The sequence below is a fragment of the Argentina silus genome (assembly GCF_951799395.1).
Source record: "Argentina silus genome assembly, chromosome: 17".
Lineage (NCBI taxonomy): Eukaryota > Metazoa > Chordata > Actinopteri > Argentiniformes > Argentinidae > Argentina > Argentina silus.
Genome location: NC_139671.1, coordinates 3,273,903 through 3,334,850, shown reverse-complemented (window position 1 = coordinate 3,334,850; position 60,948 = coordinate 3,273,903). Strand labels below are relative to the sequence as shown.

At 41.7% G+C, this 60,948-nt stretch overlaps 3 protein-coding genes across 3 annotated transcripts in view; 1 reads left to right on the top strand and 2 right to left on the bottom strand.

Annotated features, from left to right (window-relative positions):
* Nucleotides 1-11,245: 11,245 nt before the first annotated feature.
* LOC310818008 (ankyrin repeat and SOCS box protein 2-like) lies at nucleotides 11,246-20,726 on the bottom strand (the record flags this gene model as incomplete). Its single annotated transcript, XM_083688766.1, has 10 exons — nucleotides 20,694-20,726; nucleotides 18,361-18,618; nucleotides 17,256-17,366; nucleotides 16,678-16,847; nucleotides 15,007-15,162; nucleotides 14,415-14,660; nucleotides 14,005-14,176; nucleotides 12,168-12,756; nucleotides 11,731-11,884; nucleotides 11,246-11,421 (listed from the first exon to the last, which is right to left on the bottom strand). The coding sequence occupies exons 2-10, from the start codon at nucleotides 18,609-18,611 to the stop codon at nucleotides 11,246-11,248; spliced, it is 2,025 nt and encodes a 674-aa protein (XP_083544892.1). The 5' UTR covers nucleotides 18,612-18,618; nucleotides 20,694-20,726.
* Nucleotides 20,727-23,596: 2,870 nt separating this feature from the next.
* Nucleotides 23,597-29,851, bottom strand: LOC310818007 (uncharacterized protein; the record flags this gene model as incomplete). The annotated part of the gene is made up of 7 exons (XM_083688765.1): nucleotides 23,597-23,745; nucleotides 24,608-24,761; nucleotides 25,111-25,672; nucleotides 25,805-25,976; nucleotides 27,833-28,078; nucleotides 28,351-28,506; nucleotides 29,590-29,851. 7 exons carry the CDS (start codon nucleotides 29,849-29,851, stop codon nucleotides 23,597-23,599), a joined length of 1,701 nt encoding a protein of 566 aa, XP_083544891.1.
* A 6,633-nt stretch (nucleotides 29,852-36,484) lies between these two features.
* Nucleotides 36,485-60,948, top strand: part of ppp4r4 (protein phosphatase 4, regulatory subunit 4) — a gene marked incomplete at both ends in the record, with an annotated part of 34,093 nt that continues 9,629 nt past the window's right edge. Inside the window, 12 exons of the mRNA XM_083688553.1 lie at nucleotides 36,485-36,589; nucleotides 38,071-38,144; nucleotides 50,156-50,258; nucleotides 50,730-50,877; nucleotides 51,395-51,468; nucleotides 52,482-52,588; nucleotides 52,935-53,042; nucleotides 53,853-53,974; nucleotides 56,238-56,360; nucleotides 57,412-57,575; nucleotides 60,174-60,293; nucleotides 60,555-60,632. Of these exons, the coding sequence (XP_083544679.1) occupies nucleotides 36,485-36,589; nucleotides 38,071-38,144; nucleotides 50,156-50,258; nucleotides 50,730-50,877; nucleotides 51,395-51,468; nucleotides 52,482-52,588; nucleotides 52,935-53,042; nucleotides 53,853-53,974; nucleotides 56,238-56,360; nucleotides 57,412-57,575; nucleotides 60,174-60,293; nucleotides 60,555-60,632 (1,326 nt within the window). The remainder of the gene's footprint in view (nucleotides 36,590-38,070; nucleotides 38,145-50,155; nucleotides 50,259-50,729; nucleotides 50,878-51,394; nucleotides 51,469-52,481; nucleotides 52,589-52,934; nucleotides 53,043-53,852; nucleotides 53,975-56,237; nucleotides 56,361-57,411; nucleotides 57,576-60,173; nucleotides 60,294-60,554; nucleotides 60,633-60,948) is intronic.

Genomic DNA, 60,948 nt, shown 5'->3' with positions numbered 1-60,948 from the left:
GCCGATTGTGACGCTCATCACAGACATTTGAAAAGAGAGTTCAGTCTTTTCTGTATAAATTACTGAACCCTCATCATCCTGATTGCCTCACTTATCAGAGCAGAGATTTTCATAGTGGTTCTGTGGTCTCTCTAATGTCACGCATGCTGCCATGTTATGCTACAGTTGTCATAGAGGGTTAGGGTTTATATAAGCATAATATATAAATAACATACATAATATAAATACAAATGTATTCACAAGTCCCTCTATCTCAGCTCACACCTTAATATACCAATAGAAACTTGTGCTCTGGGAGATATCACACTGGTTAGGCTCCTCCTGAAGCCCACACTTCCAAGCTGCGTGGCCTAAAAATAATTTGAAATGCATAAATGAACAATTTTATTATTTTTGTGATGTAAAATGGAATTGATTACAGTTCTCTAAAATATGTATATATCTATATATGTATAGATATATACAGTTCTATAGAATATATTAATTGAATGAAGAACTTTACTGTTCTAGGGCAGGAGTGCGCCTGGATTGTACTCAGCAGTCAAATGTTATCTCTTGCCGCAGGGCAAGACTGGTTGAGAGGCCAGACAGATCGTCACGCTTTTGTTTGTTAATGGGAAATTATTTGAGCTTGTTGTAAGTGTGGAGCTGTAAGTGGAGCTCAATCAGGCACACACTGAGGTTGCAGCAAAATAGGTAGCTTACAAGAACTGTCCAAGGTTACGGCAATGATACATGATATGATACATGATATGATACATGATATGATACATGATATGATTCATGATATGATACATGATGATACATGATATGATGCATGATATGATGCATGATATGATACATGATGATACATGATGATACATGATATGATACATGATGATACATGATGATACATGATATGATACATGATGATACATGATGATACATGATGATACATGATATGATACATGATATGATGCATGATATGACAGACAGGGGCGAAAAGGAATGACTCGTTACAGACAGTTAGGCAACTACAAGTGACTCGTTGGATACGGGCAGCAAAAAGTACAATTTGTTTATAGATTAACAGTTGTGAGTTTTTAGGCTATAGCCTACAGAATAATATGAATAATAGCGGTTAACATGACAGATTACTTTCACTGATCACAGTGTATGAGAAGGGCTGATCTGCTGTACTTCCCCTCGCTGTCCCTCATTCTAGCCCACCTGCTTGCTCCCATTATCCCTTGATGCCCTTCTCAGATGTAATCTTGTCGTTGCACATGGCAACCTTTTTTTTTATTCATACATAAAGTCAGAGTCAGTGCTAATTGTCTTAAATGCTGGTGAGCAGTAAGTAGTTGCAGGTGGGCAGCTAGGGTGTGTGTGTGTGTGTGTGTGTGTGTGTGTGTGTGTGTGTGTGTGTGTGTGTGTATACTGTGTGTTTGTGTTCAAGCTTAAAAAAGCGGATGGCCTTGTTTATCCCTCCTTTTGATTGACAGTGGAAATGCACTGGACCGTCAGGCCGGGTCAGTGAATAAGTCATCTGGGTAGCGCCCAGTCTTCAGGGCCTGACAGTCGGCACCATCACAGTCCAGTCAGAACTGACAGGAGGTCCCTGTACGTCCCCCATCCGCCACACACCCTGACCAGCAGAGGTCAGCATCCATATTTAAACCGGAGACCATAAAACAACAACGTCCAGAACGAAGGGGATTTTCCTGAGCGAACGATTTTGTCAATTCACAACACTTCCCCCGGCCTCTTTCAAGGGCCAAGTGTTAGAAAGTGACAGGGGAACGGAACGTTCCTGAGCGAGGGTGTTCCCTCCATAAGGTGCTTCCGACGGGTGAATTGTGTCACGGATATAGTGAACAGTGGCAACACAGTGGTTTTGGGTTAGCCATGGTGGGTTCAACAGAGCCCACTACAGGGAAGAGGCTCCGCTCGGCTTCCTCCTCTCCTCAGGAGACCATTCCCGTCTCCACGGTGTGACATGGGGCAGATGGGAGAGATTGAGCGATCCGGTTACTCCGCATGACATTCACGTGGGTCCAATCCATTAATAGATTAATCAGTCACAGCAGAGCATAGACAGTACATTAATTGCACCACTCTACACACTACTTGTTTACTGTGCAGGCTGTTTTTCTTTCTACCTGGTGCTATTGGATTATAGCGTATCGTGTCACTGCTGCTATCTATTGTGTCTCTATCTAATGTCTATTGCGGTATTATTGTGTTACGACTGCATTCGGCGCTAACGTTGTGATTCTGTGCTACTGCTGTGTTTTACTGTCTTTTTGAAGAGGAGAGCTTGCTAGTACTAACTTAATGATGTCTTGAACTTAATGATGAAATGTTTGTATGCAAAACACATCCTCTGTCAAAAACACAGAAGACATCTCCCTGGATACTCATGCATGTAACACTTTACATTAAGGTCACATTTGTAAAGGGTTTACAAATGGTTTATAATTAGTTCACTTAAAATCACTTATAACCAGTTTATTATTCAATTATAAACCATTTACAGACAGTTATAACTCATTAGTTTAGATTGTTCGATATTCACTTGCCAAATAGGGAGCTTGCAATCAGGAACCAGTTATTAATGCTTTATAAATGCACTTATAAATGCTTTGAAAACTAACCCTGATGTGAAATCATGCAAAAGTATTTGCAATGGTTGCACAGTGGTTGCACAGTTGGTAAAGTTATTTCCTGAACTGTGGGGATGGTTTGGCTGGCACCAAACCGATTCAACACATCTTTACATACAGGACAATGTGAAGACCTCCCAAAGTACAGTACAGCTGTCACCATGTTTTTTAAACCATGGCCCATACTTGAAATCCTGATGTCCTTGTCAACACGTTCCCCATTTAAACATGTCCACCATGTAGGTTCCCAGATTTTGTTGATATATCCTCTACTTACCCCTTCTCTGTGTACACCGATGTGTGGTTCGTGCTCTGAGCTGGTTTGGGTATATCAATGAGTAGACCACATTAATAATTAAGTCACATGAGTACTCTTCTATCCTGTGTACTAATGGAGAAAATCTCTGACCATATAAGAGGTACCAATATGTATAACTGATCAAATGTCACACCGTTAACCAACAACATTTATTAATGAGTTAACAACATTTATTAATGAGTTATCAACATCTGTAACTGATCAAATGTGACCTTAATGTAAAGTGTAACACAGTTAAGCATTTATTAATGAGTTCCTATTAATGAGGCACTCCAAGTGAAGTAGCCTCACCTTTCATAAGCAATTATGACAGTAATTAATGTTTATAGGGGACATCAAGTAAAGTGATCCAACATTGCATGATTCAGAATAATTAACATCAATTGTTTATTCATGCTTGTCTATACTATAGTAATTACAGAGATGGCATTCACATTTAACAACACATGACCCAATAACAAACTGCAGCAAGGCTACTGGCCTGCTGTGGAATGAAAATAGATAAGTTAATAAATAGTTTGAAAGGTGCGTTTCACATTGGCATCAATTTAGTTTTTTTTGGAGGCAGCAGCTGACCATAGCCTACCGATTGTTTGTAAATGTTATACATCATTTGATAGTTTTGACCAAATACTGAGTAAAGATAGCAACACGAGAAAGCTTGCACATATAGTTTGGATGTCAGACCCACTTCCTGTTTCATGATGTTTTTCGAAAGTCCTTCAAAATAGCAGTTATTTTTCCCTTCAAAATAAGAGTACCGCCCTATAAGTGGTTTAAATACAAGTCATGCTGAATTGTGACCAGATAACCTGCTGTAACAGACAGAGTGACCTGTACATTGTGGCCCAGTAGCAGCCATTAAATCCAAACCTACTCTTGCCATACCAGAAATTAATCAATAAGTGGAGGGTCTCAGTTTCGACCATATCTGATGAGGGTAGTCATGGTGGTAATTGTAGGATAGAGGCATAGATAGATAGAGAACATGGCGGTTTATGCCTCCTAACTGTTGCACTGCAGCGGCTGAGGAGGCTGATGAGGCCGTCTTCTTGTTTTGTTTACTCAGGGTCTATCCTACTAATTGGGTTACTGGGCACCAGGGCAAGGTGAAGGGAGACAGGCAGCCAAGTATGTCCATCTTTAATGTCCCTTTTGAAAAACTGCAGTGAAGAGTATAAGTGTGAATAATGTGTTAATAAATCAAAGGACAAGCATCATCCACTGTTTCCACTTGGACTTTTCAAGGGTAATCCATTGAATATATGTATCCAATAAATTACTAATATGTACTCATATATGACATTATATACAAACTATAATGACATACACACTAATAACCTATTCCTTGTCATATCGTTAGATTAACAGTATAGTTTGATCATGACACAATGTAAGCCCTTAAAGGCAGAAAGAGTAAACCGACAGCTGTGACTCCCATATTTTATGAGAAATCTAGAAAATTCTGTCAGTAAGGAAGTGTTTTGTTGCTGCCACGGCAACTAGGCAAAACTTGCTTTAAAATGGAAAGCTGCTGCCAAGTGCTCATCGAAGTCAATGGATGAGACCGTGTTGCCTCTCCCTGTCTATGACGGGCTTTACAGTACAGTAATACTTTAGAGTTCTGTGCTGACGCCCAGTTGGGAGAGTGTGATTGAGTGCCCTGTCGAGGGCTGCCTCTGGCCAGCACTTTTTATTTGTTCACTCCAGACTTTTTCCCAAAACAAACTGCAATAATCTTGGGCTCTCCCCTGACCACTGGCTCAGATATTATGGATGTTCCTCTTTTGACCTCTCCCAAGCCTTCCAATTTAACAAATGGCAGACTGGAGCATGCAGCCTGCAGAGTGTGCAGTGATACCCAGTGTGCCAAGAGGAATTCCCTCGTTGACAGAAAGTGAATGTGATTTGAGACAAAACCCTTTGAACATTTTGAATGTCAAAGCTGTTTCTTAATCTCCCTATAGCTCTTCAAACAAACATTGTGTCTGTAAACCTTTATCGTGAATCTGTCATTTTGGAAAGTAATGCCAGATAATATAAATGGTAATGAGGTTTTAACGAAGGCTCATACAAGAACACAACACATTCAAAATGGTCTCTTCGTGTAAGTTACATATTCTGAAGGTGTTTACATACTGTAGAAGAAAATAGTAGCAGGTAAAAAAGGAATAGCTTCAACTCCTAACCGTTGATTCTGTTAGTCATTCTGTTGTTGTTAGTCGTCTGTAAAATAATGCTCTTGTTGGCCCCTCTCTGCAATGCAGTGGAGCTATATTACCACCTAGTGGTGTGGTGTGGTGTGTGGCCAGCTAGTTATGTCTACTCTGGGTTCTGTTATCCTTTAGATACGTCTTTGTTTTATTAGGTGCTCTGATATGAGTACTCATCAGAGCCATATATACTGTACCACGACAATAGTATTTTACTTTGCATTCCAATTAGACGCTTTGGTGTCAACAAGATGGCTATCAAAATTCCAAATCCCTAACAAATTTTAGGACGTGTGTATTTCCATTCACCTGGGGCTCAGTGCTGCCACCTAGTGCTCCCCAGTGGAATACACAATAGCCTCCAGGCCTGCAGCAGGTGGTACTTAGTGACTGTGTATTTTTAGTCATCCTCATGGGGGAACTCAATAACTTGCAAAGCCAGGATTTCCGCAGGTTCCAACCACTGTGTGACCTTCTGGGTGACCTGGCTCGGGTTAGGCAGGTGCACGGACTTAATAGTGCTAGGAGGTCAAAGGGCACAGGAAGTGTTGCCTTCAAAGTACAGGGTTCTGTTGTGGAGATGGAAATGGAGAGGAGGCTGCTGAGATTTAGAGGGATGTATGTGCCTGTTAGTTTGACTTTGTGTGGATGTGCATGAGGTTGGTAACACCAATATCTAATCTTAGACATCATTCAACTAATTATCTACACAAACACAAAATCACAATTTTATTGTGTGAAGATGTACAGTAGTCAATAGTCATACATACAGTAGTTAGTTATTACAGTATATTAATCCACACACAAGTATTATTTTCTTTTATTCTTGCATATTGACCTTAATTCACTCCACTCATTTGATTATTGAGGGATGCTGAGCATCTCATAAATAATACAAACATTTTTTTTCCACAGAATCAGAATAAATTACACTGTGTTACAGACATTGATCCTAATAGGGCATACATGTTTAAACGTCAGAACAAAATAAATACGATAAATAATCACGATGTAGGCTACTCATTAAGGTTTCTGCAGTTTATCTATATGTGCTTTAGCCTTGGTTAAAGAAAAGCGACTTCTATAGCAGTTTTTTTAATTTATTTTTAATTTTATCATCTGAACGATGTACTCTGTCTGTATTTCCCTGTCGCTTGCTCGCTGAGGCTGAGGCGTGTTCCCGTGCGCTTCTCGTATTGGTCACCCAGTGCACATGCGCGGTCGGCAGAGGCCTGCACGTGGCTGCGCAAGGGTCGCCTCGCTTAGCAACCAAAGCATCATTAGACAACTATGCAGAAAACACTGAAACTGTTGAAATATATATGTAGAAATCAATTAAATCAATGGTTAGAGTGTAGATTCATTGAAACACTAGATAACAGTGCTCAGGCCGATTTATAAAATGCCCATGGGGTAGTACCCATTGTTATCGTTTTTAGAAAGATACCATAACTTCACCAAAGCTCGATAGTGGTAGTAACAAATCAGGGCAGCTCCATAAACACTGAAATGTTAACTTTGGCATCCCCATAATTGAGTTAACATTGAAGCCCACTATTTTATGGCCTAAACTCACAATTGATAAGCAATACAAACCCTGGACAAGAGCACAGGTCTTGTATGATAACAAACTTATAAGATAAACATGACCTATCCGACATGGTTAGCAGATTCATACCTTGAATTACACCTTTGTAATTTCCCTTTGTTTTTGATTGATGATAATCATTGATCATTTTAACACATTTTATTCATAGTGTAATGCTGTGTACCTGAGGTGCTCCACCTCCATATCCTTAACAACATGCAGTTGTTTGGCCAGGAAGTAACATCATTTATCCATTAAGTTCCTTACTGTATACAAACGATTGTGTGCAATCAGCTGAGAAAGGGAAATGCACAATCGTACTTGACCTTTTTTCAACACAGACACTCCAAGTGCTCCTTCCTCCTCCCTGGACCAGCGCTCACAATGGAAAAACTCTCACTTGATGGTATTTTTTGTTCAACTAAAAGTTACAACAACCTATTGTGAAATGGAAATCCTTTGTCAATAGTCTCCTATACTGTCTTAAAAACTCATGTGAGGGACCCCAGATGCTTACATACTCTATAGTGACAGATTACCGTGCCATCCAGGGGTCATTACCTCAGTCCATGCAGCAGGGGTCCATCAGAGAGACAACAAGGATCATTGCTGAATGTGAGTCAGGGAGCCAACTCACAATCTATTAATGTCAAGACAGACGCTAACTCCTTTTGCTGACCATATACTGTAGCAGCCTCGAGTCTTCAGGGTTGTCACTCTGTGTCAGAGGAGTCGGTGACACCTTGATAGGGGGAATATTCTTGAAGAAGCTATGGGTTCGTGATTCATATTCTATCGTCACTACCTCACTACTGTCTGATGCCTGCAGTATACAAGCAGATATAAAGAGCTTTGAGAGTGATTTGAATAGACTAGACACACGGTCAGACAAACACGCAGAAACACACAGAAACTTGACTTCATGTCTGTATGATTCTGACAAGTAATTTCACTTTCAGTTGAATCACACATTGATTCCCACTCTGTTAGTGGGAAACAGTACTCGGAAATTGAAAGCCTTCCAGGTACAGCTGTCATACAATCAGAAGGCTGTCATTCTTTGTCCTCCAGAGGGGGTGAGCGACAGAGTCATCAGAAGGAGGGTGAGGAGGCAGCAGCCATTTCTCTGTGATCTCCTCTTCAGTGTCTCAATGAGAAAAAGGTCATGTTTGTATACATCCTAAGGTGAACATCTCTGTGTGGAGGGAGGAGGTAGACTGCACTGTTGATTGTTATTGTAGGTTTCAAAGGATGCATTATCACATAATTTCTCAATAGAGTACAGAAAGGCAGTGGTAGAAGTTGTTTTGATGCATGGTTGTAGTAGTTATTGTACTGGTCAAGACATAGGCTACCTGTGGATGAATAATCCTTTCTTCCTAATAAATTTGGTTGCGTATCGAACTCCAACATTCAGTGAATGAAGACATGTACAAATCCAATAAAAATGATTAGTAATATTTTTAATATAAGGTTGCAGGAGTACAGTAGTGTCTCTCTCTAAGAGATAAGTGGGGTAAGTCAAAGAACAAAGAAGGGCGCAGTACTTATAGGAGAGAAAGCTTCCTATACATTCCATACCATAGTGTGGCCAAGCCATATAAGTATTTTTCTTGGACTATCTTCCAGTTTCTCAACATTCCGATCCCATGACTTAACTGGGGGTACCCAGGGGTCCCCATCATCTCTCCCCCTAGCACTCAACCACACAAGAATGTCTTCCAGACTACCCAGGGTTGTACATACATATTGCTCTGCATTGTGTTCTTTAATATATGCAATTATAGTCATACAAAATGATGAATAACTGCAATTATAGTCATACAAAATGATGAATAACTGCAATTACAGTTGTACAAAATGATTTGCCTTCCACGTACCCATTATGGCAGCTCTGGATGAGCTCATCCAGCTCCTCTTTCACTGTGGCTCTCTGCTATGCTTCGCTTTCTGAGCAGGCATGCTGCCAGCCTGCAGTCCCCTCTGACTGAGTTTGGGGAGACATTAGTCACAGTCAACCACTGTTAATTTCATCAACAAAATGAATGATGAGAATATTCATCAAAGACCTGTTTTTCTGTGGTAAAAGATGAGACAATAACTGACTAAATAGACCCAGGAAAAAAACGACTTAAAATATATCTTGGGGACACAATGGCCCCCATTGAAACCAATGCTCATTTAGGGCAACTTCAAATGGTAATAGTTTAAGAAGTCAAAATACTTTTAAAAATCTGTATAGAATTTAATTAAGTGGAGTAGACACACATTATAAAGAACATTCAGTGAAGATGCTGTTTTGGTTCCCAAAAACCTTTATTTCTTTTTTTGTTCATTTAACAACTTTAAAACCAAGCACTGAATACTACATTCCCTGAATTTAAAATATCTAAAATCTGGTGTTGAGGTTGAGCACTGTCCTTATGAAGCCCTATTTTTTGTTTTGTTTTGTTTTTTTACATGTTGTGTATACACATATGAATAAAATATAGCATATTCATGCTTTGACAGAAGGCAGCAAAGCACAGCCTGGACCTTTAAATAGATCCATAGATCCTTACAGGTGGATCTGTGCATTGCAGAAGTCATGTTTTTTTTTTTTTACCACAGTGCAGGTCTTTATCAAACTGTTTCCATAAAGACTATGAAATACAAGTATGCAGTATGGAAGTAACTTTAAAGTGAAATACACCCAAAGAAGGTTGACCATTGCCACAATGGTAATACAGAATACACCAATTTGGAACCCTTTTTTCATTTAAATGAACAACTCAGAACATTTAAAATTTCATAAATTTTTCACTATCATATGCAAATCACAACATATAATGATGCTGCATAAACTGTCATAAAACATTTTAAAACCCCTAGCCAAAACTCAAATGTCAATTATACATACTTAAAGCTCTGTCTATTATTTGTATTTGTAAACATTGTAATAAGAATGTTACTACAACTAGACAGTAAAAACCATATATGTATATGTATATACAGGGGACGCAATAGCACCACAAAATGATTGTACACTTGACCCATTCACTATACATTTGTCTCATTGCTTTCTTCCAAGATCCAACTAATTTCTATCAATCTGTTTAGTTTTTTTTACGTTTTACTGTACTTTCTATTATTGTTCCTATATCTGTCAAACAGCTTCAGTTAATTCAATGAAAAAAAAAAATATATATAGTATATAGTATAGATATACAGTGCCTTCGGAAAGTATTCAGACCCCTTCACTTTTTCTGTTATAGACTCAATTTAAAATTGATTAAATTAAAAGAATTTGCCATCAATCTACACACAATACCGGCCAAACTGAGCAATAGGGGCAGAAGGGCCATCATCAGGGAGGTGACCAAGAACCTAATGGTCACTCTGACAGAGCTCCAGAGTTCCTCTGTGGAGATGGGAGAACCTTCCAGAAGGACAACCATCTCTGCAACACTCCACCAATCAGGCCTTTATGGTACAGTGGCCAGACGGAAGCCACTCCTCAGTAAAAAGCACATGACAGCCCGCTTGGAGTTTGCCAAAAGGCACCTAAAGGACTCTCAGACCATGAGAAACAAGATTCTCTGGTCTGATGAAACCAGATTGAACTCTTTGGCCTGAATGCCAAGCATTACGTCTGGAGGAAACCAGGCACTGCTCATCACCTGGCCTATACCATCCCTACGGTGAAGCGTGGTGGTGGCAGCATCATGCTGTGGGGATGTTTTTCAGCAGCAGGGACTGGGAGACTAGTCAGGATCGAGGGAAAGATGAACGGAGCAAAGTAAATGGAATAATGAAGAAGGAGGATTACCTCCAAATTCTTCAGGAAAACCTAAGATTATCAGCCAGAAGGTTGGGTCTTGGACGTAGTTGGGTATTCCAACAGGACAATGACCCCAAACACACATCAAACGTGGTAAAGGAATGGCTAAATCAGGCTAGAATTAAGGTCTTAGAATGGCCTTCACAAAGTCCTGACTTAAACCCCATCGAGAACATGTGGAGTGTGCTGAAGAAACAAGTCAGTGTCAGAAAGCCAACAAATTTAGTTGAACTGCACCGATTCTGTCAAGAGGAGTGGTCAAAGATTCAACCAGAAGCTTGCCAGAAGCTTGTGGATGGCTACCAAAAGCGTCTTAATTGAGGTGAAAATGGCCAAGGGACATTTAACCAGATATATATACAACATTACTGTATGTATATTTTTGACCCAGCAGATTTTGTCACATTTTCAGAAGACCCATAATAAATTCATAAAAGAACCAAACTTCATGAATGTTTTTTGTGACAAAGAAGTATGTGCTCCAATCAATCCATCACAGAAAAATAAGAGTTGTAGAAATGATTGGAAACTCAAGACTGCCATGACATACATGTTCTTTACAATTGTATGTAAACTTCTGACCACAACCTGTATATAATCACAATCAGTAGTGCATTTTGGATAGAAGCAGCCTCATACGACCAGTCAGCTACTAATAATTCACTCAAATATCAACAAATTCCCAAATTCCTCTATCTCCTCTGAGTTCTCTTCATGCTTCAGGAACTTGATTAGTCTTCCAGGAAACGGCAGGGTGTCAATGCTCCTCAGTCTTGGGACTCCAAGCTGCTGTCTGATCTTCAGCCTGCACAGCTGCATCAATGTACGTGGTGGTGCTGAGACATAATGACAACAAATGTATTATGGTAGATTGTACGTACATAGTCGGACATCAGAATTTGAACTACATTTGGTTTGGAGTCGAAGACATAATGGTTTTCAAGTAAGTTATACATTTAATTTCCAAAAGAGTCTTTCCCTTCACAACACAATAATGCAAAAAGGTGCTGTTTTATGTTGCCTGACAACTTTGCAAAAATAATCATAAATCAGTGGTTGATAAGTATATATCTTAGCAATGAATTGGTTCAGACTGCCAAGAACTACCAACACGGTGGATGGTATGGAGTTTTCGGTGAACTCACTTGCTTTCTCCTTGATGACCTGCCAGTCTGGGTAGCTATCTAAATGTTCAAGAAGTCGGGAGCAAAGCTTGATGTCACCAACGTAATCCAGGAGCACGTCTATGATTGGTCCGGCCCAACGGCATATTGACGGGGTGGAGATCATCTCACAGAACTGATGGTACAAAAGGCAGATGGGTAGGAGTGCCAAGATGCACACCCACAATCTTTAAACAAGGTGCAGAGTAACGTTATGGATAGAAAAGATAGTCGCACACTCTGTTACGTACTCCCATCGATTCATGAAAAAAATGCAATGGTAGTAACAGTGTGCGACTCCATTCTTCTATAAAACACAACAAATAACACAATTCTGCAAAAGGACCCTGACTTTGTCTTTACCAGGTGAAGTTTTAGTTTTACTATTGTATATACCAATTCTCTCTATTTAGACTGACCTGAACAGTCGTATTATGAGGTTCTGAGGTGTCTGTTCCAACGCTGAGCCCGTGGCGCAACTCATCCCTCTCCGAGCGCCTGATCTTAATGGGCGGGTGTGGATTGTTACCGTAAGTGCAGCTAAAACAGGACAGGGCATCGCCGCCATTGTCCATCAGATACTTCAGCATGGACAGATACTTCATACAGAACATGACTGTGGCTGGGAACGAGGTTGGGTGGGTTGGGACGTAGGCATTGACGTTGGCACCGTGCTCCACCAGCAGGGTGACTGCCTCGATGCAACCCTGCCTCACGGCTACCAGGAGAGGATTGAAGGTGTCCAGGTTGGGGTCCGCGCCAGCCTCCAGAAGCATGGCGGTGGCGTCTAGGTTGCTGTTAATGACGGCAAAGTAGAGGGCTGTGCTGCGGCGGTCCTCGTACATCTTGCTGCGTTCCTCTGACAACATGGCGTTGACGTCAAAGCCGTCTTTGATCAGGACCTCCAGGACTTCATTCCTGTTGTACTCAACAGCCAGATGAAGGGGACTGATGCCGGAACGCCGCACTCTGGCTTTACTGGTGGCTTGGGTCAGCATGGACACTATACTAAAACGGAAGAACACACAGGGGAAATAAGATGGCGTGTAGAGTTGGTGACTATGTGGTTATACAACAGTAGCAGAGCACAGGGAAGATGCACAAGGACAGGAAAGCTAAGTTAAGATCTGTAGTCTGCTTTGCATCTTACTGGACAGCAGCAGTTATCTACTGTATAAGCAATTTACTTTCCTTGCAGCATATGTTTATTTGAATCACATTTGATATCCTAAATGGATAGCTTTCTATTGTTATAATGGCTGACCGTAACCCTTTGCATGGGGAGCAATACATGGATCATGGATATCATGCCACTCAACGGGTCGAGTGTGAATGATTAAATTCACTCACATTAATACAAAACAATATTAACAGGCTTACACCACTCAACCTGCATGGAAAGTAATGATTACAGGAAACATTTTATGGTATTACAATGGTATTATAGGCATCAGGCGACCAAAATCATGCAATTCAGAGATAATGCTTTTAATAACTAAACATGTTTTAATAACATGTTTTTCCACAGAGCAAAGCCTGGGTTTAACATCATATGTTAATGGGGCACTTTTCTAGCACAATATCAATGGCAACTCCAGTCTGCCACACTGACTTACTGAATCGACTTGTCATAATTGTAGCATTCAGAGGTCATCAGGCTTCTTCTGGAAACAACGCAAGATAATCATCACACTGACCATAAATCGTCAGCGCACACATGTTTCTATTTTGGTCCCCTTTGTTTTGTTTCATTTTGCAACATATGTATATATGTTTACATTTTTTCTAAATGTTTATATATTTCAACATTTGGGCAATTTATGCATGGTAAAACCCTATCCTCAACTCCTGTCCTGTCTTTAACATTGCAGCCTACAGATTATGAATGTCACACATCAACAACTGTCCAAGGCTACAGCCATTGCACGACACCTATATGAAAGTACTTAATTTGTAGCGAACTATGATACATGATACATATTGTATATATGTCTATTGTAGGTGTTGTGTGGTGATGTCTTTGTCTGCACAAATTATTGGGGAAAACTGAAAACTAAAGGAGACTAGCTAAACATGCAGATTCCAGATTCCAGATTAATGGTTATCATCATGATTTGTAACATTTCAATGGTACAGCCTTCAAATTTCAAGATTCAAGTTGTGAAAAATGTAAAATGAGTGAACTACAATACACGATCACTACCCCTTGTCTGTAAATCACGCAGTTAATAGGTACTATTAACTAAAAATACATACGCGTCAGTTCCTCGCTGAGCAGAAATATGAAGAGGCAGGAATCCATTCTTTCCAGGTCTGTTGGCATCAGCATTCTGAGAGAGAAGAAGCTCCACAATCTCATCATGGCCATTCTTAGCAGCTTCATACAATGCTGTAGCTCCATCGCTTGCCTGGCTGTTGATATCTGCACCTACAATATATTCAGGTCAAATTAAATCTAGTTCTAGAATGTACACCAAAAATCTGAATATGGAGTCTCAGAACAGCTCTGCTGGCCTGTGGTTTGCATCTGAATCGCAACATTCTAATCGCCACTTTCTTTAAAGGTCCTGTGCAGACAGATCTGACCACAAAGTCATATATAAAGTCAAAAAATACCAAACATTTCATTGGATTTATTAGGGCAAACCACAGAAATCCCAACGTACCATGCTTAAGGAGAAATCGAAGAGCTTCTGTGCGTCCGCTCTGGGCTGCCACAAAGAGCGGTGTGATACCATAGATGTTGGCAGAGCTTAGCTTGGCCCCGGCCTTCACCAGCATCTCACAGATCTCCAATTGATTGCGACACACAGCCTCATGGAGGGCCGTCCAGCCTTGGATGCAGCGTTTGTTCACCGCGGCCCCATGATTCAGAAGCATGGCTACAATCTCAGCATTCTCTCTCTCGCAAGCTATGAATATAGACAGTTTTCATCATTTACAGATTGGCAGTGGAGAATCAAACAAAAAACATTTGGGGCTCAAATTTAATCGCAGCAATAAAGCGCAGTGAACAAAATCAACATGTGTTTACAGACTGAAATGGTGTCCAAGAGGTGTCAACAACTATGTCATTTTCACACTGCTTTGCATCCCTGTGCCCTTAAATGTTGCAACAAATGTCATTGACTAATGACATAAAGCCAATCGTCTGTGTAATATTTCTTAATAATATTTGGATTAGGGTAAGGTACACAATGCATTATAATAAGAGTTCTAGTCATCCTGTGTATGTGAAATTATAATGTAGTGTGTTACCTTTGTAAAGGGCAGTCTCTCTATCGGTGTTGGCGATGTCTGGGTCAGCCCCTTGCTCCAGGAGGGTTGCAGCACAGGCCACCTGATTCTTGCCCACAGCCAGGAGGAGAGCGGTCTGGTCTTTTTGGGTGCGCTTGTTAATCATGCCAGGTTGAGCTTGAAGAGTCAATACATATAGCTGTAAACAGCAATGATCAAGGTCAAAGCAATATGCTATTATTGAGCTACTATCAGGCCAAACCTAGCATAAAACAATAGACCTCTTCTACCGAATTACCGTAAGTAATGGGACAGTGCCCTGCGTAAGTAATGGGACAGTGAAGTATTTTTTTATTCTTTTGGCTCTATACTCGAAAGGTTTGGATTTGAAATCAACCAATTACTATGAGGTTAAAGTATAGATTCTCAGCTTTTATTTGATGGTGTAATTAATGGTGATTAATAAAAAAATGGTAGAGTTGAACAGTGCTTATGGCTGCCTAATGTTTAATTGGATAAATACTGTAGTGACTCTCTACATTACATAAAGCTCGCTCGATACAAACACATATTAGCTAAATTACACCTAATTTACAATCCATAAATACAAACACATATTAGCTGAATTGCACCCGAAATAATGCATTAATACATACACACTCATAATTCTGATTACTGCATTATATCAAAACCCAGAAATGACCCGGAAATAGACACTACCTGAGCATCTGAGCACACGGGTCGGATTTCGGACTAACCAGAAACACCTGTCAAGCCAATTGTCCCATTACTTTTGGTGCCCTGAAATAGAGGGACTAAATGGTGAAACCAATATGCACACAAATACCCTCAAATAAAAGCAGAGAATTTCTACTTTAACCGCATAGTAATTGTTTTATTTCAAATCCAAACTTTTGGAGTATAGAGCCAAAAGGAGAAAATAATCTTCACTGTCCCATTACTTACGCAGGGCACTGTAGGCTCTCACTCAACTAAACTGGTGCTGATTTGGTTATGCATGCTGCAGTGCCATCAAGTGGCATAACTGAACCACAATACTTTATTTAACAACTGTAATCCTTAGTTAGTGTTGGGCCACATGGCTGGTCCAACACTTGTTTTGGTATAAAGTTGAGCGATGGGGCTGGGGAAATGTGACCACTCTCAAATGTATAGACAGAGCACTGGATGCAAGGACTAACAGTCTATGATATTAAAGTACTACTACTTATAGTTTTAAACAAATTTCAAAGCTATACATACTTTGTTTGCGAATACATTTTTACCCTAAATTTCGGGTTATAATTAAATAACACTAAGCTCAGTTGCACTAAGCATATTAGGCATTCATTCGTCATAGTCTTCCAGAATCAATGGGTATACTGTATATTATGAATTGAAATTACCATCAAACAGATAAACAAATACCAGATCGTTCCTTTACGGTGATATTTACTTGGTATTACTGTAACTAGGATATAATGTGGTGACAACTGATACTTTATTGATACCAATGCACCAATGGATGCTTGACACCAAACGGTCGAGGTGGTTGATTCAATTAATCCCAAAGACATTAAATAGTGTTTGTAATTAATGTTATAATGTAAGTAATTAAGACCAGTAAATACCATTAAAAAAAAATGACGTTTAATATGAAATGTACACATATGGAATTGGAATTGCACATACCCCCAAGAAGAACCCTGACACACTGGTCTTGGCCAGAAAACGCAGCCTCATGAAGTGGGATCCAGCCGAGTTTGTTGGGCAGCAGTAAGTTCTTTCCTTGAAGTTTAGCGATTTCTCGAACAGTCGTCACATCGCCGTTCAAGATGGCTTTCACAATGGGATCCAATTCCCTAACAGGCAAACATACACAACAATGGCTCCTTCAAACCTGGTAGAGGCAAGCTAGAGTTTCTGAAAAGGATAATACAATTGGACATTCATTTGTATTACCTTTTCAGAAACTCACAGCCACAGCAAACAAATATAAACCTGTCCAGCATACCCGAGCCCGGCCCGAATCAATTATCAGAAAATCAGGCCTGACCGAACCCAGCACCCCCCCCCCCCCCCCCCCCCACCCCCTTGATTAAATGAAATACATTTGTATTGGTTAGGGTTTATAGTTCTTTCACAGCAAATGTGTAAGGATGACAACAACACACTGTACACATTTCATATACCGTTCTACAGCACATGTTGGTGTGTCAGTTATGACTGTGTGAGCACCTAAGACACCGGTTGTAATGGTCGGCACTCACTCCTCTGGCTCCATCGAGTACTGAAGGGTGCCATCGACTCTGCGATATGCCACCATGCGTTTTCCGTTGCCCGTGATAAAGTGACTCACATCAGTGCCGTCACACTTCCTCCTGCTGAAGCAAAAGTGAGATATACTCAGTCGACAGTCATCCATACAAGATGGTAGTACCTAAATTCATAGGATATGATGAGTAGAAGTTCAACATCGAAGACACAAATACTGCTTTAATCTACTCTCATTGCTTCCCACATGAACGATACACCAATCTGTAATACTTCTGTAATCCACATCCTTATCCAGCAATGGGTGGTAATAATTCCACTATTGTTCCTTCAAAAGCGTATCTAAAGGGCTCGATGTAACAGGAAACATGGACTGTATATCTTAAGGTCCATTATAACCCGTTAGGTTATGTGTACAGCGTGGGTGACGGTGAATGTTTTCATGAGTGTTGTTGTTCTTCTCATCGGGTGGCATGTGAACCTCTAAGGCAGTGCTGTTTGGATCCGCTCCCAAAATGCCAGTTGGTTTATAGTCAGTGTCACTGAGAGCACTTGGGACAGGTGTTAGGCACATGGCTCACTGTGTACATTCAAGCCAAACAGTTCATGAGGCAAGTGTTGTATGTCAGCAACTTAGACTTGGGGATTCCCGATTTCCTCACCAGCAGTTGGCCCGTAAATACGCATTGGCTAAGCAGATGAAAACACTGCACAGGTCAACCATTTTTGTTTGCGCATGAGAAAGTCACTCTCTTGCATGATTCTGCAAGTCTGCTATCTGCATAATAAAATAGTATGAGAAAAATTGCGCGAAGAGCAAGGGTTACATTTAAGACTGGTAATGTAGACATTTTGCCAGCCTAGGCCAATGCTTTGATGGAGATGTAATCTGTACTGCTTCACTGTTACACTCTATAAAAGCATCCAATACAGTTTTGCCAAGCAACTGCCCTCAAACAATTAGTTAAAGCAGCACAATTAATTAAAGCAGCACAATGATGATCTGCACTGCTTGTTGTTTACAAACACACCACCTCTTATTGGACTGTGGACCAGAAAAGAAGATTCATACTGTATAAACTTTTCAGCCATGACACATACGATTCAGGTGGGTTGGCTGGAGGGTTATGTGAGTTATGGCTGGGCTGCCTCACAGGTGTATTTGGCCTGTCCTGGACATTGGAGGTATTTCTGGTTTCAAACGGAGACATAGAATTGTGGACATCACTCAGGCTGCGCTTGATAGCCAGCTGTATCAGCTCATCATCTGATAGGTTGCTGTAGAGACTGTAGTCATCAAACCCCAGGGTGGGGCCAGTTGCAGGAGGCGGGGACACACTGGCTACCGCCATCTTGAATCTGGAGAGAGAAGGAAAGCTTGGATGTCAGTTTTTTCCTTCTTCCTGATTCATAACCTATTACAAAGCACCTAATAATTATAGACTAATACTAATAAGTATACTGACCCCTTGGTTACTAATGCGTCACAGATTCGGGTAACCACCTTGTAGAGGTGACTCCCAAAAGTATCTCTGTAGTTTCAACACTTTCAACAACAATTTCTTGCCATTCCACCCTGCGACTCTGTCTTCCCCTATTCCCTCATTAAAACCTGATCATTTTATATACATGTCCTGACTCTGTGTCCTATACTTGGGCTCTTTAGCTCTGACCGTAACAAAGAGGGCCGTGGTGGATGGATAAATACATTTTATCGTGCCTCGATCTCCGCTGGTTGCATCTGGGGAATTGCAAGTTCTGTGTCTGCGCTGTATTACAATAAATCGGTTTTGATAAGTAATTATTGTCTGCCTGCCTGATTTGCAATAGGCCTACTGCAGACATATATGCCTTTTGCCTACAAATGTATACATGTTATCCTTGTTTAGCAGCCTGTTGTATGTGCTTTGGTGCAAATCCCTATTGTAAGACTATAACCATCATACTGTATGTGGGGAATTTCTGCACAGTCAATTAATCATGAATATATTGGTGTGCCTTGGGATTTTGGGTGTCATTTAAGTGGGCCACGAGACCAGACAGGTTTTCTGCCTTAGGGGACAATGAGGATTAGTGAACTGAAATAGCCTGCACAATGTTTAAGTGCCTGCTATAAAGTGGCCTTAAATTCTTCCAGGGGCCACATTGAAGGGCAGCATATCATTTGTGCCACATAAAAACAGCTTTGAAAGCAATGAGCAGGTACTGGCCCATTAACCCATTGGAAAGTGTGCCACAGTCAAGTTTACCTACACATATCGCGCTGCCTGCAATGCACAGTATATAAATAGAATTCTGTAAACCAAAAGGGATCACATGGCAGAACGCGCTCTCTACTGTGTCTGATGTATATATGTGCATGTGTATTTAAAGGGATAGTGACCCAAGTTATAAAATTACTAATATGTTTCCATACCCTGAAAACAGTCTATGGACAAGGAGAAAGTGCAATCAATGCTGTGGGTTTGTTTACCTAGCCACTTTCACCAACCACTAACATCAAAAACCAATGGAATGCCCCATAATTAACATGTTTGAATATCACACTTGAATCAACTCATAATTATATAAATCAAGTCATTGAGTCATTTTCTTTGGTTAGAAAATGCTCATATTGGCGGAATAGCGTAGCAGCTACGTAAACAAACCCACGTTGTGGATTGAACTCTGACCTTGACCCATAGACTACGGAAACACATATGCAATTTTGTAATTTGGGAGAACTGTCCCTTTAATGTAGTCACTGATCTAAATGTTCTCCGAAGTGGCAGGCAGAAACTACAAGAGCAAAATATTTCCCACACTATGCATGTCATGCAAATGAGCTGAAATATTTTGAAGGCTATATTAAGGCTGGTTAATGCTGGGATTATGATGGGATTCTGTGTATTGTTGGATATACAGTATAATGAAACAAAGTCTCACAAAAGTGCCATGAAGTGATTTCTGAAATTACTCAAAGTAGTTTCTGAAATGCTACACCATCAGTAATGTCATTTCCAGTGTTGCGGAAACTACTCTGAAAATGTATTTAACTAGGTTACCAATTACTTTACAAAGAAAGAAGTTTAACTACACTAAAGCTACCCTTGAGAGAAATATAGTTTGTCAAACTAAAGCTACTTTGAAAAAGTAACTACATGGCAAAAAAGAAAAACTACTAGGATTTGAATTTAATTTAACTACCACCAAGCTACTACAAAATGCAGTTAAACTGATAGTTGAACTACATGTAGTGGAACTACTCCTCAACACTGGCCTACTCCCCACTGAATAATCAATTATTATTGTGAAATACCTTTACAGTTTCCATGCAATGTTATCTAAAATACTAACCGAAAGCTGCAAATACTGAATGCATATTGAACAAATGTGAGTGAGTAAACGTGTATTCAATGTTGCCAGAAGATATCATGCATAAAAACACGTCTTACCTTCCTTTTAAGCTCTTACTGCTTTCCAATGGCAGAAGTTCCCCTCTGGTTGCCCTCCCCCTCTGAGTCTTCTCCACTATCAGTTCTCCGTCAGCAGAGGTTCTAGTTTCTGGGCTCCCTATCCACTGGTTATGATATATTTCTGGAGGCTTCACATGATATGCACTGGGTGGTCCAACTCTTGACTCATCCCCCCCTACTCCTGAGCTCAGATTGCACTTGAGGGGAGCTGACCTAGAAGTGGAACCGACAGTGTGACAACAAACCACATTAACCCCTTGGGACTTATGGCAAGGAATACCAAAACATGGGGTGAGCATTTTATGGTAGAGAAAATATACGTATAAATTGTATATATAATGTATAGATATTAGAATTAAGCAGTTAAAGATGCTCCCCTGTGGCCACGCATAGAAATTGCAATTACAATGAGCTGTTGTTTACACTGGCCATTAATACTAACTAGCTTCCATCACAAAATCAGCAAGATAAGATACTGACATGTCAAGTGAACAGGTAATAATAAATTTTTGCTCCGGATTGTTTGGGTTTGCCTACTTTTTGTAACAAGCCACAATTTGACAACAGACTACCAGTCAGGAGAAATCAATACGCTACTACCAATCAAGCATTGGGGAGAAGCTATTACTTTTAAACACTATCACTCCACAATCCCTGCAGATTTGTCAAGGCCATTATATCCTGTAGTACAGTGAAAATTGTATGTGTTGCTCCTTTAAGGCTAGGTTTAAAAATAGGAGCTGAACTGGACAGCTTTGTTATTGTTGTTACTTTGGGTGTTGTACACTGTACAACTAATTGTTGTACATTGTGTCCCATGGTGTCTGTCCACTTGTATTGTGTAGAGTTGTGATTTACTTCTTGTCTAGGTCAAGATGTGTGTCAGTCACAATTCAGTCACAGTGACTAGGCCAAAAATAAGTGTGAATGCCTGCTCCTTATTTTTAGACAAACAAATGCTTGGAAAAAGGGTCACATATATTCACAAGGTTAACTTCTTCTTTTGTGTTGGCAGTCCATATGCATGTGTTAATTTCCTTCTGAGCCTGTTGTACTTACTATACTTGTCTTGTATAAGGGCAAGGTCACTGATATGGGCTGGATTCCAGAAAACCAACAGTTACAATCGTCAGTGAGTCTTTTAATATCCTGTTGAGAGTAGAGCTTAAGGTTAGTCCAAACTTTCCCCACCAAATCTTTTGTTGTGAACCTGTGCAAGCAACGAAAGGCCATTGCGACCACATAAAGCCCAGTGTTGACAGAAATGATAGTTTATTGTTTTGTCTGCCATTTCAGAGGGCAAATATACTGTAATAAAATGTTCACCTAGTTTGAACCTTTCTCTGTAGCGTAGCATGCCATTATTATCGGACGCAAATATGCATTTTAGGACACATTCATGGAATACACATTTTAAATATTCTCGAACAAACAGAACTGTGAGTTCAGAAGAATGCTAGCTAACATATTAACAACACACCAGTTTGATACAAATGGTAATTTCCTTGTTTGGTGAATATCGGTCGCAGTACAGGAAAAAAAAAAAACGACCCCTATTATCTGCCACCCAGTCTCCTATTATCGGCCATGTTACCCAAAATTGACTGATTCTTCCTCACAGTGCTAGCTGGCGACATACTTAGCTATTTCAACTTAAAATATTGCTAATTTCTGAACGTCAGTTGCTCAAACGGCGCCGTCGTGGCACTGCAACGACAAGACACATCTCTCGATAGAACTGTTTGATTACATTTTGTGGTTTTGTGACCTGTGTTAGTTACAACTATCTATTTTCCTACTAGTTGCTAGACTAGGCTGTCCTATAAGCATTTAGCAACATTGTTAACTGAATTAGCACTTCTATTAGTGATATTTCACCCCAACTTGCAATCTCAACGTCGCTGGTTCTAATCGTGGTGGGAAAAACATTTAGCAGGCTATAACGAAAAACTGCCAAAGGCTAGGAATGTAAAGCCATAATGTCAGTTGAATTGGTGTAACTTTCTACGTAATTTCCCTAAATCAAGCTGCACACACTTAACTCTGAATTATTTAATCCTTACTTCAGGTGCTTAATTCATTTTGGATGTGCGGTTGAGGTGGAGTTGCATAAAAACAGAGTCGTGTCACATTTATTAATCAGATCAGCATAATTTGTAACCTGAAAACGAGGTTCCTAGAATAATCTGGAGGAAAGTACAGTGTATGCCTTTCCATTTCCCATAAATGATCGCGACCATTCAGGCTAAACTGTGTTTATTTGATCATAATTGTTACAGTAGTAGGCCTTCTGCATACGTCTTTTGCAATGAGGAGGAGGAGGAGGAGACATGCTCAATTGTGATTAGCAAGAGAATTCATAAATATAGATCAGGCTACTTTTTTTGTCGCCCAAAATATAGAGATGAGTGTGGAAAGCCAGAATCCAAAAGTTAAGGGAAAGCCAGGAAACATTGTATCACTGTACCCTTTATTACAACACTGTATTGATGAGGCTCATGCAGGTCTTCAGAATTGCCCTGTTGGTCTGCATCATCAGCACCAATCTCACAGACACAGTGGCTTTACAATCAATAATGTATTGGAATGTGTTCAGAAAATAAACCTAATGTGATACTTCCATATGTATGTTATGTCTTGTTTATGAAAAAGTGTCTTGTATATAAACTGACAAAAGCTCTTGATTTGAAAATGTGCTTGACAAAAACTAGATGTTTGTTGGCCTCTCAAACCACACAAGCAATGTGCATACTTTGCCAGTACCTCCCATATACGCAGTTGCCTAGTCAGAGTTAGGATGCAAACAACTCAAATTTGAATAATCTGTGCATAGTGAGTTTGATTTAAATTAGGATTTCACCCATACTGCTTTACTTTTGATTCTAGTAATCCAGTGAATCAAGACTATCATAGTTCAGGAACTTTATTAGTCTTTCTGGAAGTGGCAGGGTGTCAATGAGCCTCAGTCTGGGGATTCCAACCTGCTGCCGAATCTTCAGCCTGCACAGCTGCATCAATGGATGAGGCGGCACTGGAAGTAAGATCGGAAACAGATGTTTGACCGTGTTTAGCCAGTTAAAGGTACCGTCAACAGTTACAAATAAGTTGGCCCACCATTGTGGGTAAATAATGTGGAAAACATGGCATTGTGCTTAGTAAAAGTAACTGGGAAGACAGTATAACGGCAACTCTGAAAAGTTGAGGAATTGTTGGGAGATAGCAGCGTATAAATCAATCCGCAACTGTGATTGGTAACTTTGACACACATAACCTAAAATATCATAAGTGCAAAACCCTCCTGTCTCCAATAATAGCCGGGCCACTAATTATATTTTAGCTAATAAGCGCCGGTCCATAATAAATTCTGGGTCAAATTACATTGTTTACCGCTATGTATTCTCTGTAGATATTACCCGATTATTAAAGCGAAGCATTTGGTTCTAAGCAACTGTTGCGATATTACCGGCATGTATTCTACAGTCTGACAGCTCTTTTATGGCAGCTTTGTACGGAAACAATAATACATTATCAACTCGTCAAAGATGAATCTTGTTTTGACTGATTTATTACAGGCTAATAATGTTGATATAATGTTGGTTCAGTTCAGTCTTCATAAGCCGTTGGGCAACAGTGGTGGGGATTAAATAGAATAACTGCTATTTAACCCGACGATAGCCTGTCACCAATAAAGTGTGCGATCCATGAGCAAATAAACGCCTGTTCTACTAAAAAAAATGTTTGGGTGAAGACAGCAAATTTAAAAAAGGACCGAATCTTGAACTTCACATCCAATGCAAACTTTTGCTTAAATCTTATGTTAACATGAGAGCATGATTCATCAGAGCATGATTCAGACCATATTTTGTAATATTTTCTGACATTAGTTCACTCACTTGCTTTCTCCTTGATGCCTGCCCAATCATGGTAGCCATCTAGGTATTCAACAAGTCGGGAGCAGAGTTTCACTTGACCAACATAATCCAGAAGCACATCTATGATGGGTCCCACCCGGCGGCACATTGATGGATTAGAGATCACCTCACAGAACTGAAAATGAAAGTGTGAAAAACATTTGGTAAAGGTTACATATTTCAGCCATTGCTTATAGCTTCTTGCCATCTGTGGTTTCAGATGTGAGACTGGTTTGAACAGCGGCATGTCCAGGATGGATGATGTTAACTCTTCATTGGCAGTTGAGTCAACAGAACTGCCAGTTTCTACAGTTTCAACTGTCAACTGCCTCCATCTGGGACATGCTGCAGTGCAAATCAAATGACCCAGAAGAACTGCAGTGCAGCAATCTGATCAGCGCCATCTGTATTGGATTTAATTCCTGCCTTGGTCTGTTGACCATTGAAGACCTAAAAAAAAAACATCTGTATTGACTCTAGCCTACCTGTACACAGGGTTTTGGAGATGCATCAGCTATGTCTTCTCCGTATCTGTCTGAAGTAGTAAGGGGTGGGTGGGTCTTGCTTCCGTATGTGCAGTTGAAACAAGAAAGGGCATCGCAGCCATTGTCCATCAGATACTTAAGCATGGACACGTCGTTCATACAAAGCATGATTGCTGCCGGGAAGGAAGTAGGGCGAGTGGAGATGTACGCATTGACATTAGCACCATGCTCCATCAATAAGGTTACTGATTTGAGACAACCCTGCATCACAGCAATGAGGAGTGGATTGAACATGTCCACGTTGGGGTTAGCTCTGGCCTCCAGAAGCATAGCGGTGGCCTCTACATTGCTGTTGCTGACAGCAAAATAGAGTGCCGTGCTACGATGGTCCTTGTACAAAATGGATCGTTCCTTGGACAACTCAGCATTGACATCATAGCCTGCGTCAATCAGCATCTCCAAGATCTCGTTCCTGTTGCGTTCAGCGGCGTAGTGAAGGGGACTTATACCACTCTGTTGAATTCTATTCTTGCTGGTGGCAGGAATCAGCATGTGCACAATGCTAAAAAGAGCACAGGGACCATATTGAAAGGTTGGGCTTCAAGTCTCTTCTATACCTTAAAGAGGCCCATAACGGAAATCAATCTATACATCTATTCAAGTTACCACAACTATGTAACTGTTGAGTGCCTACCGTATGTGTCCTTTCTTGACAGCAACATGAAGAGGCCAGAGGTTAGCCTTGGTTGCTAGGTTTGCGTTTGCTCTCTGAGACAGAAGCAGTCGCACAGCTTCCTCATGACCATTCTTACTTGCCTCATACAAAGGGGTTGCCCCATCCCTTGCCTGGCAGTTTATATCAGCACCTAAAATACACAGGAACATTGACATAATACAGTATGAATTTGTAAACAACGGTTACCATGACAGCAGTAGTGAGTCTATTTGCCTTTTTCTTGGCAGTATTATACCGCGGCAAAACAACCACCAGGGGTCATATTTGAGCAATTTTAATTAATAGGCTTTAGTGTACCTCAATGACATGCATTGAAGTCATTAACACTGTGTTAGAGGGAAGATCACAGCATACTGTGTGAGATAACTATATTATTGTATAACAAAATCATTGCAAGAACCTACTACGGAACTGATTAACCCATTTCTAATTAAGATTACATTATTGCAGAGGGGAGCAAGAGTGTCTAAATATAATCTTTGTTTTTTGGGATTGGAACCTAGCTGTTTTCGGGGTTGGTACTTTGCCATACCCAAGCACCTGCCCATCTCGGCCAGACAGCTGCACCATCGTTTCCTATTAATTCTCAGAAATTCAAGCAAGGCCTAACTCCCGGAGTTGACAGTGGTTTCAGTTTTGAATCACCCAATAGGGCCTATACTAATTATTTAGGATTATTTATGTTGACAAACTGCACATGAGCAGTTACCCACAACAGGGTGGTTGTGTGGTAGGCTATAAATCCACATCCAGAATTTCCCCCGCTTTACACCAGCCAAATGGGCTAGGTGATGAAAACCTGAAGCGGGTTGTTTGCACCCCATTGTTAACAAATGGGTCGGGGAAGGTGAAGGGGAATTTAACATAGCAAAACACGTTTTCTGCAATATGCAAAATGTACTACATAGGCAACTCTGTCATGGCCATGAAGTAGAGGCCTGGGAAAATCCTTGAACCTATCTCACATGAAAATTCCATACTTTATTCTGTAATCCATAGGTTGCATTATCAACAAGTCGTGCTTATTCATGTCGAATTTTCCCCCAGCTTCTCCACGCTGACATATGCTGTGCATGAAAGAATGTGTGATGACTACAAAAAATAGTATGAGAGTAGATAAGGATATTTGAAAAACACAAGTTGGCCCCTGTTAAGATAACAAAACAATATTTGATGATATAATTTCCACTCTTCATCTCCCTGTAATTCATGACCTGATCTGCTCTGTTTGGTCATATATAGGCGATATTCCGCCATTCGTGCAAAGAGTTAATCTATTTAGCAAGCTAATTAAGCCAGGCTCTGCAATCACAAACCATTCTATCTCTCATGTTTATTTTTGTGATTATTTTGTTACAAGGAACACAAATGTCAGCACTGTCAGTAAATCCCTACTTTCGCTGGTCTAAAATAGGTGATTGAAAGGTTTCAGCAGGCTAACTTCATGCAGCTGTACCGCCGGCATATGAGAACTGTGGATTTAACAGTACGAGACACACAATTGGCAAGGCTATCTACGTATCAGTTTTGTAATGAGGTGTCTCAAGTCTAAAGGTTACTTTCTGCAGTTTGACAGCAAGCTAAGCAATAGTAGCAGTAGTTTGCTAGCCAACGTTAACATTCTACCATCCTCTGTGGAGTTAGTAACCAGAATGCTTAACTCTGGTCAAGTCATTTTTGACATAACCAGTATGTGACATGATTGAAAAAGGTTTTGTTGACATAAGTTGTCTGAAAGAACCATACACAATTACAACGTACATATGCTAGGCAAGCATATGCATTCTTTTAAACACATACAATGTAAACACAGTACTCTACCTCAAAACGCTATTTTAGAAAGCTTTTGTTTGGACCAAAACAGCGCTCTTCACAGAAAGTTCTTTATCATGTGATCTCATTCGTTATAGCTTTATCATTGCCATTTATCACTATTTTTAACGCTCAAATCGAGATACTTTACCTTTAAATCTGAATTGGACTCACCTTGTTTTATTAGGTAGGTCAACAGCTCTACTCTTCCTGTCTGGGCTGCTGTAAAGAAAGGACTGATCCCATAGATATTGACTGCATTCAGCTTTGCCCCAGCCTCCAATAGCATCTGGCAAATCTTCACCGTGCCATGGCTGGATGCCACATGAAGAGGTGTCACACCCTGAACGCATCTCTTGTTCACCGAGGCTCCGTACTCCAGGAGAAGCTCCACGATTGCCTCATTTGGTTTCTCACAAGCTGAAAACAAAACGGTCAAAGATCAATGGTCAATTTTATTTTGTTGTTAGCAACTTAAAGAACAGCTGATTGTGTAGCAGAGGTGAACTATGTCTGTGTAAAGAGTAGCGCTTGTTATAGTCTCTCATAGCCTTGCGCTGCTCCGCTCCACCATTGAGTCTGGCAAAGATTATTTAAGTGAGAAGCAAATTGTGAGGGATGTAACCTGGGTTTAATACCCATTTTGACACAGTTGAACTCATGAGAGAACAGCTTTGAATTGTGTTAGTTACCGATGAAGAGAGGAGTTTCTCCATTCTTATTGGGGATTTCAGGATCAGCGCGACTGTCTAGAAGGCAGTCCACACAGGACACATTATCGTAGTCAGCAGCCAAAAGAAGTGGAGTCTCACTTTTCAAATTGCGTTTGTTCACCGTACCAGGATGGGCTGTAGGAACATAATAAAGGATTTTAAGGCCCTCAAAATTACTGATGAAAGTTGACATGGCTGAGGTTTAAGACAAAAAGACAGCAACACAGGTGGCAAGATTCCCCGGGAAATTCAGATCTTCTTATCCTATGTGGGACATTATTCCTTTTGGATTCGTTTTGTGTTATGAGTTACTATTCGTCACCCCGTGAACAACCATCGACCGCTTGGGCTGGCCGACTGTGGGGTCTCAGTGGATCTCGTCTAGGCCTTTAAGTGCCCATTTTTCTCTCCCAGGTAACAGCGCATCCAACACAGACCACAGACTCTTAATCTTCATGGTAATACATATAATCAGCATAGTTTACTAAACTGCCAGGCAGCTTTAGCCCACTAGATGAGGCGAGAGTAGCAGGAATAGGTGCCTGGTTTCGTAACACAAATTATTCATACCAGTTATAGGGCTCTTTAGAAGACATTTTGATGAAAATTGACTGAACCATCCCATGACCCTTGTTGTAACACTCTCACCTCTTAACAATATCTTGAGGCATTCCTCTTGACCAAAATAAGCAGCACTGTGTATAGGTATCCATCCTTCCTCATTCGGTTCAATGACACTATTGGGATTGCACTTCATGATGTCACTCAAAGTCTTTACATCACCATGCTTTATTGAAGATACCAGGGGGTCTAATTCTCTGAAGGACAGACAAAGATGAAGGGAAAGATGGCAATTCAGTTGGTTCAAGTGTGAATCAGCACTGTCATTCAAAAGCATATACATGAAAAGAGGACATAGCTCATTTGGTGGTAGTCCATGTTTTACAGCCTAACACCTAATACTAAATATTTTCATGGGATGTACTGTATGTTGAAATGTAAATAGTAAATGGGTTTGCCTTTGTTGTACCCATGTTATGGTGAAACTGTTTCCAAAACTTCACTATCTGACTTTATGTTATGGCATGATTGGAATAATGATCAATAATCCCTAATGTACGCACATTAATTTATCCCACCCAGCATGCAATCCCATCTAGCATGCAAGGCAGATGCCCTTACTAGAGGGTTGACAGGCTCACCGAATTTGCTTTGCACCTTGGGGATGTGTGGGTCGGTGAGCTGGAGGTGGGTGCGATGTGGGAGTGGGGAGGTGGCACCTGGGAGGTGGGTTTGGTTCCCTCTGGACGACTGGTAGTGTGGTTTGAGTGGAGTTAGCGGAGTTAAATTCATTAGTGAGGCTACGGTCAATGGCCAACTGCATCAGCTCGTCGTCTGTCAGGTTGCCGTAGAGACTGTAGTCATCAAACTCCATAGAGGGGCCTTCTGATCCAGGTATGGACATACTGGCCACGGCCATGGTTCATCTAGCTCTAAGCGTTAGAAAAGTAAATAATATTTAAATAATATTTTCATAATTATGTGTTATTATGTTACTTTGACAACAGTGGTTGTTTTGAGAACTATGTTTCTAAGTGCAAGGCAGAAACCACCACAATCTGTGATGCAATAAATACTTAAGCCATTGTTTTCATCACACAATTCTCTGTTTTTTCGTAAGCGTTGTATAAAAGCAATAGAAGTAACAAGATGTGAGAGACTGCAAGAGCTTCCTAGCTTCATATCCTAAGCACTTAAACTGTTAAGGTTGTAATCCATACAGTATCCCTGTCACCCCACTGATTGTCCATAAATAAGTGTGAGCTTAAGCCAGGTAGGTCAAGACATTGAGCTAAAGATTCAGGTTGACATTTTCTGTTCAAGATCACAATAATCACGAAAATGATAATCATGAAAATGATCACAACAATTTGGGGGCACTAAATCAAAAGTTAAATTGAGGTTTTGTGCTACTTCTCCTGCAAGAATTGTAAGTTGTTGTTTTTTCTTGTGCTGTAGTTTTTTGTTTAGTAGACAAATTCTGACCATCAGTCTTTATCTCATTTAATTTGTGCAAAATATATATTTCCCTCATGCAGAGCCAGAAATTCCAGATTTGTACTTCCTTATGCGTAGTACTTTATATAAGGTTGCACAGTTACCATGTTATTACATGAAAGTACATGTCCAATTACTTATAACTGCATACAGTAGCAACTGCACAGGGGACTAGTTTGGAACATAATTTAGCCAGTTTCCAACACTTTCAATTCAAATACATCCTATCCACAGTTACCTTTATCATATGATGGATTGTGGCTGTGGCTGCCAGTGTCACTGAGAAACAACATAGCATAAGGTTGATGTAAAGAACAAGAAATTAAATCATACATCCCTACCTTTTGTTCAGTATTCAACGTGCAGTCAAGGCACTGTAACGCTAGACTTTTGAGTTATAAGATCACGTTTAAAGTTGAGAGGTAATAAAGGTTTCTCCTTCACTCAGAGTGCTGTTCCAGGCAAATGAGGAAAAGCAGCAGCACCACTGTTTAGGACATAATCCAAGGGGTCTTGATTTCACATATTGCAGAGGTCACTGATGTCAACTGACCTTGCTTGGAATAGGGATGCCCTACTTCAGACATGGCACAGCAGATGCTGACAGAGTAGGAAAACAAATCTAACTTGTCCAAACTAATAACGGAAATACACTCTCTACTGCTGCGTTTTGTGCTTGTCTCTATACTTGCCTAAGCAACATAATGAAACTAATCTTGCAGAGCCGGACAGTTTGCCTAATAATATTGCGTATACTTAGCTGTAAAGTGTGGGTCGAGATTAGATGAAACCATAAAGCCTACAAACAAACAAAAAAAAAGTTATCAAGGTTGTCAATGTGTTTTACTTCTGGAACACTGACAGTAGATGTGCCGACCTACAGACAATGATTTAACTAACTTATCTAATTACATTTCAACCCATTGGTCTTCCACATCTGAACAACAATGCGTATAAGAATGCTGTATATTTTCGCTTCTTGGTGGCTAGAACAGTGTAATGAAACTTATGTTGTGTTATACTAGTAGACTATACTCAAACTGTATTCTGTAACTAGATATTCTAACCTAATAATTGTATCATTGTATTCCATAACATATTTTGGTTTTGGAGGGTTTTTTAATATGTTTTTTTAGGGCATTTCTGCTTTTTATTGGGATAGAGATGCTACATTTGTTCATACTAATCCTAGCCAGGAATAGTTGTAAAATATACAAAGCCAAGATTTTGCAGCTGTCCAGTCAATCAGAAAAGTTTGCATATCAAATATCTCACTGATCTCACTCATGTCTTGTGACCGAAAAGTGAAGTTGTCCTTCTGGTCTCAAGTAGCCAAGTAAACATGACATGGGGTTGAATAGTGAAAACAGCACATAGATATTGACGAATGAGTTTTATCCTCAGTAAAAAGCTTACTGAAATATTGTTGTAAACACTGGCTTTGTTTTTGTTTTTTTCTTTAACATGTATTGTCAATATCTCATCTTGTCATTTAAATCCCAGCTCTGCAGAGTAAAAATGCATTGATACACATTGAATAGAGCGGATGTTATTAAAAAGGATCATGGTAAGAAAAGTTGACATTTAGCTCAGTGTGTGTTTTCGTAGGCCAGGACATATGGAAGTGGTGATGGTGGTGCTGGAAAGTTAGCGCCCTCATCTGGTCAATAAAGGAGTGGAGGCCAATATGTAAAGTAGAAAGTGCAATGGGCAATAGTATTAGGGCACATATTATATGGAGCTCTAGAGGGTCAACATTGAAATCATTGCTTCTACCTCCTGTTATGGAGTATTGTTGATGTAGGCCTATGAGCGCGCCAGACTGATCATGGGAATATCTGCATAGACATCGTCACAAATAGCTTTACATTCTATTGCATGCATTCCAGAATGAAACGCATGTTGCAAAAGGAGAAGCCAGCTGATAAGACAAGCTAATAAGGCAAACCATCGCAAACCATTCTCTCTCTCTCAATTTTTATTTGAGTGATTATTTGGAGGGAACACCAATAATGTCAGCACTGTCAGTAAATAATACCAGCAGAAGGATGGATCTTTTCAAACTTCCTTCACAGCTCTTGTCGCCATCTTGTGGTGGCTTTCGGCAGCACTTCACACATCTTCACCACTCGTGTCTGCCTCAGCTGTGGCATTTAGGTAGACCACCACTGAGATGGCAATAGGAACCTTTTAAACACGAGCCTACTGTACACTATTGTACTAATCATTGTTACACTTTAGGCTACTACTAACATTGTCCTTAGAGTTCTAGCCTACTGTACTTAGGGTTATGGTTAGGGTGTGTGTTTTTCAATGGTGTTGGGCAAGCTGCAATAACATGTTAGCTATATTCATTTGCACTAAAATAAAGCTTACAGATGAACTACCACAGTGTAAATAATTTCAGAATTGTAATTATCCGAAGAAAGACACTCCCTGCGTCCCATTTCTCCACCCTTCCCGCATAGATTGAAAAGCATAGGATTAGTCTAAACATGGGCTTTTATACCAATACATTCCCACCTAAATCATGTGGGGGAGTGCACACTTCAGGGGAAGGGGGAAGAAATTGGACGCATATGCTATGTGAAATCTGTGTGTGATGATACGATTGTGATATGATTGTTACAAGCACAGCATGTGCCTTCTAAACTTGTGGTTAACATGGGTATGCACTGGCCCTCAACTATTATTATTATTATTATTATTATTATTATTATTATTATTATTATTAAATACGCCTTTGGGCTAACCGCTATTCTCTGCTCTCTGTGCCGTCATTGGTTCCACCCAAACGTCTCTGTGTAACATTATGTGATTTTGAGAGATCTCTGATCTCAGATTTATACAAAGCTGCCTATCTCAAGTCTTCTACTTGGAAATGTTTGATAAAATGAACAACATGAAAGATGAAAAACGTGCCATATTAAGTTGTTTTCTAGTGCTAGCAACTCAGGAGCTGTTCAGCTACTTGGGAACCGCAAATATTCTAAAATGTAATGCGTGTAAAGGCCATGGGAAAGACACCTGTGTGAGTAGGGCAGGTTAAATGGTGGATGGTTGACTAGAGGGGCTACATAGTTGAGAAATGCCAATACGGGGTAGGAGTCCCGTGGAGTCCTGCCAAGTAGTAAGAGCAGCGGATGTGGAGGATACTAGACAGCCCTTTGGGCGTCAGCCAAGCTCTACTCCACAGACAACTGTATTAGCTCTTCATCTGACATGCTACTATGAACGCTGTTGTCATCAATGCCTAGAGTCCTGTCCCCTGACTCTGGCATGAACAAATTGCCAGTGGCCATGATGTCACTGTGGGAGCAGTCACTGATTAATGCGTTATGATACCCCTTCAAGTCGCTTGGAAACAATAGAGGTTCAGACCAACCAGTATAAGCTTAGAAGCAGCACATGAGGAAAAACAGACTGGACATTTTGTGGGCAATAATAATGTTACAAAATGACATCGAATTGATTTAAGGTATTGGTGAGAGTTCCAATATTTGAGAATCTGCCTCTTCAAATATCCTACTCCTTGAATGTCTGGCTCTCAACTGAAACAAGTGTCTCACAAGTGTTTGTATTTCTGGGGGTGTCTCAGAGACACACATATGATGACCCCTGTTGTTTCCTCTCAACTTGTTGACCAATTGAAGTGAGGTGAGGTGGTGTGAGGAGAGGAGGCCTGCTTTTGAAGTGGCCCAGTAGGAAAGTTTACATTAATCTGTAACATTTTACATGATTATTCCACATTCTAATTAGGTGGGCTTGCTTCAGCAAGTCCAACTATTGTTCTTCGACATACTTAGTATGATTATTCAAATCCACCTGCTACTCCTCCTCCTAGTACACCTTTTAATCTATAAATACCATTTCAAGTAATCTGCCAAAAGATCAAAATGATCAACTCTGATAAAAGCTTTTTGATACCTATTAAACATTTTAAACTATTAAGTCTTTTGTAACTCCAAAACCTCTATCAGTGAGTTTAAACATACCTTCATACCTCGAACGGTGACAGGACAGTTGGTTCACACGTATGCAAATATATCCATTACGTGGATATATCACAGGGACAAGCAGCTGAGTTGTAACCTGAGTGGTACCATGGTTAAACAGTGTAATATTGTCGTGGAATTCCAAGTTCAAATACTTTGAAATAAAATGCCAAAGACTAGAGCTGATGGTAACTTCAGAGACTTTTATTACAAGTAACAAAGCCGAGGTGGTTCGCGAAGCATCCTGTTGTTTTCCCCTCAGCACACCATATTTATACAGTTTCCAATCCTTATCAAATTTAGGTTCTATCCCTCATATGTAAATCATTCACACTTTCTGGCTGTTCGCCACCAACATCATTCACCCGGTTCTTATACCTCGTCACGGTTTGGTTTCCCCTCCCATTTATAAAGACAGTTATCAGGTTGTAACAATATTGGTGGCAAGCCCATTGTGTTTATCCAAAAAAATATGACATCACTCCCCGGTACTATTCCTGCCCTTATCCTCTAGGTACCCGGTACCTCTTGGTTCTGCTCCTTCCATGCACCAACCTCTGGGTACCTCTTGGTTCTGCTCCTTCCATGCACCAACCTCTGGGTACCTCTTGGTAGTACTCCCTAGATGTGGACTGACAGACCCGATAATCATCATATTACATACACTGGTAACAGGGTTGCAGGTTCAAAGCCCCAATTAACTGAAATATGCATATCATAGAAATGACAATGGTAACAATACGTTTCAAGTTTCAAGTGCATTTCATCAGGGTCACAACACGCGTTTCATCAGATAAAAACATACACATAAGGTAGACACAGTTAAAGGGGTAAGTATGAGAACGTAGTAACAAACAATGGTAAAATAAACACAAGAGGAGAAAGGAGACTTTTTTTTTCACCCCTTCAAAAAGGGTAAAATAATGATGCAATTTACACGGAGTGCGTATTGCGTACGTATGGTTTGAGTACGATTTGAGAGGCTCTGTCATGATCCCCCTGTACAATGTGATGACGAACGTAGAACGGTGCATTACGTTCCCCCGGGCGGGCAGCGCTGTGGCACGGCGTCGCCATGGAAACCTGTTTAGTTGCTGCAGTGCGTTTGCGTGGTTTTATGCGTGTGCGTGGATTCTGTTGAAAATTACAGGGTCGAGAGAGATATTTTCAAGACAGTGTCTCTGGGAAAGCGAACGCCTTTAACCGTGCGCCTGTGTCACTTTCGTCTTGGGACTAGACATATATATATTTTCATGTGACTAGCCATGATATCGTTTTTATTTAAGCATACAAAGACGAGCTTCGTTTCTCAATCTCACTCAGTTCAAGTCCAAGCTACCGTGCTAACATATTGTAGCCAGCTAGTTCAGTGGTAGTAGCGTGCTTTTGAAGCTCGGCTATTGCTTGTTCCGTTGCACTTGTCAGGCTACTAGGCGAGCTTGCTTTAATGGTACAATAGGAGCATTTTCAATAGGAGTGTAGCTGAGTTTCATTGGTCTCTCAGTTGCTCGTCATTTATCAGCAACAATGAAGCACTTTCATCCGTCAAGAAGGACTTCATCATGTTCATTACCAAAATACAGGTCTGGAATATAGGAAGTTTTTGAAACTTTTCTTCAGGCGCTAGCTGAAAGTGTTAGAAACGCGCTGCAAGTGCGCCAGGTGAACTGTATGGCTACAGATTGATTACCCAGCTCTATTGCCATGAATAGGGAGCCAAGTCTGGCCATTAGAACTGCAGTGGCACTGACTGCGAGAGACCTTACCAATATAAATGTAAAGTAATTAAGTATTTTTATTTAGCATTCTAACATAGCAGGGTATCAAATCAGTCAAAGACAGGGTGTGCTTTTTTGTATGTGCTTGGGACTATTCAGCCTCTCATCATTGCTATCCATGATCCGGTTGCAAGGCATAACATCAAAGAAGCTTTTTCTCGTGGGTGGAACAGCTTTCCCCATATCAAAGAATTCATCTTACTCATTCACAGTTTGGAGCCGTGACCATGACAAGGCTTTAACATTTGCGACCGCAATTCCAATAAGGACACTAAAAAACAGATGTTCGTCAGCAAAATGAATTTGAACCAGTCCAGTCTGTTTGGGCAGGTAGACGATCTGCAAGACTTGACATTCATCGAAAGACCTATACGCAGGAGTCTAAAGGTATTTACAATGAAGTTTGTCTTAAATATTTGCAACACATGTTGTATGTATTCTGTTTTGTTATAATCCCACATTTTCTCCAGAAATTGCCCATTTGTTGGTTCTTTAATTGTATATTTGCTTAACTAAAAACACTTCATAGCCTAGGGTTACATAGTTAATCTTAGTCACGGGGAGAATTATACACTGTATTATACTGACATTAGGTTATTTGTAATATCATTGTTTGGCTACATAATATGGGTACATTTGCATCCAACAATTATTGGATGTATTGCTTGCTTCATTCATTCGAGTGTACCTCAACCGTTTGTCATAATGTGTTGTTTCACACAAACGAACAGTCAGTGCATAACACATCTACAGTGCAGTTTGTAGATAATTTCAGCATCATTAACGGTGTAGGCTACCCTTGTGAAATCATAACTTGTGTGAACCAAGAACTGGCTATGTAATGGGGGTTGCCCACACTTCTTGCTGTACAGCGTGACGCAGTTTCTGTCAGCTGCCCGCATCACTGGCTCTGCCACTCACCTCGGCTCTCTCTCCTCCACTGCAGAGAGTAATGGTCTGTAGAATAGCTGAGGATTCCCTGTCAAATATCATCCTCTAGTTTCACTGTCCTCCTGAGGTGCAAATTAAGTATTAAAAGAGTGTTCTCAACATTACATTAGCCTATGAGAGATTGCCAACACACAACAGCCTATGATAACATTCCCATATGCACATTTGTTTCCTCCTCCTCCTCCTCCTCCTCCTCTTCCTCTCTCCATTAAATTGCTTGTCAGGCTGCCAGAATGGTGGTGAGGAAAGGGTAACTCTCATTCTCTGGCACCAGAGCTGGTAATCTCTATCAGATCGTGTATGCATGGCATGTACTGTAACCGAGGGGGCGGGTGTTTTCTGTGCTTCCGTTTTTTTCTGTGTCGAGGAGAATCCAAATCTCAGATAATAAGAGAAGTCTTCACGTAAGAGACTACGCACGCCCACACTCCTCCCGCCCCCACGCTGCTCTCCCACGCCACCAGGGAGGGGGAGGAAATGTAGTCAGGCAGTCCATCGTGCCTCGCTGCAACACCCCCCCACTTATTGGGCTGAGTCATTTCAGAGCCGTGATTGGCTCCTGTCCAGCCCCCACCTTACCTTACCAACCCTTAACCCTCTCTTCTGACCTGACCTTTCTTTAGCCAAGGTGACAGGTTCTTATAATGCGGTGCAATACAGTCATTGTGATAGCCAGCAAAGTGGTAACTGTGTCTATAGTGTACTGTGTGTGTGTGTGTGTGTGTGTGTGTGTGTGTGTGTGTGTGTGTGTGTGTGTGTGTGTGTGTGTGTATGTGTGTGGTTGCCTGTGTTAACATTGAGCAGGCAGTCAAGTGAATTTATATGTAACTAATTTATGAAGTTGTCAATATTTCTCTGTTTGTCTTTCAAGTACTACATAATCCCTCACCATCCTCTTTCTCCTGTGCCTCTTTCAGACTGCTGAAGAGATCGATAAGCTGACGGTGGACGAGGATTTGAATGACATAGAGCGGGCAGTCTACCTCCTCAGGTTAGGGGAAATTGGTTAATTGCAGATGAAAGCACAGAATACAGATTCAACCCAAATGTTTACTCTGTATCGAAGAAGTCCACTGAGTAAAAAGCAACCTCTCCATCTATACCTCTCACAGAGACTGTCATTGGACATTGCCCAAAAAACACACATTAAGTGTTTAACATTTCCATTGAACCCCACAGAGCTGTTTGCCTTTATCTGCAATTGATTACATTGGTATCTCTTTCTCTTCCATACTGATATTGGCCATTTGTCTAGAGATACATTGGAATATGTTGCTTGAGCTCCACATACACAACACACAAACAGTATATTCATAAATAGTACAAAAAAACAAATATTAACATGCTAAGAAATCAGAGAATAGAGTCAGTACATAATGAATTAGGTGCTGCTAACATTAGAAAAGCAATCAAATAGTTGTCTTCAAGCATCAGAAAGGCATCAGAAATAAAAAGAAAATAGCCTACAACTGCGTGAATCACTCCTGTTGATTTTCACTCACTGAAAAGGTAATCAAATTTGTAAAGCAATCAACATCATTGGTGGATAATTAATGCAATAGGCCAGATAGATAGCTGGATCTCTCTCATGTTGGAGCGTTGAGAGACACATTTGGGCTGTTCGATTATACTTGTTTGCTTTGTACTATGCTGTGCATCTGGGTTAGGGTTAGGGTTTGTGTCCCTGTGAAGATAGAAACATGCGCCAGTTTTTTGGGGCGACCACAACTTTGATGTTCTCTCAATTGGTTATTTAGATCTATTGTTAGTATCACTCATGAGTCAAGAGATTCTGGGTTCCCGAAATTAGTGTGTTGTGATTGTGAACTTGGGCTTTGTTTCAGACCAGAGCATATGAGCGGTACTAGGATGTCGAGATGTGAGCGGTACTGGACTGAAATTGGAGCAGGAGAGAAGGCCGATGCTCCAGTGTTTTGAATACCTGCTCCACGCTCAGGTCAAATTACCTCCGCCCTTCGCTCTGCTTCGTTCGCGCTCTGTTCCGCTCACATGCTCTGTTTCAGACCGGCTGCAGGACAGTCAGCGCTGCCCATGCGGTCACCATTTGTTTGGGCTACGTGATACTGTAAATAAGGAGAAAATTATATCGCTATATCCCACAATCATATAAATATCAACTAATACCAACTGATATCGACATCATATAGAATTATTGATATTGGTGCCCACCACTAGTGAAAATATAGCATCAAGGGTTTGCGTTCATTTAATGAAACTTCTCTTGATACATTTAGATGTAGGGTTACTGGCTAGCTGGCTAGCTAACTTCAAACACTTCAGCCGGTCTTATCCATATCTAATTTCAAGAGGATAATGGTATTAAAGGGACACTTCATCTCCGTATCGCTGTCCAGATCACCGTACAAATGCGTGGACATGTGAAAACGGCTTCCGAATGAGTTCTGTAGATCAAAAGGTAGGGGCCTGTTGCTAGTTTGATTTTACCCAGAGTGTTTGGGAGTAGTCGCATGGTTTAAAAACTACAAGGAGCTTTGAGGAGGAGTGTGTGTCTGTTGTCCAATTAGCTACTGTCTGGTTTGTTTACATCAATAAGCACTGCGCTAGTGCATACATCTATCACCTGTGTTTACTAACGTGCACCTTAACTTAGACGTGCCTCCATTGCTGGCTAGGCGGCGCAAAGCACTACTACTTCCTGGTCCGATAAAAGGCTCTTTTCTTGCTTATGGCTATTTAGACAACAAAGGCCACTAATAACTTGCTGTCGAGTGGTGGTGACAATCTGTGAAACGTTCCTTTTAAAGGCAGAACTGTAGTCAATGAATAGCATCCTTGCATATTGCAATGAAAATCAATCAACATGAAATGTCTGCCTGAACATCTATGATTTAGCCTACATCTAAGTTGCCAAATGACTCACTCTGAGTCGCGGTTTTGCTCTGCTCTGTTTCAGAGAATGTGGGAGTTCAAGGACAGCACATGGTGTGATTAACATTCAGGGGTACGATTGCATGTGTCCCCTTTCAAATGACCTTGATGGGATTCAACAATTGTTGTGAGCACTTTTAGTTGGGGGCAAACTATTTACGACTCTATTATTGTAATACTAACCAGGTGTGGAACATAGCCTAAAGGTTCCCCAACCTCCAGACTTACTGGCACCATGCCACATATGGTATGGGGGGGAGGCTTACAAACAGTTGTTGTCTTTCTGTATAAATAGGAGTGAAACCCCCATTTCGTTGCTCTCGGTTGAGTCTATAACATAACAAAATGTGAAAAAAGTTAAGAGGTCTGAATACTTTCCGAAGCCACTGTAGATGGCCCATATTGCTATTTAGAAAAGCGCTCTCAAGAAAATGCGTGTTGAATACAGATTATTGGATCACATCCCAGGGTGACTGCAGCTAACTCACTGAGCATTCAAAATGACAGGTTATCAATACAAAAAATCGATTATGACCTCCTGTGACAGTACTTCTCAGTCAGAATTCTTTTTTTTTTTATCATACTCATTGTAAATTTGCATTGGGAAAAGTCACCAGGCATTTGACAGGAGATCAATGTTGTTATCACAGCGGTGGGCTACCTCAATGCCGATGCTGCAGCAGATAGTAATTGTGAAGACGTGTCAAGTGCTGCCGAAAGCCACCACAAGGTGGAGGAAAGAGCTGTGAAGGAAGTTTGAAAAGCTCCATCCTTCTGTGGTAGAAATGACTGACATTTCTGCATTGGTTTCTATGGGACAGAGTCAACCTTGGGTGTAGGCCTAGTTGATGAAGTGGCGGCGGGTTCAGCTTAGCACTCCATATTATCAGTGGTAGCAACACTGTTACTTTAGCGTTCTATTAGCATGTGTTTGTGATTGCTTTGTAATTCATAACTATGGATTAGAGTGGATTTTGTTATTACACACAGAACAGTCCCGCTTGTGTAACACAATCTCAACTTTATTACCATCCAAGTACATGGCTATACTAAAGTATGTTTTACATGATATAGTAGTAATTACAGCTGCCTTTCTCCCAGGATGCTCTTCATGGGCAGGCTCCTTGCATGTCACTGGAGTGAAACATTTGAAATCAGTTTCACCAGGCTTCGTCTGGTACATTCAACCAGGCGTGTAATCCTGCTGAGAGGTTTTGAAGCCAGCGATACAATGTGGCCATACGGGGCACTACAGCTGGTGCCAAAAAGCATGTTTCCCCTTTGAAAAACATGTTAAACTTAGTATTCCATCTGTTTTGTACTGCAATTTCGGTTTCTATTATTTACTACTATTATAAGAAATATTCTTCCAGGGACACATTTTTTTTCATAGCCCACAAGCCACATCAGAAGTAAATAATCTTTTGTGTGTGTGTGTGTGTTTTTCCAACGAATTGAAGGCATGTCACAAGCAATACAGGCACATCAACGTGATGCTGGTCAGAAAAACACCCTCTACTTAAGCACCGGACTGTGCCTGCATTGGTGCAGCCAATCAGATGTTGCTATGAATCAAAATGACCGCGCCCTTGGTGTCTAAGACAATTTTCCCTTATTTTCACTACTCTCATAAATGCATTTTTAATAACACTTCAATAAACATGAGCCATCAAGTGAATACATTTATTTTGTAGGACAGTTAGGGGAATTAAATTATATTTGTATAATTTTTTTTTTTATGGAAGTTGTTAAATAAATTAAACATTTTTTATCATAATGACATTGCCAACCTCTCCTGCCTGCTCCATGGCCATTGTTAACAAATGGGTGGGGGAAGGTGAAGGGGGAATTAAACATCCTGAAAAAACATGCTATACCTGCCAATCTGACTAATGAATATGCAATATTTCATCCATGGTCAGTGGAACAGTGGTGAACAGCCACAGAGCAGCTCCAACAGTGTTGCTATATAAACCTTTACCTTCCCTCCTCTGTTATCCTGTCTGGTTTTTTTTACATTTTACATTGTTCGAATTTCAAAATTATAAATACACCACCAACGTACCGGCAAGTAATTAGAATGTTGTTTTCCCTCAAGCGAATCCCCAAAGCAAATCGGACTCTCCTCACTGATGATAATGTCATACAATATGCCATGCCATGCCATGAAAAAAACATTGTGCCAAACAAGGCAGAATAGCAAGGCAGCAAGGTTTGTTTTATGCGGTCCCAACCTGGAAGTGTCTCACTAGTAGGCTACTATTTAGAAGGACACAAGGAGATAAGGGCACAGATACTACTTCTCTCAACTTCGCCCATGCCCGGCACCAAAATTCTGTTTGTCATAAACAGGCCTCCTGTAACGCATGCACAATACCCAAAAGCGACTCGGCCAGTATTAATTCTCAGAAATTCAAGCCTCCCCAAACATAATTTGTTGTTGAAGTATTGGAGCAGAAGGACCAGGAGGAGGATAAGCATGGATGAACACTGATTCCATTGCATGAAGGCGCATAGTCTGAGGGTACAGTAGTGTCCAATATGATATAACTCCTGGTGTCTATTTATGTGTATTTTCCTTGTTATTAACCGTTATTGACACTTCACTTTGTGCCCTGGTCAGGTGAACTTGCGGGTTGAGGTAGAAAACATTTGGACTCTTTATGAAAAAGAAGCAATTACTGCGATCAATAACTGTTAATACTCATTTGATAACACCCTGTTGGTCCCATTGCTTGGTCCTTGTTAAGAGTTTCAATCTTTATCTCTGTAATCAGGGCAAAAAAACCACCCGCCAAATGAGGGTAGATTTTGGCATTAGCGGGTAAATCCGTACATTTTACCAGCCACTTTGGCGGGTAGCCAACAGGTTGGCAGGTAGCCAATACTATGCTTCAATATAAAAAACAAAACTGGTGTGATCAGCTGGTGGGATCGTTGATTCAACGTTTGTAACAACACTCCTGCTGCTCCTGCCTCCTCCAGCTGACTGTAACTGCTGCGCGTCTCACTCACGCTTCTCCTGACTTTCAAACAAACCCCAGAGTCCATGAGCTTTCCTGGTTACAACTTGAAATAAACTTCACACAACAGCATGAGATAGCAACTTACCCTGTGACCGTGTGAGATAGAAAACACGCGAGGGAAAATATTTAGCTGTATTTTTCTTTTGGGCCGCTGCGCTACCGTTGCTCAACCATGAACTTTTTAAACTCTGTGACCTACTGTACCGGCAGTATGATGTGGGGACTTGAATCTTGGTTACATTCAGTCCAGACCCAATCTAGTCTATCGCATTACCCAAGATGTTTGGAGGGTTGACCCTCTTGTTTTCTCTTCCTCCCTCCGTTTAACCTACAAAACTGAGAATTTCTCCATCTCCAAGCTAATTAAGGAGCTCCCACGGGCAGCAAACTAGTTCTCTCAGAACAATTTAATTTGTTTCAGAAGTGGAGACGAGGCAGATAAGAGGATGTTATGTTGATAGACTTTGAGGAGTGTGCTTATTATGGTGTGGGCATACTGTAGGTTGAGTGGGGGGGGGGGTGTTTCAGAGTAACACAATGTTAGTCACAAATGTTAAAGGCCTAAAAAAAAAGAAAAGAAAAGGCCTAAAACACACATAATTCATGTATCTTCTCTGGTGATGCTCTGTCAGGTCTGTACTGCAGAACATCTTCAAAGATGGAATTGACAACTTCTTCACATCAATTTCCCCACAAGAACATATATATAGTTATATATAGATAGAACATATAGACACAAGAACATATATATAGTTATATATAGATAGAACATATAGACACAAGAACATATAGATAGTTTACCAAAATAGCAAAATAACATACCCAGTGCTGATGCCCAACAAAGTTATTGTAGCAGGAGTCAAAACTGAGTGTGCTGGAAAACCCAGTCAGTGCATAGGTCAAGTTTAGAGTTATGGTGCTCCAATTGAATTTCCTGTCTCTTTCAACTTTTGACAACTCTAAATATTTAAAGCATAGATTTTTGTATTGAATACCACTCTGCACAAGGCTGGGTCAGATAGTCCATTTGGCCCTGGCTACCACAGCAGCGGGGTTGGATCTCTCCTCTTCCTCCTTTGTCTGAATCTGTCTCTCTCCACCTGCCTGCAGGATTAGGCTGTGCCTGGGCATGAAAGGAAGAGTAAGTCTTTTTATCCCTTCCCAAGCTTTTAATGAAGAATAGAGTTGGCCAGTTTTATCCTTGCAGCCGCGCTAACAAACGTGCAGATTTTACTTTAAGAGCATGAGTGCATTGTAGCCTCTGAGTCATGCAGATCACACTATAGTAGTGTCTTGAAGTGAATGGATTGCTCACAGTAGGCCAGTGTTTAAAAGGTTCATACTGCCATCACACAACGGTGGTCTACCTCAATGCTGCTGCTGCTTCAGAATACACCATCTGTGAAGACGTGTGAAGTGCTGCCGAAAGCCACCACAAGGTGTGTTGGTGTTCCCTCAAAATATTCACTCAGATAAAAATGAGAGAGAGAATGCTGAGAGACCTTGTGTTTTAATGTCTCCCTCAAAATATTCCCGCAGGTGCGGTAGGCTACTACACCTGAGCAGAGAAGGAAGCATGTACATGCTGATATAGTCTTCCAAAACATATCAGAGAGATGCTTAAAAACCCTAAAATATAGTACAGTATATCATCACTGCATGGGAAATTTGGAAGTGGAGATTTGCGAATGAGAGTGTGACCTCATTGGCTGGTAATGGTTAGTAGCTGTAGCACGACAAAGTAGTGCTATTTGTGGGCAGGTGAAATCACAAGACACTGAGAGAGTGAGAGAGAGAAATGCGCTCATTGAAAAACACCGGCCATGACCTCTGTCCTCTATGCTAGCTGCTGCTCAGCCACGTCTCATCTCCTTCAGATATTTCTGGGGTAGGAGAAGAGTGGATGTTGACAAGACGAGCAATAGTGAAGTTTTGGGACGCACGCTGTGTCTCACACCAACTTCAGCCAGACCCGAGGTGTAGATCTCACCACCCACACTCGGACTCTCACTGCCTTTCTCGAATTACCCTTTCACTGTCATTTGAATTTCAATCTGCTTTTCAGCCCTTGCTCAGACACAGTGCCCTCCATAAGTATTGGAAAGAGGAAGCATTTTGTCTTCTTTTAGCTCTGTACTTGGATTTGAAATCAAACAATTACTGTGGGGTCAAAGTAGAGAGCTTTCAGCTTTGATTCAATGTTTTTATTCTTGCAGATTGGTTTCACCATTTAGAAAGTACAACATTGTTGCACGTTCAATTGGATTTAGATCTGGAGATTGGCCACTCTAGAACCTTCCACTTTGTACTTCAGCAGACAAGATGTTTCTGTACACTTCAGAATTCATTCCATCAGCAGTTACATCATCAATGAAGACAAGTGAGCCAGTTCCAGTGGCAGCCATACACGCCCAAGCCATAACACTCCTCCACCATATTTCGCAGTACATCGGGGATTTTGGCAAGTTCCTTTTTTTCTCCACAGTCTACACTTGGATAGGATAGGTTATACGGTTCCACAAAGGTTCCATAATGTTATAGAAGCCATGACAAGTCATGGAAGCTGAGGTTGATTTCAACCTAAATCATGCTTTGCGTCATGACTATTAAGTCAGGTTTTATTATGATAACATAAGCTGTTGGGAATGAGACTAGTATGGTTAATACTCCGTAGTATTGGCCCTATTTTGGTACTTTCTTTCCTTGTTTTTCCTGCCACATTGGCAGCTACAAGATCTGGTGGCTGTCACATTCATCTGTGGGGAGGTGATGACTAACTAGCTGTGAATGCTAACAGTAATAGTGTCTCTTATGTGGCGAGGGGGAGGTGTCCTGCCCCATTCATTGTACTTCACGGCAGAAGGAAGAACCTTTCTGCTGAGATCAAACTGTGTGCGTGCGTGCGTGCGTGCGTGCGTGCGTGGCTGAAGGTTGGGAGGACCTGCCAAACGAAAACTAATTGCTTTGAAGATTCTGCTGAGGTCTCTTTACGGGCCTCTCAGGCTACCTTGAAGAGCAACAAGAGATCGATCTCAATCTCAATCTTTTTCTCTCTCTCTCTCTCACACTCTCTCTCTCTCTCTCTCTCACACACTCTCTCTCTCTCTCTCTCTCTCACTCACTGGGCCAGACTGACTTTACCTTTACCTCCCTCTTTCAGCCATTAAGTGCAATACTTGCATTTCAGTCAGGAACACTCACAGCTTAGTTTAACCATTTGTTGAATATAAAATGGTAATACAATTAGGCGTAGGTGTATTTGGATGGCTCCGCTCTTTCAAGAGCTCCCTGTCTGGGAGTTCTAAACAACACAAAGATGTATATATCATGGCAGGAAGCCCATACATCTATCAACCCCCCCTCCCCGATGGATACAGACTGAGCAGGTGGAGGCTGGGGGTGGGAACAAAAACACTCTCCTAGCACAGTAACGACCAACAGTACCAGCAACAATATTGTAGGCCACAGAGACTGACCACTTAAATAGGACGCCATATCAACGTGTGATTGTGTCGGGTGCATACATGTAGATAGCTGATCTGTCACCTGACAGACAGCTAGCACTGACTTAGAGCGTCCTGCCTGAATAGAGGGCTTTATAGAGGGCTTTATAGAGGGCTTTATAGAGGGCTGTTGAAAGGCGTGGCAGATGCTGGTCCGTGAAGTGTCTGTACTTGTTTCATGATGTGGCATTTGTATGCTAAGCACAACCTCGATCACCTTGATTTTACCAGTCCAACAAATCCAAAATTGTCCTCCCAAAACTCCCAAACTAGAAGGGAAAGTTCACCCAGGACAGTGGCCCAAGCAAGCAAGCCTACTTCCATTTGTCCATGTAACCCAAGTCCCTCATGCGTCGCTCATTCAGCGGTCAAGCCTAATTACAAATGCGCAGATGTGTCTCTTTTTACTTTCTGAAGGGCTTGCAGGTGTATCATGTGAAGGAGATCAAAGCCCTGCCCTACGGGAGCCGTCTCCTGTTACCCAGCCACTCAGCACCTGCCCTTTAATTGATTAAGCCACTCTCAACCCCCCCTACCCTCCTCCTCCTCCATCCATCCTCGCTATTTTGCCTCCACCTTTCAAAACACTACATAAACAGTGCTTTAATCTCCAGGCGCTGGACGGTACAGTCCTATATTCAACAGGTGTGACCACATTTCCTTTCCTTATCTGCCCGAGCCGGGCAGCAACCAGGGCTGCTCCCGCCTAGTTATTAACTACCCCTCTGCCAACGAAGGCCGCAGGAGGAAAGCCTATCCTTAAAAAGTAATGAATACCTGTTTATAGTTCATTATTTAGAGCAACACAGTGGAGGAGACTGACAAGACAGTGAGGAAACCTCGTTGGGTAGGCGAAACAACGTTTAGGCTCCCTTGAGGTGAAGTGGACAGATTGGTAAAAGTAACAAATACCTCTTTGGAACTTAGGCCTACACAGTAATAGGCCTACCACCAAATAGGCCTACACAGTAATGACTATTGCGAGTTCAGTTCCTTGGAGCTGCTGACTGTTCATTGGCAGATGCAGGTCGAGCAGTGGTCAATTAACCATGGTGCCCACTTGGCAGTTTTATGACTCAGTCGTCTCTGGGAACCTGCTGGTAAACAAACATGATTTGTGTGTGTGTGTGTGTGTGTGTGTGTGTGTGTGTGTGTGTGTGTGTGTGTGTGTGTGTGTGTGTGTGTGTGTGTGCGTGTGAGTAAAAAGTCTTATTGCTCTTCAAGGCAGCTTGAGAGGCCCGTAATGAGACCTCAGCAGAATCTTCAAAGTAATTAGTTTTCGTTTGGCAGGTCCTCCCATCCTTCAGCCACACACCAACAAATACTTACACACACACACACACACACACACACACACACACACATCTCAGCAGAAAGGTTCTTTCCTCTGCCATGTAGAATAATGAATGGGGCAAGTTAGACAGGCGTCAACAGTTGAAATTCACAAGCATTCTTGTGTTACGGCAAGTTGGTTTTAAGAATGATGACTTTTTTAAGAATGACGTTTTTTTTTAATAAAATTGCAAATACACCTGACATTGTTGTTGTTGATGTTGTTGAACACCCTAATATGGTCACATCTCCTTGGCTTTCATCAACAACGACAATAGCAGGTGTATTTGCCACTTTAGAAAAACCTTGTCAACATCCATCATACCAGGCACTAGTCACACTTATTAATGGCCTTGGCTTCAGGTGTCACCCAGTAATACTGATATTTGGCAGCCTTGGGACATGTGCATAGTACGCAACTTACAAGATATTGCTCTGTGTCAGCTGTTGTGGGAAGCTTTGCTGTGGTAGACGGTGCTACCTGTATCCATGACATTCTGTATGACCCTTGTTATATTTTGTGTTCTATTGATGTAATGCTCTGAAGCCAAATAAAGTATTTCGTGTTTGTGTATTTTTGTGTGTGCGCTCACTTCGTGCGTACATCTCTGTAGAGTGGGAAGATCGAGAGCTGCCTTTGCTGGAGAAACAAGCTTAGCTCTAAGGCTTTGTTGAGCTCCAAAGCTGTTCTCTATTCCAGGGGCTATATGGCTTCTTCTGTATGCACTACAGCCACTCAGCTGTGACAACAAGCTAGGCTCAGTTGTGAAAACTAAAGCCCTAGTCTGAGTCTGTCCATGGTCCTGACTCGTCGGGTTTTAAAATGATAAACCCACACATTCCAGGTGAATTCTAAGTGTTTTCTGAAGGATGGGAGGACTGTGTTACACAGGAAGTACATCGGTTGAGAAATCCCCAGCTTCTACAGCTGCAAGCGCTTGAAATGGGGTTTCTCATTGGGGTGATTCATTTATCTGGCTATTAGCTGCCCTCTTTCTCTATCTTCCTCCAAGTACACCACAGAGCACACATCCTCAGTGGAAGGAAACCACAGGATGGAAAGCCTTTTGTTCTCCTTTTAATTACGCTTAGCTGAATGTTCCCTTCAAAGTCAGCCGTGGTTCGCACTACAAGTTATGAGCAGCAAGGTGTGGTTGCTGTTGAGTACAGGGTGTTCCTGGCATGGTGCACACTGCTATGGTGACATCGTTATCTGTCACTGCACACTAATGCACACTAAACAACTTCTGTATCGAATCTCCATTAGAAATGGTTGATCTACTGACCTTGGTGCATGCAAATCATTTGGATGGGTTTGATGGGCCAATGAGACACCTAACAAAAACATGTACCAATGACAAAAAAAGCTCTGGCTGGTTGGTAGATCTATTGTGTTGGTTTAGGACATCTACACCATACCCTGAAGAAGGCAGCTTGCTGCTGAAATGTTGGTTAAATAAACAGTTAGCATCGGAGCAAGAGTGTGCGCCTCTCTTTCTTTCTTTTAAGTTTCACCTGCCAGCCTGCACCTCACCCAACTATGGTGTGCGTTTTCTTGAAATGTTTTATGTTTATGACATCTAAGCATCATTCACATTGTGGATTGAATTGTCGTTCACTTCCTAAATGAAGCTCACTTGAAATGGAATTCACAGCAAATTTAAATGTTACATACCCAGTCAGCAGAGAAATGACGGTCCAGATCTGGCCCACGTCTGTTTTCTACCGGCATCCGGATGTGGCTCAGGCCAAAACAACTTTGTTCCCCAGGCCAAAAGTGGGCCAGCTCTGGCTGCCATTCCTGAACCTTATCTTTGCCATGAAAAGGGCCGACCTTGGTCAGCATGTGGATGTAGCCCAGGTCCCTACCACATTCAGACCAAAGATGGCCCACAGCAAGAAATGTATAAGGGCCACATTCCACATGCCAGAGCTGGCCCACAGCAAATTGCCTACTCTCAGCCAGGGCTGGTCCCCCACATTTGGACCAAGTCTAACCCATACAATACTTGCCATTTCCGGTCAACCATATGTGCCACCACAAGACCAGATCTGACCCAGTCTGCTGACTGGGTATACCTGGGTATACATGTTCATGTACTATACTGTATGGTTTCTGTCCTCCTAGTCTAAGTAGCCTTATGTCACCTACCTACCTGCCTTCTTTATCTCATGTACTTTATTTTGTGTCACCTACCTACTTTTTCTTTCCTGTGGTTCTGTTTCTCCAGCTCCGGTCAGGACATCCAGAGAGCCAGTGTAATAGTCAATCTGCCAAATCTGGTGCGTCAGAATCCAGCAGAGACTTTCCGGCGGGTAGTGCCAAAAGTCCGGGTGGGCCAAAATTACTTTCTTCAGTCTGAGCTTCATTCATCAATCCCATCATTCGATCCCATCATTCTCATTGATTATGTAACACACTATAGGCTCCAAAGCATGCCATCAAAATGTACTTTGTTAATTTTACCCATAGTGATTTTTTCTAAATGCTGATAAGCGCTGTCTAGCGTTAGTCTTTAAGTTAGCTATCTCTCATCTCTAAGTTAGCTTATTTATTTACACGTTTTGACTTGGAGACCAAATCATGGCCACATGGCAAAATTTGAACAATACTTGATAGACATTTTCTATCAAAATCCTATTATTCATATTCATCATTTGACTCATTGTCAATGATAACTGGCAGATGCCCATCAAAATCACACTCCTTTATTCACTGTGTCATATGATTAAATATCAACATTAACTCATTGGAAATGTCCATCAAACTCTCCAACCCCCCCACCCCCTGACCCTGTTACACAGGAAGTACTACATGTCGCCGGGGCGGAGATGCAGCTAGCAGCGGCGGGCTCCTTCCTGACGGTCCTTCAGGATGACATTGTCCTCATCCAGACGCACACCCACTCTATCCTACAGATTGTTCTCCTCAACCTGGACCACAGAGACGCAGGTCGCTATTGATGCCACAAATTATTTTGTATTGCTTCACTGCCCCATTACTTACGCAGGGTCTTGAAAAACATGCTGTGTGCATTGGATATGGTTCCTGCTTTTGCGGAATTGTTAGCGTGACGATCACAAGATGCTAGCCTTGCTCAGGTTTTAGATGCAGGATCCTGCTGTGCCAGGATTACAGCTTTTCACCAAGCTGCTGAATGTGCTTTGTGCTGACATTTCGCCCTCAGTGGGTGAGTGAAGGTGTGAATGCAGCAATTTGAATTTGTGACACAGTTTTGCTGTTGTGACTTAATGTCACTGCTGGGCAGCAAGTTGGAAGGGCACTATGCTCAAAGGCCTGGCATCATTACAGGGTTTTCACATGTAAAGGCCCTGCATCATTACAGGGTTTTCACATGTAAAGGCCCTGCATCATCACAGGGTTTTCACATGTCAAGGCACCATTGGACTGCATTGGTAGTGTGCAATGTTTAATGCAATGCTAAGTTTTTTCTCTTTTTCTTCAACAGTTGTGAGCAATGCATGGCTTGAAACGTTGCTATCTGCAATCGACGCTTTACCAAAGGAAACCATCAGGCAGGAGGTACATGTAACAGCACGGACCCTTCAGATAGGATTTTCTAGTCAATAAAAAAAACCCGGATGGAGTCACCTGTTTTCCTACCCCCTGGGCATTTTCTGGTTGCGGTGGTGCAGTAGTAAACATCTAACCAACTGACATTGTATACAAGATTGAAAATGAATGTTTTTTTAGATATTATAACGACAACACTAGCTCTGTAACTGTTGGAGCGAAGTTGTTATTTGATGTTGCTCAGTCACATGATGGTTGAAATCAATAGTATTTTAGACTGCACCATATTATTTAACATCATGACGGATGTAAAACGATACAACCAACAGACAACTTCAGACAACTCAACAGACATGTAGTACTTCCTGTGTAACAGGGTCAGTTACAGTGTCAGTTAAACTTAAATTACTTAACTTAAAAACTCTTAAATTCCCTTGGGGTATATGGAGCTCATATATAGGGTTAACTCTATAAAGTTTTGATGGATATGCGGAATCAACTTTTAATGCATGCATCCATTTCTGACTGAATCAGCACCTTGAATGGACAAAGGCAGGGAACTAATCTACTGTATCAAATGTGTAGTATCTTACCTGCATATTGGAGCCCGATGGAATTAGCCTAATCACTATGGCCACTCTGTTTAATTCACATATCACTCTTCCTCGTGTGATCGGACTGGTTCTACCAGGCTATTCAAATTTTGCTTGGCTTCTGAATTAAGTTGTAAAGTGTACAACTGATATACCGTATAATCACTTTAAAAGCATACAGTAGCTATCGAAATTAAGACGGCTCCTAATGTAACAGTGCATTTGGCAAGACCATAAGCTGGCTGTCAATTCTTAGTGAGCTTCAAGTCAGACAAAAATAACTTGAGAACTTGTGTTGGTTAGATAACCAAAGTTGGCAACACAATTTAGCAATTAATGGTGAAGTTCTCCATTGGTTGGACTCTTAACTTGCCAGAAAGTGCCCACAGCTCCACTCTTAACAGCCTGTTCCCATTGGCTAATCATCAGATCATAGGCCCGCTGGTGTCGAAAGCTCAGCTCTCGCAGTCCCTGCAGGCCCGCTTGGCCAGTTGTCGTATCTTGGGGAAGGTGGCCTGCAAGTTTGAGTCTCCCATGTGAGTTTGTGTCCCTCATCGGTCTCATGCTTATTTTTCTCAAAATCAAATGTTCAGGGCTAGCTGTAGAAAATGTAACATGCTGGAATGACAAATCAGCGTGTGTGTGTGGAGAGGAACAGAAGGTATTTCAGGTGATGTTTACACCTACAGTATAAACCACATTATAAAGATAATTGGGCATAGGTTCAATTTCTCACTTGATACAGCCTGTCTGAGCATTAATATTCAATTAGTCAGTCGCTCATAAGATCACATTGTACTGTATGACTTGTTTTTACTTGTTTACCGTAGTTTCTTGCATCGGTGTTGACGTGCTCTGTCAATGTTGAATGCCTCTCTGCAGAGTGAAGAAGGACCTTCTGCCCCTGGTCAGGTCCCTTTGCCAGGATGTGGAGTACGAGGTGCGCTCCTGCATGTGTCGCCAGCTGGAAAACATTGCCAGGGGAATTGGGTAAAAAATAACATTCTATGTATTTGCACTATTACCAACTGCAGATATGATACTTGATATGATATTGAAGGAAACTAACCAGATTCTGGTGGGGTGAGGTCTTTTTCCCATCATACAACTACAAGAGGGCTTATTGTGGGCTTATTGCAGTGCCCCCCACCCACCCCACCACTCAGGGCCTGATAGAACCCCTGGGAAACAGCCGCCTCAGTAAAGGAGAACCATTTGTCAAGTTCTGCCCGGCTTCCCATGCAGCGACAATGCCCCTTTATTTTGCAGTCAGAACATTGGCAGTTGGAGAGGATTGCCTACGTTGTGACGCCAGAGCTGATGGATACACATTGACCAGATGCTCACAGGACCTACAGATTGATGTGGTCTTCAGCCTGCAGCGTTTAGCATGCATCTCATTAGTTTAAAGTGGGCCCCCCCTCGCCTTCTTTAAGGTCACCCTCACTTGTAGACCCCATAAGCTGTAAATGTACAACCACAGCCAGGGCCTGTCTACAGCCAGGGCCTACGATTGATAGCATAGGTCAAAGTCAAGGAAAGACATTGATAAAAAAAATGACTGAGGTAGTCTGTACGTATCGTGTTACGAGGCTGATATGGGACTGATACCTAATCCACCTCCCTCTCGTTAAAGGGCTAATTAGGATTGTTGGTACAATGTTCATATGTCAAGCAAGTTCATATACCACTCAATCTTATCTTATGTAAACACAAGACAAAGTTTGATTGGGAAGTTAACTATCCCTTTGGTACGCAGTGTGTATTAATTGAATTCCCTCTTCCTCTCTTGTGTTCCAGGTTGGACCACACCAAGGCAGCGGTGCTACCCGAGCTGGTCGAGCTGGCGAGGGACGAGGGAAGTACGGTGCGACTGGCCGCCTTCGACACAATTATCAACCTGCTGGAGATATTCGACAGTGGTGAGAAACCTCATACGATCGTACCACCTCATCTAACAAACCTCATACGATCGTACCACCTCATCTAACAAACCTCATACGATCGTACCACCTCATCTAACAAACCTCATACGATCGTACCACCTCATCTAACAAAGGTGGAAGAGCGGAGTGATCGGGCAGGGGTTTGGGGGCTGACCATTGCTTGCAAGTAGGGAGGGGCTGTTCCCTTTGTCGCCCGGTAGGCGAGCACCAGGGTCTTGAATCTGATGCGGGCTGCTACCGGGAGCCAGTGAAGGGTGCGGAGAATTTAGGGAGATTGAACACCAGATGGGCGGCAGCGTTCTGGGTGAGCTGCAGAGGCCTGATGGTGGAGGCAGGGAGACCGGCCAAGAGTGCGTTACAGTTGTCAAGGCGAGAGATCACAAGTGTTTGGACCAAAAGTTGTGCTGCTTCTCTGGTGAGGAATAAAAGTGTCCTCCTGATGTTATAGAGGAAGAATCTACAGGAGCGTGCTGTCGCTGTGATGTTACCCATACAATCTCAAAATCTCAATCACCCATGTACAAACCCCATGTAGTCTCCCTAGCTCACACGAGTAGCCTAGATATTAAGTTAGTATTTGGTTCAGTGTGGTTATATCCCCACGTAGCCTACTGCTGGCTCTGTAACTTCATTCACCCACTTACTTCTGTCTCTGTGGCAGCCCACACTGTACGGCCTACATAGTTGTCTGTGTGGCCGTGTTGCTCTCACACTCTACCCACACTGCTGTCGTATTACTACATTGCGCCCACCAGCAACCCACACTCCTCCCTTTGTGGTTAAGCTTGTTCACTGGCAATTCACCGCTCATTGATGTTCCAAGGGAAGGTGGACACCCACACAACCCATGTTCGCGTTGCTATAAAAGTCTTAAACAACAAATTGGTTTGACTCAGAAGAGTACGTTAAACATCTCAGCTGTGAGCACATTGATTGTAATAGTTCTACTGGTTGTGGTGTAGTCGGAAGGAGGTGCCTTCACTTTTATATTATTCGTTTGATTATTATTATATGGTTATATATATACTAGTATATATATATATATATATATATATATATACTTACCTATGTCATTATTGGGACATTTTTTTCTTCTTTTGACTCTATACTCCAAAAGTTTTCTACTATCATCTTAAAGTATAGATTTTATTTGAGCTTATTTGTATTGGTTTCACCATTTAGAAACAACACTTTTCATACATAATCCTCCATAATGTCCCGTAATGTCCTGTCCTGTTTGTGAATACTGCTTTTGAGTTTGTGCAAGTTCTAGTTAAAGAAAGGTCTTCGTTTTTGGTCGTCCATCTCCATGCCTGCAATGTGAGGGGGCATTGGCCAGCCTTCTCACATGTAGCAATTTGATTAATCATAGTGAGGTGCAGATTTAATCTATGGAATGAATTCAACATAAGCCAAGTACAGTGTACAAAACATGAAGGGATACATTTGTATTAATTGAATAGGCAGACAATTCTGTTAAACAGTGATACTCAATCCTGGTCCTGGAAAGCTACAAAGGGTCCAGGTTGTTGTCCCGGCCTAGTGCCATCACGCCTAATTGAACTAATCAACTGATTTACAAAACCTTGATTAGCTGAATAAGATGTGTCAGTGCTAAGCTGGGACAAAAGCCAGGAACAGGAGTGAGGATCCCTGCTGTAAAGGTATTGATAACATCCCTTCAGATTCTGAATAATACTCAATGCACTTTATTACATCCAAGTCTGTACGTTGTCGTAGAGAAACTCTAACTCGGGTAATAATTCTTGTTTATAGCACTCTTCCAAGACACTCTGTGCCCACAGAGTTCCTTTGATATGCAAATACTACACTTGTCATGATGGTTGGCACACTTGCTGTGACTTAGCTGTCAGTGGTAATGGCCACAGTTGGGTATCTCTTAATGAGGTCTTTGCATGTGTGCCAGGCAGTCAATGGCTAAAATGGGCTAAAAGTCATTCCGAAAATTGAGCTTCCATCCCTGCTCCCTAGAGGAGTGACCATTGCAGATCTTAAGGGACTGGATACAGCAGATGTATGCACTCTGTCGATGGACCCACCTTCACATTATTGCTTTCACCTGTGGGCCCACACTCTTTTCAGATCTCTAAGAGCAAGCAGTCAAGGGCAGAATCAAGCAGTGTATACGGGACAATAAATGATGTTGCTGTCTAAGAGATGCCTGTTTCATTGGATGCAGACTTTGTCAAAACTGTCTCACCTCTCCTCTCACTTTCAGATGACAGGACACGTGTTATATTTCCGCTAGTCAAGACGTTCTGTGAAAAGTGCTTCAAAGCTGACGAGGCGGTTCTGGCGTCTCTGTCTTTCCAGTACGGGAAGCTCTGTCATGGACTCTCAGGTTGATTTTCAACTGTTACTTCATTGTTGCACCTAAAAGTAAGAGATACTGTTGTTTCTGAGGAGAAGAACTCTCCCACTCACCCAATTTACAAAATCAACTTAGTGTTATAGAACTGACTGATATTGATAACAGATGGAATTGCTTTACTTTACAGTAAGAACCCCAAAATTGCCTGGTGACCCAACCTGAATTTGATGATTCACTCCATATTATCCTACCTGGATCCACCATCTTGGAGGTCTATTGTGACTGTCACACTTGAGGGGCGTTGGATTGTCTCTATCCAATTAGAGTATCAAAGCCTTTGGCGTAATCTGAAGCGCCGCAACACACACTTGGGACAACCGTTCTGAAAGGACGCCGATTGGCACAAATTGGCATTTCCATTCTGAGAGGCCTCAGGGATGAAAGCCAATCCAGACTTTAATCCGCTGAGAATAACAGAGCCCAGTATCCAAATGATTACGTCCTGGGGGATCGTTTCTGCAGACCAAAGAATGCTATAGCTGGAAGGAGGCTGCGGGGCGGTGGAGGCAGAAACCACCCGACTTGTAACCCGAATGTTGCTGATTCGAATCACGTTGGGGACACTATTTTTTTATGCCTTCCCCTGACAACTAACCCTAACCCTAACCTTAACCAGTCAAAGTCAATGCCTAAACTTAACCAGTCAAAGTTAATGCATAAACTTAACCAGTTGAAGTTAATGCATAAACTTAACCAGTCAAAGTTAATGCCTAATACTGCCACCCGAAACACAACATGACGTACCTTACATCAAAACAGGTGGTCAAACGCTGGTATTAGAATCCCCCAGAAAGTATTTCCTGATCTGCAGAAACAATACCCCAGAACATAATAATTTGGAGACTGTGTTTAAATAACAATAGTGGGCGGAGCGATTCAAGGATGGGTCGCCAGGCAAACCCCAAAGTGCTTTACTAAAAGAAAGCAGAAAGACACTAACAGGTTAAAAGGCTAGGCAAATAGACAACTAGTTTGACACCTAACTGAAAACGATACAGATTCCAATTTGGTTTCTCTGCAGCATCTTTCACAGAGGAGCAGCACCTGTGGTTCCTGGAGTTCTACAAGAAGCTGTGTGTGCTGGGTCTGCAGCACGAGAACGGCCACTCGGAGAGCCAGGCCTACCCACTGGAGCTTGAGAGCAAGTACGCGCTGGTGCGACGCAACTGCGCCTACAACTTCCCTGTGAGTGACAGGACCCAGCGAGCCTGCACACAAACACACAAAGGGATATGCACTGTGACAAACATACACACAGATATACACCGAATAAGGTTATCCCATGAATTCAGATCTTAGAAATGTCCAGCTCTTTGTTCATGGCCCTTGGAGCTGAATGTGCTCAACTGCACCATTTGTTGAAAAGGCGATAATATTATGTACATTATACATGTCTGCTCCTGAGTCCATGTCCTTTCTGGAGACCTAGGGCCATTGTTCCTAACATTAATGAGCATTACCTTCAGAATCCACCTACCTCAAGGTACCACTATTTTTCATGTACATAAAAGACATTTCAATGCACATAAACACATACAACTAAACACACACACACACACACACACTTACTCAAACTATCCCCAGTGAGGCCAGAGGAAAGGCATAATGCATTGATTCATAGTTGGCCCGAAACAGAGAACATTCTATTCAAGCCTATTTTCGTCCTTCTTGTTTTGTGAATTCATGTTGTTATCTGTTGCCCCAGATGAACTGGCCTGCAAAAATAGCCAGATTTTTGCACCTTTAACTTCAGAGAGTTTTTTAAGTTAATTAGACAACACAAACCGCTCCTCCCCCACCCCTTCTCTCTTGAATGGTCTGGATATAAAGTCTGGCAGCGCGGTGAGGAAATCAAACCTGTAACTGCTCCGTCTGCCTGCCTCCTCTGTCTGAAGTGCTCCCGGGCTGTTTTCTCTCAGTTATAAATAGCGTCAAGCCTCTTAGCATATGTCTGTACGAGAACAAGAGTCCTGGGAACGCTGTGAGAGGACGGGGAACATAAAGAAGAGTATTCAATAAACCACTCACTGATTCCTCTCTGCAGTGAGTTACTATATTGGGTTGAAAATGTTAGCGAAGCTCAGGAAGCTTGTAGCCTACATTTTAACGTTGGGGGAATAGTGTTGTAAACAGCCAGCTATTGCCTGCCTCCTTTGAAGTTAGAGCTGAGGTTGGGATTTTTGGCCAACGGCTTTGCAACTCACCTCACATGCCCTCTCAGAGTGTGTGTGTGTGTGTATGTGTGTGTTTGTGTGCATGTGCATACGTGTGTGAGAGAGTGCTTACTTTATGTGCGTGTGCGTGTGCGTGTGCGTGTGTGTGTGTGTGTGTGTGTGTGTGTGTGTGTGTGTGTGTGAAATAGAGAGTGTGTTGTGTGTGTGTACATGTGTATTCTTAGCCCAGGAGATCTGTTCCCTGACCTGTGTAGTGGTGTCTCCATCGCCCTTTGTCAGCACTTGGGAGTAAAAAGGTTGTCCAGTGGTCATGGAGCCTTTTGTAAAGACACACATTCACACACACACACACACACACACACACACACACACACACAAATACAAAACACAGTCCACGTAATGGGGTTAAGAAGATAGGCGGCAGTCAGTACCTCTGTAACAATGGCCTTGCTGAAACTCCCAAGAGTCCATGTCCACAGGTCTGTTGTTCCTCCAGACAGAGTCTCTTCCCCCTGGACAAGCTAGGTGTGCTTCTCTCTCAGACAGGGTCCCTTCCCCTGGACAGGCTAGGTGTGCTTCTCTCTCAGACAGGGTCCCTTCCCCTGGACCGGCTAGGTGTGCAGGGTCTCTTCCCGTAGGTGATGCGCTAAATTCTCAAGGCTATGGCAAGTTTAAGTCTTGCAACACGATTGCCTCATTCCTGACTGTTTACTGGTATACGGCGCCCTGCATAAGTAATAGGACAGTGAAGCATTTATTCTTCTTTTGGCTCTATACTACAAACATTTGGAAATCAAACAATTACTATGGGGTATTTTTGTTCAGGGTATTTTTGTACTCTTGCATGTTGGTTTCACCATTCAGAAATTACAACACTTTTTATACATTGTCCCCCTTTTTTAGGGCACCAAAAGTAATAGGACATATTAATATGATGTCCAAATCAAGGACTCGTGTTTAGTATTTGGTCGATAATTCTTTGCATGCAATAACTGCCTGAAGTCTGCGACCCATTGACTCCACCAGACGTTCAGTTAGATTTAAATCTGAAGATTGACTTGGCCAGTCAAGAACTTTCCACTTTCTGGCCCTGATAAACTCTGTAGTTGCCATACGAGTATGTTTGGGGTCATTGTCTTACTGTATGATGAAGATGAAGCCGTATCCAATAAATTTGGAGGGATGTGTTTGTACTCGAGTAGACAAGATGTTTCTGTACACTTCAGAATACATTCTGCTGCTGCTGTCAGCAGTAGCATCATCAATTAAGACACGTTAGCCAGTTCTAGTGGCAGCTATACATGCGTTGGGCTTATACAGGAGTTCGGCTGTTCGGGCTGTTCTCTGAAGATATTAATTCCAAAATTACACGAACTATTATCCTTGCATCAATTCAACTAATTAAGGGATTTGTTGATGACATTTTTGCATTTTAGCTCATTTTAAGAGTGTCATAGCAAAGGGTCATGGAATTTTAATACACTTATGGAAATTTCTAAAAACCTGAAAACAAAATTTGGTGAAAAAGTGAAGGGGTCTGAAATACAATTTCTGAAGGCACTGTATACATGCAAAAGAAACACAAAACATGCCATCGCTTCCTCCCCAGGCCATGGTTCTGTTCGCTGACCCCAACCATTTCCTGACGGAGCTGTACCCCACCTTCTCCAGCCTGTGTCAGGACCCTGAGATCACGGTGAGACGCACTGTGGCCGAAGGCTTCCACGAGGTGAGATGGCATCTCTCTCGCACACTATACTGCGTGAAAATGGGTTTGACCTCGAGTCTTGTCATGTGGGATGTATTACCTTTGTCTCTTCTCCTCCCTTCTCTCCCTCTAAGAAATGTGTGTATTTATGCCCCAAGTCATTTGTTTTGCAGATGAATCTCAGTTGGTATATATACTGCAGTGCCATATGGTGTGGATATCAAGAAACATGGACTACTACTTGAACTACTACTTCCTTTCTTCCCTACTACTCTATTTCAGGTTGTCAAGCTGTTGGGCCCCAATGTCCACTTCATTCACAAGGAACTGGTCACTGTACTGCAGGATGATTCACTAGAGGTGAGATGCTACAGACTGAAATAAGAACAATGACATACAAGGTGTTCATTGTAATGAAGGCCTGAAATAAACATTCATAAAATTTGACAGTTACAGTAGCACCATAAAAAAAGGGGAAAAAAAGATGGCCATTGAGACCATTTTCTCAGAAGATCTGCCCCCATTGAGATGCAGCTGTTCGAGTGACTCTGTAGTGGAGGCATGGCTGCTCCCTGAGAGTCTTGCCCGTCCTGAGATCATCTGGGCTCCTGTGGGGTGACATCAGCAAAGCCCCTCTGTTGAGGAGAATCAGTATGATTAATGATTCAGAGGGGAA